Consider the following 72,089-nt stretch of genomic DNA (forward strand, 5'->3'; position numbering starts at 1 on the left):
AGCAAAACCACACTAATATAGACACACACAAAAAAATCAGAGCTCTATTGATAAGGAGTTTATACTTTAAACACCACTGATAAACTGATTAAAAAAGAACTTCTAGGTAAGTCTTTTATACCTTTGCAATTGCATTGCGCAATACTGCGCAATAGGGATGATGTCACCGAGTCACGGTCAGGTTTGAATGACAAGACAGATTGCGAGCGATCAACATATACCTTTGTAATTGCATTGCGTAATATTGCGCAATAGAGATATCATCGAGTCACGGTCGGGGTTTCCCCCTATTTTTTAAATCCTATCGTTGAATGACAAGTCATACCGCGAGCGATCATCATATACTATTAAATCAGTGTTGTCTGTTAAGGAAAAACTAGCACAATGTTTTTAAAATCCGGATGAATGACGTAATGAGAATTATCCACATATGGCGGAAGTTATTATGTAACATAATAAAACACGGAAGTTTGCGTTCCTTTGCAATCTTTATATATTGTCTCCTTGTAAAAGTAAATAATCTCTGCTATGCTCAAATAGAGGTTAGAACAAGTTCTCTTTAAAAGAATCTTTGCTATAGGGGGTTGGAACGAGTACACCCCTGCTATATGTTAAAATAGAGAACGAATACAGCTCTACTATGTTTAATAGTTGAGTAATTTCTGCTATGTTTAAATAGGAGTTGAAACGAGTACGCCCCGTAGTCTTATGTCTGCTATGTGTTATGTGCTATGTTCGAACGAGTTCACCCTAAAATGGACTATGTTCAAATAGGGGTGGAAAAAATAGGTCAACTATGTTTAAATAGGGGTTGAAAAAACGAGTACAGCTCTACTATGTTAAATTGTTGTGTGTGGTCGTAGTCTTTGCTATGGTAAAATAAGGGTTGGAAAATATGCTCATAAAAGAGAACGAGTCCACCCCTAAACAGTGCTCATAAAAGGGAACGAAGTGTTATATAATTTCTGCTATGTTAAAATATTGGTTGGAAAATAAGCCATACTCTTGTATTAGCTCTATTATGTTACATAGTCTTATGCTATGCTGTGTATTCATAATTTCTGCTATGTTAAAATAAGAGTTGGAATGAATACACCCCTGCTATGTTAAAATAAGGATTGAAAAATAAGCCATGCTCTTTTACTAGTTCTGCTATGTTACATAGTCTTATGTTCTGCTATGTGTTACGTAGCCTTATGTATTATCTGCTATGTTCAAATAGGGGTTGAAAAATATGCTCATAAAAGGGAACGATTTCACCCCTTAAAATGTGCTCATAAAAGGGAACGAGTACACCCCCTAAAAAGTGCTCATAAAAGGGAACAAATACACCCCTAAAATGGAGGTCGTAAAACACCGTGGGTCAACGGTTCATGATGCTCGATTTGCCAGGGGCTCCTGAGTTGGCCTAGTATGGCATAGTATGAGCCAGATCGATCTATTTTCTACTACTGTAGACCTATATGTTTGCGTATAACACTTCAAACAGATAACACAGGCACTGGCAACATTTTTAACTTACTGGCATTTCACCTGCAAAATCTGTTCAAGTGAACTGTAGATTATTTTCATGAGACACAACCAGAACTGTTTACAGTGAATATCTTATATGCATATTTCCCGGCTATATTGGATACACGATGTAGAAATTCTGATCCATTTGTATTATTTTCCTCACCTACTAGTGGTAATGAACCTTTACACCAATTCTTTTTTGTAGTACGAGCTGTTTGGTTTAGGATTGTTTTCGGCCATATTGGTTTCCAGATTTCGATATTTTGAACCGTTTATTGCTTTACGTACACGTCTAGTGATACTGTACTTACGTAGTACAAATCGTTTTCCAGACACGAGTCGTTGACAGATTGACATTTTGATCGGCCATACTGCGTTCAATACGTCAACGTCCGCGAAATTTCAAACAAATAGATGTGTAATGTTCATACATATATCAATCTGCAAAACATTAAGACAATCTGCCCATGGGAAGAGGATGAGAGGTCGCTTGCAAAAGTCGATTGACATGACTTTCGGGTGGCCATATTGAATTTATCTTTTGTTGCCCTCCTCTATCCTTCCTAGCCCTCCTCTATCTAAATATATGCACAGTTTCCGGATCCCCGATTCTTGGGAGAAAACCTTTACTTGTAAGAACCTTTTTCCCTATCTGAAAGCACTAACCTTAGTTTCGAAATTGAGGTTCCTTTGAAGCAAACATTGAGTTTGCTTGGAAGAGCCGTCTCGTAAGACCCTCACGCGAAAGCAGCACGTTTCTCGATAAACCTAAACCACATGAACAGAGTTGGGAACATTTTCCCCAGCAAAATCCTTTCTTGCTTAACTGTGCAACTTCAGACAAGTGTTGCCCATCTACTTGTTTTCCCACCAAAGCTAGTGGTTTTGAACGCTTTTCGATGGGAAAATTCTTAGTCTGGTGGTCAATTGTGTCTTCAGGGGGTGTCCAGGCTGATTCCCTCGAAGCTACGAAAGATTCCCAGGCAAAGACCAAATATCCTCTTGTGTTCAATGTAATTCCCAGTATTTTCGATATACTAGTTTTCATTCCTCGTGTGATAAAAAACAATCTCCCGGAGAAAAACTTCTGAATTAATCACTGTTGGTGGCTAACGAAAACCTAGTGGATCATTACTTATTTCTGGCAAACTTTAATGCACTTCTAAGAGCGAACTGCCCGTCTGATTTTTTAGATTTTCTCAAAAGTATTTAGCTTTGGAGGTCAAAACTGAGAGTATATTAGTGTTATATGAAAATAACATTACGAAACCACATATGCACCATTTTGTTAGACCATATGTCATTTTTCCAGGAACACCATACACACGTCGCTATTGAACTTGTGTGATTTCTATTCAAAAAATTGTTACATGTTATTTTCATGGGCCTCATTTGAAACTACTTCAACACCATTTATGGAGTTCTGTCGAATTCAAAACATATGATAGTCGAGGTCCGACTAAAAAAACGGATGAATTAAAACCTCTCAGCCAAGTTCTCTTCACTTAAAATCTATGAGGTTTGCCTTGTCAGCATGACATAACACGCTTTTTGTTCACGGGATCCAACAGTTTCTTTTGAATTACTACGTGTACTGGCATCAATTGCCGACAATACGAGGTTCGAGTCTATCGTAGTGCCCGGCGGCAGCTTGTAATGTTGGATGTTCTGCTAACAGTACACCAACTTCATATCCGGGAGATGGGATCTTAAATTCGTTTCCTTACCTTCCAACCCAAGTGTAACGGTATGGGTGTTGACATTGTAACTTGGAGAGGCCGGATAGGAACTTTTGTGGCCAAAGTGAAAATCAAGTGTAACAAACTGTATGGAAATTATTTTAGGCTCTTGGTCCTGAGAATGTTTTCTCGGGCTAATTATTGGAATGCTGTTAGTTATAGGTAGGATTGAGATGAGTCCTGGACCTAAATCAATAGATGATCTGTACAAAAAACTTGAGGAAATGGATCAAAAAATAGTTGGTATTTTCAAAACGTCTAGTGACCTAAATTCGCAAGTTGAAGTGATATTGACAGAATTAAGTGCAGTGAAAAAGGAAAACGAGAAACTGAAATCACAATTGGCTTTTAATTGTGAACTTTTGGACAAACTTGAGAACCAATCGCGTCGAAACAATTTTATATTTCGAAATATTGTTACATGTAATCGAACTGTCATGGGAAGAATCGGAAGAACGTGTAAAGGAATTTGTGACCAAACAATTAAGTTGATTTGGATACCTTAGCAGTGAAAAGGGCTCATCGTCTTGGACGCGGACCCAACAGTACTATCATTGTGAAATTCTCGTCGTACAAGAAGAAAAGTGAGGCGCTTAAAAATGCCTATCAAGCAAAAGGAACTCTTGTAAATATTACAGAAGATTTCTCAGCATTGGTCAGGCAAACGAGAAGACATCTTCTACGTTATTTGAAGGATGCTCGCTCGCAAGGTAACCATGCAAGACTTCAGTACAATAAACTGTGTGTAAATGGGAAGTCATACACACTAGAAGAGCTTCAAGCACGCAATGAAAAAATAGCAGAACGTCATGAGTTGAACCAAAATACAACAGAGGTTACAACATTGAGTGTGGACAATCAAAGTGCTTCCCCTAAAGGCTTGTCATGTGGAAGGAACCGCCACCCGCTGAGAAAAGACAACAGAAGAAACCAACCCGCGCGACCTTGAGCCAACCAGCCAGATATAGGGATTGACAGAGGAAGAAAATGAAGGGGCTGTGGGTAGGTCTTCTTTCTCTCAAAACAGTGAAATTTACAATCAAGTGGTATGTGAAAACAATGGTGACACTAGAACAAGGACTGCTTTAGGAGTCTATTATCAAAATGCAAATAATTTGAGTGGCAAAGCCAACATTTTTTTCTGCAATGTTCTGTCGCATGATTATGACATTATCATAACAACAGAGACATGGATAAATGAAAAGCATTATGATGCGGAACTATTTGATAATAGATATACTGTGGCGGGTCAGGATCACAATGTTGATAAACTAGTCAAATCTAGGAGTGTGGGGTTCTTGTGGCAGCTTTGCAGAAATACAATCTCAGTATAATAGAGAGCTGTGATGATGAATTTGATTGTGTTATTGTCAAAATCACGACGGGGTAAAGCAATTTTTATATGTGTAGTTTATTTCCAACCAAATTCAAGTATAGATGAGTACTTTTTTTTAACGTATTGAAAGTAAGTGTCCCCAAGGCGGTTCTGTTCTCCTGATTGGTGATTTTAACATTAGAGAAATAGAAAATAATGAATTTAATCTGGAAAATAGTACCGTAAAATGTCAAAATTTACTTAATTTCATGTTGTTTTTTTATGATACGAAATCTTTTAATCAAATACAAAACAATAATAATCGTATTCTAGATCTAGTTTTATCAACACTAGAATCTGTTGAAATTATCAGGAAATTACTCCCATTAGTGCCAGAAGATCAACATCATCCCGCTATAGTAATAAATGTACATCATGAAAGTCGTTCAAAAGTAGGTCATAATTCTAACATTTTTGGCTACAATTTTGGAAAGGCGAATTTTAAGAAATTATATACTAGTTTAATGTGTGTCGATTGGGAATGCCTAAGGGAATACAATAATGTTAATGACCTAGTGAGTAGGCTATACGATATTATCTGTGAAGTATTCGATACTTGCGCCCCTTGCAGGAAAAAATCTGCCTCGAAATTTCCGTGCTGGATCACTAAGAATATAATTAATACATTGAAGGCTAAGGCAAGTTATCGTAGGAAATTTCAACTAAAAACTAGCAATAGTACTTCCTATTACATGGAATTTGCTCGTTTGAGAAGTTAAAAATGTCATCAAATTAGCCTATGAAACATTCTTACATAATACTGAAAATATTATTAAGAATTCAAGTTAATTTTGAAATTTTATTAAAATTAGGAAAAGACATCTACCGTCGAAATCATTAAAGTTTCAGGGTCATAATCTCTGTAGTAACGAGGAACAGCCAATACTTTCTCGAAGTATTTTAGATTAGTGTATCTTCCCTCTTCAGAAACGATAATTGATCCAAACATAGATCTGGGACAAAACAGATATGGTAGCATAGGATCACTAAATATTTGTCAGATAGACTTGAAGGAAATAGAAATGGCTACTAAGAACCTTAAGTCCAAAACAGCAGTTAGTGAAGGGCTGCGCTGATATATTTAAATATCCATTATTAATTGCATTCATTTTATCACTAAGAACAAACACTTCCCAGACAAATGGAAAACAGCTTTAATCTGTCCAATTCCGAAGTCCAACAATAGTCAAGATATTACCAACTTTCCACCCATAGCAATATTACCTGCTTTTGCCAAAGTATTTGAGCATATCCTGTATCAACGAATCCTTAATCATGTCAAACCGGTTATCTCAATTAAACAACATGGCTTTATTTCACAAAGATCCACTATAACGAATCCTGCAATTATTACAGATTTTATAGCGAATTCTTTAGGTGTAGGCAGCCAAGTAGATGTGATTTATATTGACTCTGAAAAAGTTTTTGATAAAGTTAATCATAACATATTACTAGAAAAATTAAAGCTTTTCGACTTTTCTCCGTCCCTGATTAAATTCTTCTCATCATACCTATCTAATCGTAAACAATCCGTTCTTTTTAATGCATACAAATCTAACGAATATATTGCATCCTCAGGAGTTCCTCAGGGTTCAAATTTAGTACCATCGTTATTTGTCTTGTTTATTAATGACCTCCCTAAAAATGAAAAGTTACTATATGTAGATGATCTAAAAATATATGATAAAATCAATTCCGTGGACAACATAAAGCTGCAGCAAGGTCTAGATCATATTGGTAACTGGTGCGGTTTGAATCAACTTGCGGTCAATGCAAGCAAGTACACAGTATTATCATTCACCAGGAGCAAATCACCTCGTCACTTTGATTATGAAATTAATAAATATATAGTAAAGAGGCATGATACAGTTAAAGACCTTGGTGTTATGTTTGATGCTAAGTTAAAGTTCGACAATCGCATTTTAAATATAACAAGTGGAGCATCCACGCTATTAGGATTCATATAAATTAGGACGGGAAAATAATTTAAGAACTGTTCAACATTACAGAAGTTGTACAATGCATATGTTCGCTCAACGTTAGAGTATGCTTCTACTATTTGGAATACGACTCACATAAAACATCGTAAGCAATTAGAAAGAATACAAACATTTTTTTTTTATTTCTAACATATAAAGAAATTCACATTTATCCTACTTATGACAGCTGTAAAACCATACTTGCTAACTCATCTTCCTACTACACTAGAACAAAGGTGACATATGATTGATTTATTATTCATTCAAAAAGTAACGCAAAATATTTTGGATTGTCCTGATTTAGTTTCTTTATTGAATTTTCATGTCCACACATTAAAAGTACGTAGAAACACTGGTCTTTATTACTGCAAAAAATCAAAAACTAATATAATGATGAAATAAGCAATCTGGAAGACAACAGCTCTGTATAATAGAATGTGTTCAAATAACAATGAATCTGATATATGTGATATGTCGCCTAAGAAATTTAGAAATGCCGTTATCATGAGTTATGAACATGTAATTGCGTAATTTACACCACTGTAATTGGGCTATAGCCTGTTGTGTTGACAATAAATAATCTTATGTTGTGCAGATACCTGCATAGCGTGTTAGTACATTGATTAAGGCTCTCATGCTCATTATCTCCATTTTCGCCCAAGTCACTGCTCGCCTGAAAATCTCATTCCACCGCCTTAAGGTGTGAATGCGCCCAACACCTAACAGACTATCCAATTGTGCTTTGGCCTGTAGGTGATCTACAACTGTGAGATTTCTTGCATTTTTTATAGTCCTATCCCCTCTATTGTTATAAAACTGTGCATAACATTTAAAACGTCTCCCATATTGCATTCGACAACAATAACGACTTACCGACAACAAAGTTTTTGTTATATACATAGGACAATTTTATACTTCTACGTTGGTCTTGCAATCAAATTAATCTGTAAATACTGTTTTACTTCTTCCTAGTATCTGAAGTGCATGTGATTTAATGGATAAAGAGTAATATTCACTTTGCAGACATGTCTTGTTTGAATGTATTAACTATATTTACAGTGAAAACGAACATTCACTCTCTATTTTCACAAACTACTTTATGGGTATAAGGAACGTATGATGCATTTTATTCGAAACACGAAGTGTTGTAAACAACACAACGCACTTTTGACCCAAACTTATAAAATCAAGAATTTTGTGTTGTGTTTTCATTGGCGGAGTTATGGGGAACGCATTGCTCCCAAACTTTTTGACAAAAAGTAAAAATGCCACCTATAAGATGGCCACCTACCAAGACCTCTGAGACCAAGCAAAAGGTCTGCGCCCACCCGTTGCCCCCCAGGAGACAATTCCTAGCTCCGCCTATGTGTGTTCTAAAATACTAAAGATATTAACATTACTGTATGCAAGCTAAATATGACCACAAGCACCAAAAATATTTTTCTAACCATTAATTGAAATATGTAAACAGGAAACCTAATTTTCGCTCCTCTAAGCGCGAGTTGGAAAAGTGGCATACAGCGCTTTGCGTTTTCACTGGCGATATATGTATCTAGTAAAAACAGAGTAATATAGTTTTTTTTTTTGTTTTTTAAGAATACGCTATCAAAGATTTTTCGAGTATTTTATTTTATTTTCCAGGCAAAGTCGTGCAAAGAGCTTTTTGGAAATGTATTATCTAAATACTTGTATTCACTCTACTATCCAAAATTTTTGTATTTAGTAAACAAATTTAATTAAGCGACTTTCCAAAATCATACACGAAATCATTTGTTGTATTGCCTAAATCACTCTTCAATAACTTTTTATTCACTGTATACCTCAAAATGCAGTATGATACGCTAGGTATGATACCGGTATATCTCCGAATATAATTTGCTAATTAGACAGGAGAATGAATGGAAACTAAAAGGGCTGTAGTGTTCATTGAAGGAAAAGTCTGTTTACGCGAAAACACAATCAGGCAAAGGAATGCGGCATGCAATGTGCAAAACCATGGTGAAATATGGATGCAATTTATTAAAAATAATTACTTTTCTAGAGTTACATCAATAGAAATTCATAGTCTATTATTCATGTAGTCCTTTCAAATAGACTGACTTCTGAATAAGCTCAACATCTGCATTATCCACCCTTGAATAAAGACTTCTATGACCACAGTTTCCAGCAAGATAAAATATTCACGTTTCCAGTAATTAAAGAAATTTTTCGATTGCGTTGTAAACGTTCAAGTGGAACTTACTTGCGATACTCTGCGTTTAACCTCCACACGGAAGTCTATACAGTTTTTTCTCTCTGTAGCATTATGGATTTTGTATGTCGCTTTTATTAACAACTCTAAAGGGACTTTGTAGTCAAGAAGAAACACCTAAAACAGGATCGCCATGTTGCTCATTAACTAAATATAAATATAACTTAAAGAACGCAAATATAAATTAGTTTCAATTACACTTTCGTATTAGATTACATTAATCACTTTGCTTCTCAATCCTTATATACATGAAAAATATTTGCAGTCCAATCACGAACTTTAAGTAGTTTGTATTTTCTAGGGAAAAAAAAAGAAATGTGTCAAAATTTCAAAGTGCTCTAAAAGCATCAACAATGGTTTCATGACGACGGAGCTGTAAATTTGAACCCACAGGTTCCTATCGACAATTCAGGAATTATAGTACAATGACAACCAAGTTGCTTATAGACGAATTAACATTCACTAAATCAACTGATTTCCTCTCGTACAATTAGCATCTCTTTGCAACTATAATTGTTTCTATCTCATAAAAAGAAGTTCACAAGACATAAAAAGGTGCAATTCCGCGCTAATTACTTTTTCTATACATTTGCATATTACATTTTAAATGCACTCGAGTGATATGATAACTGATACTACTTTTTGTGCTCTTGATGCACCACAATATTCGCAAATAAAATGATTACGATTTTGATTGTGTACTTCCATATGTGTCTTGAGACACACGACATTTTTCTGGCATATCAGACAAGTATTACTATAGCCTAAGTGTCGTTTTATATGATGGTCAAGATTTGCTTTACTCGTCCATTTTTTGCCACATATATCACATCTATATAAATAAGGTGAAAAATGAATTTTAAAATGCAATAAAAGATACGATTTTAAAGCAAACTTTTTGCTACACTCAGAACATTTATACGGTTTTTCGTTCATATGAAGTTTTTTATGCCTGCACAAAGCAGCATTGTCTGCAAAGGATTGTGGGCAATTAGAACATTTGTATGACTTCAACTTGCTATGGATTATTTTGTGTCTTGAAAAGGCACTATAGTCAGAAAAATATTGGTTACATTCACTGCAACCATATGGTTTTATACCTGAGTGAATCCGCATGTCTTTCTAAACTTAATTTCACGGCAAAACATTTTTCGCATTCTTTACATTTAAATTTTTTAATACCTGTGTGAGTAAGCAAATGCCTCCTTAGCGAGCATTTCTGAGTAAATCCTAGTCCACATTCATCACAGGAAAATGATTTATTATCTATGTGTAATCTGCTGTGTACTCCGAGACCAACTTTTGTCTTAAAAATTTTTCCGTAACTAAGACATGTAAAAGGACTCGACTGTGAATGAAGGAAAATGTGATTCTTTAATTCATTGGCAGTGCGAAAACATTTTCTACATTCACTACATGAATGAATATCATGTAATTTCATATGCTTATGAAGACAAGTCAAATTCGAGAAGCCTTTGCCACAGAGTGTACACCTAGTAATATCAATGCGAATATCTACAATATTGCTAGTATCAACAACCTTTTCAGAACTCTTCCCGCACTTCTTCTTGACACGAGATTTCTCCGAAGGAAGTAAGGACAGCTTCCAACGGTTCTGAACACTATTTCCAACGAAATGTTGAAGTGTACAATTTTCAATTTCTAGTGGCTTCTGATGACTCGACCTGGAAATATAAAACATTCAATTTAATTATACGACTTTCGAACGTTAAAAGTCCTTATTAGTAAATATGTAACAAATATCTTTTAGCAGCACCAAGTACCATACCAATAATGAGTTAAATTCAAGAGAATATCAATGTTGAATTATAAGTTTACACAGAAAACACGATATGCAGTGTAATTAAGTGTGTTACATCTATTATTATCAATAATATATATATTAAACGACAGAATTATCAAAACAATGGAAGCATCCATACATTGCTGTACCTGATCTCAGTGAGTTAGATTATTAAAAAGCATATGCACTGAACTATCGTGTTAGTGCAAATTAGTTCAGTGCCGTATAGAGTAACAGTGTAATATAATATACGAGCGCGTGTTGCATCGTTTCTTAATGCATCCAGTATTAGTTACGCAGAATGGGTGATTTAAATTTCCAAACCGGGCAAATTGTGACCAGATATTAGTTGGAAAAAGTGCCATACATCAAGTGTTAAACGTCACAGTACCATATAAAATTCAAATGCATACGGCCATCAAGAGAAAAACTAATGGAATGAAATTAAGCCTATGTATAAGAAGTCGTCAAACCTTCAACAATATTATCAAAAGGAACTAGAATGAGGCAAAACTGAATGCAAAGCTCAATTTGTAGCTGAAACAAACACCTCATATCAGCACATTCTAATGAGAACTACATCGCTTCAATATCGATTTTGGAAACCTCCGACCGTGCTTTAGGTTATGTAGAAATAACATTTGATAATCTGATAACGAAATAATATTAACCGGTGCAACTTCTCATCAAATCTGAGTGTCCAACATGCTACGAACCATTATTTGTTTGTGCAAATGAAGATTATAAGGAACCATCAAATGACAAGTATTTATCTGCAGAATATAGTCTAAAGTAAAGATATACTCTATATTAAATATCTAACTGTATCACAACTAAAAAAGGAAACAGTACAGTAAAACAAACGGATGTATTTTACTCAAAAAATATAAAATGACGAACATATTGCATACAAACTTGGAGTTGTCTTTTTTCAAAAAGCATGAACATAAATTGAAACCAGAATTATGTAAGTCCTGCGTGCAAAGAATACATTTTTCTTATTAAAAATCTGAGATCTCATATTACAATCCACCAGGAATCCTTCATAGTTAGAACCTGTAAAAATTTCAATCAGTTGGTTTCATCATTTTAGGATCTTGATTTCTGTTATCTATATATTTGTGTATTCTAAAAAATAATATTTTAAGAGACAGTATGTATGGAATAATATAATTCAATAAGTAAGAAATGTTATCTCTATCAGTTTGAACCTATACTAGAGACTTATTTTTCATTTTTTTAAACATTTGTTCAGCTAATAGTTTGCTTTTATTATTATTTAACCTATTATTTTTTGCTATCTTTACATGTAAAATCTTTATTCTTTATATATATATATATATATATATATATATATATATATATATATATATATATATATGGGGGGGTAGGTGTGTGTTTCGTATATAACTATATGACTATCCTATATTCCTCTGTAAATGGAGTTTAACTATATAGAGGACTATTATAAATAAAGAAATACATACGAGTGCTACAAATTAAGAACAAAAGAAAATCATTAACATAATGCACATTTTAAAGTATACGAAGAGTTGGAATATCTTGTGCGAATCAGAAAGAACTAATCAAGAATCATTGTGTTCTTCCTGATCTTGAGAAAAAACAAGAAAAACAATTAATTACGGACGTTCAAGACTTCTACTTACTTTATGAGAACAGAACAATTTTGCTGGAAGGCTGTTATTTCACTGGAAGTCAATGGAGTGAAGAAAAGTAGGAAAGATACTTACTTGACGTAACTTGAAAGAAATGAAGATTCATATTAAAAGCATGTTCCCACCGGTACAACTAAGTTTCTCCACATTCTGTGCTTGGGGAAACAAATGCTGTGACCATGTTGGGTCCATATGTATCCACATACACAGAAATCTACTCCAAGACTTGGTAAAACCGATATGTGATATCAATACCGTCTATGATGAATACATATGTTCTAGCCGTAGTAATTATTAATATGCCTACTGCCGAAACGTATGAAAATATCATTGTTTACAGTGGACAAGTACAGAAAGATCCACCATAACAACCATGGATTTGAGTTTCATTGAATTTAATGAAAGTCTTATACAGGAATTGTTATCCCTTAAACCGCAACACTGTATAACGCGAAGTGTTCTTCGCTCAGATAACGCGAAGTGTTCTTCTATCGTTTCTACTTCACATATTGATATACATTTAAAGGTTGAGGAAACGTGTTCAACAAAAGACTGAAAAAATAACGGTATATCTATATAAGTACAGCTAACTTTTTAACTTTCGACACAGCAATGCATTGCTCCTAATCAAATCCTCGAAGGCGTCGCTCCAATACAACATACACTTCGGCAGCTCTGGCCCAGGTGGTACCACCAAACTAGCGAGACCTTGAACATTATCGGCGAAGTCAATTGATGCATTACAGTTGTCACATTTGCGATTAAAAGTCTCATTTCTCGAACTGTCAGTACCCAAAGAGAGAAACTATCACATTACACAAAATTGTGTCACGAAATTTCTGTTACTAAAGCACTTATAATGAGCACCATACGTGCTTGTCGAAACATATTTTCGAAGCATTGTATTTTACTATTTCAGTCATATCTAGTTCTACCTTTAATTATGTTATATACTGGACGAAGTATGTCCTTGTACTGTACCCTGACATTTTATACATAAATTTCCCAAGTTACAGCTTGAATACCTTCAAACTCAGAAACTTCAATTTTATAACATTACAGAATGAATCAAAGGTCATTTGCAGTACGTATAAGAATTTTCGTAAACCCCATCAAACATATTTACGTTCAAATATAAGTAAAATAATGTATAAGGCCTTGTTAGGGTCGTCAAGTCTAGGAGGCTTAGGTGGGCAGGTCATGTAGCTAGAATGGAAGAAAGTAGAAACGCTTTCAGTCTTGACTGGAAGACCAATCGGAAAACGACCATTAGGAAGACCTAGGCGCAGATGGGAGGACAATATTAAGATGGATCTCGCAGAGATAGGAATACAAAGTAGAAACTGGATCCAATTGGCTAAGGATAGAAGGCAGTGGAGAGCTTCTGTGAACGCGGCATTGAACCTCCGGGTTCCATAGGCCATAGAGTTAGTTAGTTACTTAATGTATAAGGCCATATCTTCAACATTCACTTTTACGATCCCATATTTCGTAAATGTACATTACGTGGTGACAAAGTTCATATTGGAAATTCAGGCTTCACTCCTTCCACATTTCTTACGATTAAAAAATGCTAATTTGACTTAAATTCAATGCTGAATTTGCGGCATTTCAAACTGACATGGTGAAAAGATCTCAGCATTGTAGTACCAGCTTTACAGCTTTGTAGTGAGGCCTTTTCAACTGTCTCATATCTGTACCAACTTTCAATTCTGAAATTGATTCACATAATTTTAATTTACCGACGAATTTGTACATCCTATGTAGGAAACATGTTCACCGTTGGTATACGCAATGGAATCTCAAATTTCTAATCATAGTGTCAAAAGAAATATGTAACAATATATATGTACTAGGGTTATACACAAAGTAATGCCTCCAAGGTGAAACCTTTATTTGTGTTAGACAGATAACACCGATATAGGTATCAGTGCAAAGTTTGCAATGCCAGCTACAAACGGTGGCATTATTTTTCAAAATAGTCCCCATTACGGGCAACACACTTGCGCCAACGCGTAACAAAGTTTTTACATGCCGTCAGCAAAGAATCTTGGTGGCTGCCGGCGATATCTTTGCCAAACTGCTGCTTCCAATTTCACGTCACAGCTGTGGCGTTGGCCCTTAAGGTGATCCTTAAGTTGGGGGCCAGACAATATAGTAAGGGGGAAAGTTGTAAGGAAAATCGCTTTCGTGTGCAATTTGATAATACAAACATGCGTTTGCGACATTCGATTATTCTTACGTTCCTGATTAATAATTACCATTGTAGGACTCTCTCCAGACCTTAGAACGTGTGTGGTGACGTCATCAATATGGCCGCCACTTCAAACTACTTAACAAGTATTATGTTGAGAACGATTTTTATTCTGTTTACGTCAAATGTAAAGTTTAATTTCAAGCTAAAACTTATGTTCAGTGACATTTTTCATATAAGCGATAATTAAAAATGTACGAGGGACTTTGTATATTTTCCGAAATTAAAATTCTTTTCTGCCAAATTTCAAATGAACTAGCAGGTTTACGGACCTTTAATTTACTGTAAAGAAAATCAAATTCGTCTTATTAGTTCTCGAGGTATGGAATAAGTCAATTAGTAGAGGCGCAGTTTTAAGTTTGCATGCAAGTTGATGATAAAAACATGCCGTTTGAGAAATTCGATTATTCTCGTGTTCCTAATCAATATTTAACATGACATAACTCTTCCCCTCCCCTTAGAACCTGTGGTGACATCATCAATATGGTCGCCACTTCAAGCTAGTTAACACGTATTATCTTAAGAAACACTAAACCAATTTTTATTTTGTTTGCGTCAAATGAAAGTTTCAGTTTAAAACTAAAAATTATGTCCAGTAACATTTTTTCATGCAAGCGATAGTTAAAAATGTACGAGGGACTTTCTATATATTTTCCGAAATCAAAATTTGTGATTTTGGCAAATTACAAAGAAACTGTCAGGTTTACGGAATCAAGTTACCGAACATATATTTTAGTGTAATTTAAGACCTTTAATTTAATATAAAGAAAATTAAAATCGGTATAGACATAAAAATAAGTAAAAAAAAAAACTTCGTAAATGTTCGTCACTACCCAGTTGCACAGGTCATGAAGAAGACTCTATGTTGAAGATGTTCACATCATTAGGATAACCAAAATGAAGATATACGTAGGTGCTAATACCATAATATCGCAACTAATTTGGTTACCTACAGTAGGTACTCCTATAAAGCCGTTGATGAGGCCGACCGCTTGCGCAAATTCGCTCTTGCACAACGCAATCCAGATCTTAAGTTCCGGCTACTGTCCCATGACAATTGTCTCACAAACCGACCCCCGAAGGGCAACCACCTCAAATTGATCACCGACCGTAACCGAAATGTGCAATTGAAATGTTAAATGCCGCAGCCGACGGTGGTAAGGCCGAACCTTTCCAATACACCACCAAATGTGATATACATACTCTGTCCATTCAAGATACTGTGAAAGTTACGAATTGCTGAATTTTGATAAAATTTACTTAAAATATATGTTTCATAACAGCACATGAATCAAAAGCAAATGAACTGTAAATATATTTATTTTCGTTTCAACCCTCTATACAAACAATCATTTGAGTGACAAGAACAGTTACTGGCGCTTTCAGTTACACTTTTTTCATGTATCTTGCACATAAAGAAAATATAATACAGAAATTACTTCCATTCTTCACCCCTGCTAACGGGGTACCTTTCTATTTTCGAAGAAATACTACCACTCACAAGTTAAACCACTACATACATTGCACATGGCCAACTTAAGGTACCACTATTTATTGATCAAACTTATCCCCGCTAACACCGTCATCTAGATATGAGGAATCACTCTTAATTTAATATAACACAATAACTCATTTGCATTGCACTCACATATTTCAGTACAGGGAAGTTTATTTGCTGAACATTTGTACGGAAGATTGCACTTATTTCTAGTTTATGAGCAACGTGCTAACTTTAAAATTGAATCTGGCGCACAAATTTCCCTCGTATATTTTTAATTATCACTTGCATGAAAAAATGTTACTGGACATAATTTTTAGCTTTAAACTAAAACTTCCATTTGACGCAAACAAAATAAAAATTGGTTAAGTTGTTCTCAAGATAATATGTGTTAAGTAGTTTGAAGTGGGGGCCATATTGATGACGTCACAACAGGCGTTCAAAGGGAGGAAAACAGTGATATCGTGTTAATTATTCGTTAGGAACATGAGAGTAATCGAATTTCGCAAACAGCATGTTTTTATCATCAACTTGCATGCAAACTTAAAACCGCCCCTACTAATTGAGTTATTCTTATGTTCATACCTCGAGAACTAATAAGCCGATTTTGATTTCCTTTACAGCAAATTAAAGATCTTAAATTACACTAAAATTTATTTCCGGTAGCATGTTTCCGTAAACCTGGTAGTTTATTTGTAATTTGCCAAAACACAAATTTTGATTTCGGAAAGTATATAATGTCCCTCGTACATTTTTAATTATCGCTTATATGAAAAAAAATCACTGAACATAACTTTTCATTTAAGTAGTTTGAAGTGGCGGCCATATTGATGACGTCACCACATGTTAAGGGCTGGAAAGCGTGACACCACGGTAATTGTTCATCAGGAACCTAAGAATAATCGAAGGTCGCAAACGGCATGTTTGTGTCATCAACTTGCATACGAACTTACAAATGTGCCCCTACTAAAAGTTGCAGGGCGTAAGATTCGGACTATAAGCAGAATAAGACAAAATGTCCGTTAACCTCAGGTGCTGAAGGGCTTCCTGAAAATGAAATGAAATCATTAAGTTTTACGTCCCTCGGTTATGCCGGTTAGGCTAAAGGAGACGGTGAAGATGAGAAATGAATGAAATGGTGGAGTGAAAGAAGTGGGAGGAAACGGGAGAAGGGCTTTTCTGAGTTGCGCAGCTTGTGATCCTCATCAGAGGCCGTTGCGAGCCATCCACTTCGCCGCTAATGATAGAGATTTCATGCAGCTGAAGTTTGGTCTTTCATAGTCCTTGCCCACCTCCAAACAGTGCTGACGTCAATACACGCATCCCCGTAAATCGCAGTCAGAAATTCAACGACAGCCTGCTCTTTCATTGCGTTACCACTGGATGCCATGGATTACTCCATTACTCTGGAATGAGAAGATAGGAAGGTGCAACAAATGACATTCTATAGCTTAATCATCTGTGCATGATAAACAGTTCAGAATGTTTGCAGTACTATTGGTCAAGTATTGGTAGCATCACTTTCTGAATCACCCACGTAAATTATTAGAATTTTCGAAAATAGTAGTGCAACCAGTTTGTGGTAAATCGGGGACTTTTCGCAAAAATTACCCGTATACAGGTAACAAAGTACGCTTTTATGTTTCTCATATAAAACACTTTAGCACATCCCAATTTTGCAAAATTTATACATTTCTTTCGAGAAGTACTAAAGAAAATATTACAAGTACTACAATGAGATTTACGTGTAGATTACCTCTGTAAACTAAACAATGAATTTTGTTAACCTTTACCTTTATATTTTTCTCGCACATAAATAAACCGACTCATAGGACTATTGTGCACTTTAATTCAGAACAAAACTTGTGATTTTTTTCCAAGATTCTTAAAAGTTGCACACCAGCAATACCGCATCTATAGTAAGAAGTAACGAAACATTTCAACCACAAGGTAGAAATTCGCTTTTTGAACTACTCAGCTCCTATTTTGTTACGTAATGCGAAGTTGTTCGCAAAATAACTCACTTCAGTAAGAAATTATCATCAATGATACATCACATTTTGCTACCCTATTTTTCGTTAGCATCACATTTATATGAATTCGTGTAGTAAACTGCGATGTAATATTATTTCATGAAACCATATATATATATATATATACTATCGGGCCTTGTTTCTATTTTGTACTAAAACACAAAAATACACTGAGCAAGGCTATGTGATAAAATGTGACAAAACACACAATCACGTAACAGTTTCGACACAATATTTTTCTTCTTCAGACTTCCACTCCTTTTCCCTCAAGACTGAGTGGAAGTCTGATAAAGACAGTTATTGTGTCGAAACTGTTACGTGATTGTGTGTTTTGTTACATTTTATCATATAGCCTTGCTCAGTGTATTATAAATATATATATATATATATATATATATATATATATATATATATATATATATATATATATATGATTTTTTTCTTACTGCAGTTTCCTTAAAAGAAGCCACTGTTTAAGAAGTTGCTAACTGGTCACCCCTACTTTCATCTCGGAAGGAAAGAATCTTAACATTTAAAACAACGATGCAGAATTTACACAAAATACCGTGAAACAATGCGAAATGTCTTCAAAACATTGGTCAACGGCTAAATCCTTCGCCATTGAATCCACTAAGACATCACAGGTCAACTGTACAAATTCTTAAATGACAATGCCTTTTTTTCCCTAAGATTTATCTTTACTTTATGCATAGTTATGAAAGCAGCACAGCAGAATACTTTTATTTGTAATTGTTGCTTAAGTCAGTAGTTCGCAAACATCAAGCTGTGGTTTCCTGGTGCTCTGTACCCTTCAAGTCTGTACCCCACTGCATTCTGTCTTTCAAGAAATCACTTTAGCAGAAAATCCTGACCGGCGTTCTCTAGAACATTTGGTGAGAACCGAATAAAACTAGGCAAATTCTCAAATGGCTATTCTCTCATCTTCTGCAATATACAAAGTACATTAAAATCGTAGTTTAACTTGCAAGAAACATATGTCACTACTTTACTCCATTAAGTGTAAAATTCAAACTACTATCGTATTTCTCTTTCTCTTCTGTATTCCTAAGGGAAAATGTAAATTGTTGAGCAGCATATTTCATAATTATTTATAAACAACATTTACACATTACACTATGCTGATTGAGAAAATCGATTTTCTAAAATGAGACTTCTCTTGAAGAAATAAAAGTCTTTATTATAATTTGAACAAGGCTTAAAAGCACTGGGGAAACAAAGGAGAGAACTGCTTAATACGCAAGACTTTGGAAGCAATTAAAGTTAACTTTTAATCGTACATATGAATAACGAACTTCCTAGCAACCCATTACATTTTTAGCTTTATTTTCAACAGTGCTTTTCAAAACACGAGAAAGTTTCCTGCAGTAGCTAAAATAGGAGCTAAATATATCAATAATCAACTCGCCCAGCTCTACTGTCATCAACCTCTATTCTAACATTGCTTTCAATATAGCGTCTTCCCTCTTGGCCTCTAACACAGAAGATATCCACACATAATGTGCAATTTCCAGGTTCATTAAAATACAGCGCAATGTTATTTTAATGTTTTTTGGAAGAGTACAATTTTGGATTTTGAAGATGGAAATTTATTTCCTTAAAAGGACAAGTGATAAATGCATCCCAATCACGAATAAATACCCAAAGTAAACCTGAACAGCTAAATATAGCTGAAAGAAAAATAAATTATTGAAATGAAATTCAACCTACCTTCTACGTAAATCACAAGCTACTTCCTCAGAATAGTTAACAGTTTCACCTGTGTTCGAAAAGCCTTCCGCTTTCCGTTTTGCCACCACTGTAGTATAAGAATTACTTCTTGAATTACCTAATACTGACTCATTTCTCTCAACACATAAGTTAAATTTATTCGGACTCAAATTCCTTTCCGATTTAAAGTGCACAATTTTCGTATGGTTTATCTTACTATCATTAAGTGCATCTTCTTTCATCCTGGGATACACCATAGAATTTTTATCATTTTCCTTAGAATCCATCGCGATTTCATCATCTGGTCTTGAGCAATTTTCAAAACCACTATTGACTTCACAAACGACTTCCCGCTCGTTTCTAATACATTCGTTATAACATTTACTTGGCACTTTCTTATTACCTGATATGTTCTACTTGTGGTTGACATCAAATGGATCATACTCATAAATTGACAGTAACTTTTCACAAGGCACAAAAGCCTCCTTAATTTCTATTTGACTATTCAAACTCCATACATAGGTTTGTTGCTTTATTTTCGGTTGAAATGTATAAGAACTGGAAGGATTGTTGATTTTACACCGAAACGCAAAATCTTCGTTGGTTTCTGACCCTGTATCACAAGTAAGAATACCAGCTAGTCTCTCAAGAACTACCAAAGGCTGGACTTCCAATTTCTTATCATGGCCAGTTCCATCCATTTTTGTTAATGCTGAAATTTGATCTGCCTGAAAGTAAAAAAGAATAAACAAAGAGTGATATTTACTGACTTCAATCTTAAACAAAAATTTAAAAATGAAATTAAATAAATTTCATGGGCAAATTCTTCTCAGGCGTTTAAAATTAGATCCAATTCATGTTTGTATGCATATCAGTAATATCTCATTCTGAAAACAAAAGCAGGAACAACTACTTATTGCCACTATATTAGCATGGTGACTCAAATATTAAATATTGCTACTATAATGGAATATTGAGTAAAATATTAGATCGTAATATTACAATGCAAATACTATGATGATCCCTTTCAAATTCATGGTCCGTTCATGATCTTTAATTGACGTCTCTGATAGGTTATTGCATGAGATTTAACAAGGAATGTATTGTGTCACATGACGTGAAAAAAACACGAGAAAGGGTGAAATGTTACGGTGAATACAAGTCATCTACGTGACATATTTGTAATCCTTAAGTGGCGAAGATTGTTGATATGTGTATAAGCTTTTAACAGGTTAACATGATGTCCACAATTCATATATGCTGTATATCCTGTGTATTTAGTCTTACAGAAGAAAACGTTCAAATATGAGGACTGGCTGCGGACATCGAACCAATAATCTCCTGAACGCAGTTAACCAACAAAGCCACCTTAGCTCGTTGCCCCTAGGCCTATTTTGCATGTTACCCAGTTTAGTATATTATGCTGTCAGTAATGCCAAAACTAATCTGCCAAAACAAATCTCATACATAAGTATTTAATATAAATTATTGATGCTATCCCACTATAAGATGGCATAAATTTGTAAAAATCTACGGAAGAAATACGTTGATACAATAGCCTTGTATACCAATTTAAAATATATCAAGATATTATCGCTCACATGAAAAATGTGGTAAATACGAAATCCAAAGTGTGTTCTTTATCATATAATATTCCGTAAGACATGACGAACTAAAGTTTACTTGAAGGCAGTGTACAAAGTTATCATATGACTGTCGCAAAGCTGTGTCACATAAAAAGAGTATACTTTTAGACAAAACAAAGTATTTTTCCAACACTTTCGTTTATGCGCATATCCACCATCGCTGACGCGTCTATACGCTACGAAGGCACTCGCGCGTGGCCCCAGCTGCGCTCCTGTTCTGATTTTGTTAGATAGCATTCGTCCTTTTCAACGACTTCTTAGCACAAGTTCGTTTGCTTTTCAATTGGTTCGCGTTCTATGAACTACTGTTTTTATGACGTATATCCACATGCTGTATTTATATTCAGCTTTCTTATTAGTCTGAAACCATTAATGCAATTTCTCGCTTGAGAAACACGTCGCTTCTAAGGCAGAAAAATGTATTTCCTCTACGAGAATTTCGTCTTTCAAGAATATAAATATGCCCAGATAGAAGGAAACAGCACGAAATTCGGTACTGATTAGGAATAGTGTTATAAAAATGGTAATTATACGGTTAAAATGGGTAAGTGTTAGGCATTAGGTTCCACCTTTGCAGGAATTATTGACAATGTAGGACACCAGTGTGTGAAACTATTACAGGGGCTATATTACGGTTAATGATTGAATATCAAATATGACTGTGTAATATATTAATTTCCACCGATTGAGTATTTTGGGGTTTTAGAAAGAGTGCATTTTATGTTTACAACTAGAGTTGCAAAAACATGACAAATGCTCCAACCTATATAATATTATTCCATCAAGTTTTTCATTACCCTTGTTTTCCAAATAGCCTCCGTTGTTCACGCACCCCCGCATTACTACGTGGACCTTGCTGCGCTCATGTCCTGACTTCGTTAGAGCTTTCTTGCTTTCAGTTGCTACCTAGCATAAGTTGCTTTGAGTGTTGCACGATCGTCTCTATGGCAGATGTCCAATCGTGTACTTATACTTGTAAGAGGCCTTCGTAAGGTCAAACTCTACCCATGAATGCAACTTATTTATTAATTTATTTATTTACCAATGTTTCAGATACAGATCAATGTTCATTTTACACTGAAACAATGTAACAACGTATATAAGAAATAAAAAAAGATTTTAAAAATAAAGAATCCTCATATATATATATATAGAATATGTACCATATTTACAGAGACTTTAACTTGTTTTTAAAACGATTTTCAGAGTCAAAAATACCAATATCTGACAATAAAATATTATATAATGATGCCAGCCTGAAATATAAGGAACGTTGTATAATCGATAATCTGGGAGTTACATATGTAATATATTACTGCGAGCAAGGCGAGAAGGTACGCGAAAATTGAGAACGAAGACCAACAATTCGTAGTTAATTTCCCCATTGATTATTTTATGAAGAAACATAAGTCCGCCACCATACGTCGAGTAAGTGGAGTCTGAATATTGAGTTTGTTTAAGAAAAAAGCTAAGGAAAAACGCGTTAAGTTTGAGGCACATGCCATATTCCATATCGGTGAGCAATATTCGATTTTAGGAGATACAAAAGCTTAGAAGAAAATGCTGAGTGATTTGAGATCTCGAATTTCAGTAAAACTGTAAAGGTACCCAGTTTTTCCATACCACTCTTAACAGTAAAGGTGATGTGATCAGCAAATGTAAGTTTCTCATCGAAGAACACTCTGAGATACTTATGAGTAGCGACTCTTTCATAGGACTGTTATTAATACAATATTTGTGATAAATTTTATTTTTCTCCAAAGAAATACTGAATACAACATTTTTGAGGGTTTAGCTTTAAATTCCAAGTCGTACACCAGTCCGTAAGTTTTGTAAGAATTTGTTGAAGTAGTAGGGGAGAGGGGGGTACCTTAGAACATTTAAGATAACAGGCCAGAAATAATAGCATATCTGGTGATTTCAAAATATTTAGCTTAGCAACACTGCGTTACGTGACTGTCAACTGTTGTCTGCCATTTTAGTATAACTGTTGATGAACAGCAGTACTTTGTTATATTTGTGGGGTGTAAAGTTGGAATTTCACTGAAGTTTTGTAAGATTTTTGCCAGAAGCCTGTGTTTTGATATTATCTGCCATTTATTGCAGAAGTAAGTACATTAATTTACTTATCTAATGTTGCCCATTGTCTTTCACAGTAGTTTGTGCTGTCTGCGTATTACCAAATTTTGCTTTTCCATGGCGGTTGGGGTAGTTTTGAACAAAAATTAGGGGCACATTTGAACAGTGTTCAAATGTGCCCCACATGTATTTTGTGCACGTAGTATTCAAAACAAGATATATCGAGAAGGCTGTAGATAACTCGTGCACCATTACTCACTTCATGTTAGAATCATTGAAGTTAATGCGATTTAGAAATATTGAAATAAATTTACTTCTGATGTGAAGAATAATATTTGGTAGCACTTTAACCTTTCTACTTAAAAAACTGCTTGTCTATTCTTAATGTTACAAATATGGTGGACAAGTTATCTACATCCTTGCCATAACCCCTGTTCGTCCGTGTTATAAAAAGAAAATATTCACCAAAAAATAGGATGATTATTTTATTTCAGGATAAAATGGTTCGCACCTATAAAAGGAAGCGTAAGGATGACGTAGACGAAGAATCGATGAGAATGGCTATTGATGCTGTTATAAATAACAAAATGCCCATTCGTGTTGCAGCTACAACTTTTGGTGTAAAACACACTACCTTGTTTTATCGTGTTAAAAATATAAAGAAGCCTGGACGTGAAGACAGAGAGAAGTATAGTTCAAAATATACAGTTAATCAAGTGTTCACAAAGGATGAAGAGGATATGTTAGAAAGTTATATTCTTCGATGTTCAAAAATGTGTTACGGACTGACTTATATGCAAGTTCGTAAACTCGCGTACGAATACGCAGTGCGACTGGGGAGCTGCCCTGACAAGTGGCATGAATGCAAATTGGGTGGAATTGAATGGTTGAAGGGCTATATAAAAAGACACAAGAACCTTTCGTTAAGGAAACCTGAAAACACCAGCTTGTTCCGTGCAAACAGTTTTACCAGTAAGACACAGGTACGATATAACAAAAGGGAGCAGAAAACATAGTATTTGAAAAAGGTAATACGCTGAATGAAGGAGATCTATCTACAACGTTATATTCTGTACCAGTGAACAATAAGTTTGATGTTCTATACAGTGAAGTAGTAGAAAATTCAAGTGCAGGGAAGAACTGTACCCTTGCACACTCAAGAAAAACAACGGTCAATGTGCAAGGGAAATTTTCATCTCAAAAGCATAATCGTTTACACATAGGGAAGAAAAGTGAAAAGAAACAAAAGAACGTCGCCCAAGAAGTGAAACAAAACTCCGAGGTAAAAAAAGAAGTAACTCCGAGTAAATTGCAATTAAATGACAAACGACGCGTTTTGATTCTTGGAGATAGTCATGCTAGAAATATAGCTAACCTACTACAAGAAAAACTACAGTCAAGTTATGATGTGAGCTGCATTACGAAGCCTGGGGCCGGAACCAGCGAAGTGTTGAAAGATTGTGTATTGCTTTCCAAAAACATGACCATGAAAGATACATTAATTGTGATTGCGGGAGGAAATAATGTGGCAAGGAATGAGGGTCAGGAGGCAGTGCGAAACTTGTACGAGGTGCTGTGTACGTTAACAAAGACTAATGTGTTTGTAGTGGGAATTCCATACAGACATGATCTGGTAGAGAGTTCATGTGTAAATATACTACTGAATTGTACCAATCGTAAAATAGCAAAGGTATGTAAGTTTTTCCCAAATGTAAAGTACGTTGATTTGCAGTCGCTAGATAGGTCACATTTCACAAGACATGGGCTACATTTAAACAGCAATGGGAAGCACCTTATGTGTAATAAATTTGTCCAGCTCATAATCTCACAGTCTACTACCTCAGGTAATGCAATACCTCTAGCTCATGCTACTTTTTTAGATCAAAAGAGTTTAATGATGCAGACTTAGCCAAAAATGTGCAAGCGGTTATAGCACAACAGGATAATGTAAAACAAAGTCACGCTATTGATTTTAAAGTGGGATATTTAAATGTTCAAGGGATCAATAATAAACATGTAGTTTTAAATGACTTTGGGAATGAGAGTAATTTAGATGTCTTAGGTTTAAGTGAACATTGGTGCAAAGAGGATGAAATTGTGTTTAATAAATTAGATGACTATGTACTTGTTAATAGTTTCTGTAGGAATCACCGTGGTCACGGTGGGGTAGCTATTTTTGTAAGAGACAAGCTCTCACTTAAGTGTAAGAAATTAGTCCTTGACTTTCTATGTACTGAAATCGATTTCGAAGCCACAGGTATCATTATTAATTGTCTTAAGTTGGTTTTCGTATCACTATACAGATCCCCAAACGGTAATTCAATAGTCTTTCTAGATAGGCTCGAGGAACTGCTAAACTTATTGAGTAGGCCTAGTTTTAGAAATTTTAAGATAGTCATAGGTGGTGATCTAAACTCTGATTTTGACGTAACAACAACAAAGAACAGTGTAGCTGAATTAAAAAATTTGTTAAGGCAATTTAATTATGGTATTACAAATATGAAGCCAACAAGAGGTCTAGCTTGTCTTGATAACATATTTATAAATTTCAATTTATGTCAAATTCATTGTGATGTATCAATATTTCCTTTTTCTGATCATGATTGTGTATGGGTAAAATTGGATAACGCACTTTTAAGTAAGGAGGTTGATATCTTGTCCACAGAATGTAAAATAGTTGTCTCTAGGCCAATCACTGAGGGTAAAATATCTGAGTTTAAGAGTTCACTCTGCAACATGAATTGGTTTCAATTGCTGTCGAACTACAATGACCCTAATGCACTGTTTGAACGCTTCTTGAATTTGTTTCTCTATAACTTTGACATCTTCATCCCACAAAGAATTTGTAAAGTTAATCGGAGCCTACTTAAAAAGCCACATAAAGAAAATAATTCCACGTGGTATACCCCTCAACTTTACTCAATGAAGTGTGAGGTGATGTTACATTTAAACAAATATAGGAGAGAGAAAAATGATGTAACTAGGTCAGTCTATCTGAAAGCTAGGAATACATATAAGCAAGCTGTTAATGAAGCGAGAAAGCAGTATACTTCGGCAAAAATCGAATCGTCTGTTAATAAGTGTAAACAAGCTTGGAATGTAATTAATTCTATAGTTAAGAGTAATCAGGACTGTCTTTACCCCAATCCAGAAGATTTTAGTAATTATTTCGTAAATTCTGTAGATGAAGTACACAATAATATTGACAAACCTGATGTAACAGCAGTCAATCTAATGGAACAATCTGTAAATCCTATACACGATAGTTTTGTATTCAGAAATATATCTCCCCAAGTAGTTCTCAACATTGTAAATAACTTTAAGTGTTCAAACAGTGTTGATGTTCATGGATTGTCGAGTAATCTAATTAAAAAAGTTATTGATTGTATTGTTCTGCCGCTTACACATTGCATTAACCAATGTCTAACACAGGGAATCTTCCCCGAAGTTTTAAAATTATCACGAGTTGTGCCTGTATATAAAAAGGGACCCGAGAATTGTCCATCTAGTTATCGACCAATTTCTCTGGTACCAGTCTTCTCAAAAATTCTTGAAACTGTGATACATATGCAGTTATGTGATTATCTTGATAAGTATAACCTAATTAGTGATTCACAATTTGGTTTTGTAAAGGGTAGATCTACTGTTGGAGCGATTGATTCGTTGGTAAAGAGGGTTATTAGAGGGTTTGAAAACAAGGATTTTGTTCAGGCAACATTTTGTGATTTAAGCAAAGCCTTTGATTGTGTTGAACACACAATTCTCCTTAAAAAATTAGAGTACTACGGTATCAAGGGTTTAAGTTTTAGATTATTCAAGTCTTACTTAGAAAACCGTAAACAAGTTGTTTTTGTAAATAACAATAAATCTGGTATTGCATCAGTTAAATACGGAGTGCCCCAAGGTTCAGTACTTGGGCCACTTCTATTTTTACTAATGATAAATGATCTACCTTACTTTTTATCTGCTTACTCTATACTATATGCTGACGATACGGCCTTCCTAAATACTAGTCCTGATCTTAGTAGACTTAATTCTATAACTGAAAATACTTGGGATCAGGTTGTGATTTGGTTTAAGGCTAATGGTTTTTTACTTAACGAGAATAAAACTCAACATATGACTTTTAGTCTAAAAGAAGTGCCTGCTGAGAATAACTCAACATGTGTGAAGTTCCTAGGTATATATATTGACAACAAGTTATCGTGGGAACAGCATATTAATTATATTTCTGGAAGACTCTCAAGAGTAATATATCTGCTAAAACAACTAAAAAATCATGTTCCTGATAACTATGTCAGATCGGCTTACTTTGCTTTTTTTCAAAGTATAATTTTGTATGGTATATTATTTTGGGGTAACAATTATCATGTAAATAGCATTCTTTTAATACAGAAAAAGGCCATCAGAATTATTTCAAACGTAGACAAATTAGCTCATTGCAGACCTTTGTTTATCAATCTTAAAATTATGACAATAATCAATCTATACATTTACACAGTACTCATCTATATAAAAAGTAATCACCAAAATTTACAACTCAGGCAAGACATCCACTCGTATACTAGAAGCAGTAAATTCATAAATGTCCCATATCAACGATTGTCCAAATCATTGAACAGTTATGAGACAGTTGGAATAAAACTGTATAACAAGTTGCCTGCATCACTAAAAGATGAACATATAGATAGATTTAAAAGTAAGTTATACAATTGGTTAGTTGCCCTTTTATTCATTACAGGAGTATTTTAATTGTTCAATAGAAGTGTAACGTATTTTGTAATCTCGTGTTGAGCTTGTATTTAAAATGTATATTGTTATTGTAATTTATTTTGTAATGTCATTTCATCATTAATTTAGTTATATATCATTATTTATTTATACTTACGTATCAATATTGTATCGCATTTTGACGTTGTCTATTGCTATGTATAGCTTAACGACAATAAAATTCTTTATTATTATTATTATATTATTACCAAAGAAAACGTGAATATTTTCTACGAAAACTATGCGAAAGTGTTAACAAAGTACAAATTTACAGCGGAACGCATTTATAACCTGGACGAAACCGCTGTGTCAACAGTAGTTCAGTCTCCACATGTTGTTGCAGGAGTTGGTATTAAACAAGTTAGACAGATTGTGTCAGCAGAAAGAGGACAGTGCATGACTATGTGTGCAGTTGTAAGTGCAACAGAAAATGCTTTGCCTCCTGTCTTCATATTTCCCCGAGCCAGATTACATGACAGTTTAATGATTAATGCACCAGCTGGAAGCTTGAGATTAACCAACAGTCCCCACAGTGGATGGATGACAGGTCCTCTCTTCGTTAAGGTATTGGAGCATATAAAATTCCATACACGATGCACTGTAGATGCTCCAATCCTCCTCCTAATGGATAATCACGAAACACATTGCATACTAGAAGCCATTCTTTTCGCAAAAGGGAACGGAATTGTGTTAGTAATATTCCCGCCCCATACATCTCATCGTCTACAACCCTTGGATGTTGCTGTGTATGGACCATTCAAATCTAAATTAGCACTGTGTCAAAATGACTGGCTCATAAATCATCCTGGACAAAAAATTGGGTTAATTCATTTGGCCGGGATTGTGAACGACGCAATCAACGTATCATTTACTAGGAGGAATATTATATCAGGGTTCGAAAAACCAGGCATTTGGCCTTTTTCGAGGACAGCATTTGACGATACCGATTATGAAGACATTACCCCTATTTCTGAAGAGAATTTGCAGGAAGATAACAGTTCCGACAGAAATGTAGCCCTGCCCATAGATTGTACGACATCATCTCACGTGAGTTACACGTCCACACAGGTAATAAGTCCTGCCGACATAAATGTACCCCTGCCCACAGATCGTACGACATCATCGCAAGTGACTCCCACATGTACAAAGATAATAAGTCCTGAAGCTATTCGTCCGCTGCCTACACTCAGTGAAGGAAACAGCCAGGAGAGGAAACGCAAAGTGCAATCGAGGATATTAACAGACATTCCAGAGAAAGCCAAGATTGAAGCAAAGGCAACAGGAAGAAATGCGTCAAAACTCAAGTTGTATTTTCCGAAGAAAATTGCTCAACCTTTTGATGTATCTTCTGATTCCAGTTTGGATGACGTCTCGCTACTGGGCGAAAGTGATACTACTCCTTCGGATGAGCTGACTGAGATGGAAGATACTCCCGTTGAAAGCTTAGGCCTAAGTAGCGGAAACTTTGATCTATCATCTGTCACAAAAGATGACTTTATTTTGGTCAAGTTTGCATCTAAAAAGAATATTTTATATTACATTGGGCGCGTTGATGAGAAGGTAGATTCATCTGAATGCTTTGTTACTTTTCTGAAACCTAAAGGTACCAGCAACATGTTTGTGTTCCCAGACAAGGAAGACAAATGTTCAGTGCCAGCTGCTGACATCGTGTGTAGACTTCCCAATCCCACAACTTCTGGAGGGACGAAGCGTACTGCAAAAATTCTGACATTTCATGTTCATTTTCAGAATTTTAGGGTAGGATAAATTTCATGCCCAGTATCCGGTTCGTAGTGAAAATAAATATAATTTTAACAGATTGCTAGTAACAATATGTTTTTCATTAAGTCTATCCAGGTATGATGAGCAATCACAGATAGGTTACGATGATCATTTTTTTTTTTAATTTTCTTCAGAGCACACCTACGCTTATAGATATGTTGGCCACATATCCCATTGATTTTTTTTTGTCTAGCGTATAAAGTACAGCATATATGTTTAGCTCTTATTGCTATTATTATTATTATTTCTTTGAGATGTTAATACTTCTTTGTTTCATTAACTTTGTTGTTTGTAAACGAATTCATCCTAAAAATATAGATTATTGTATTAAAATAATGGTTTGTGCAAACCTGCCCCACGTAAGTTCAAATCTACCCCATCCTTGTTTCAATCTACCCCCCAAGGGGGTACATTTGAACGACACCCCCTACGCCTTTGCATAGAATGCCATGTTCGAATAAAGCGCTCCATTTTATGGCAAATATAGTGTATATTATATGTAGTATGTGCTGCAGTTCTATAAGGAAATTTACTCTGTGTTTGGAAGCAAAAACGAATATTCGGAAATAGATGTTCAAATGTACCCTCCTCTCCCCTATGTATCATCTATGGTAGAAATTTTACGGAAAGTTTTACAATCATCAGCACAGAGAAGAATGTTCGTAGATGGTAAAAACAGAAAGGAAGGGACATCATCCATGTAAAGAAGAAATAGCAGTGGTCCTAGAACACTATCCTGGGAAACTCCAGAAAGAACTGGGACAAATTTGGAAGAAACATCTTGCATAACAACACGTTGCATACGATCAGTAAAATAGTCCTTTAGTAAAGACAGGGATTGTCATGAAGATTAAAGCTCTTGGATAGCTTGTAAGGAAGCATATGGGTGTCAATTTTGTCAAAAGTTGGGACGTCTCTGAAATACAGTTTATAACATGAATAAGAAATTCTGATAGCTTGGTGTGGCATCATTTGTTGCAGCAAACCATACTTTGCAATGTTCAAATAAAGGGCTGTGTATTTGTAAAGTATGATTTTCTCGCCAAGAATAGACAACGGAGAGAGAAGAGAAATGGGTCTATGGAAACATACATTAGTTTTAGTGCCAGATTTATAGACTAGAATGGTGTTAGCCTGTTTTCGGAGTTGGGGAGAAAAGCCTTCTGTAAAAAATCTATTAAATAAAAAAAAAGCCACGGAATAAGCAATTGACGCGGCTGTCTTGCGAAGGAAGATTGTATAAATATTGTCGTGTCCAAGAGCACGATGGTAAGGTAAAGCCTACAAGAGTGACTTGACTTTAGCGGGCGTAGTAGAAATCGAAGATAGGGAATGCGAACATACAGCTTCAAAAGCAGGAAGAGGACTTGGTACCGTCTGGGTGGAGAAATTTCTGTAAAAACAGTCATTGAATGATTCAGCCCTGTGTTCTCCAGTAACAGTGTCCCAGCATAGTTGACGTGCATGGGTGTACTAGTTTCATTTCTCCTTGAATTATTAACAGACCAGAAGCTGTTAGATCTCGAACAGAACGAAGTTGCAATGTTGGAGATGTAACTATCGTATTTTTTTCTAAGTACGAACTTGGCATATCGACGATTTTGTGAGAAACTATTGAAAGTAAACTGGTTTGGATGTTGCTTCCAGAGACCACACGAGCTTCTTGCTTTTCAGAGTAGACCGAATCTCAGCATCAAACCAAAAAGGGAGCTTCGATGACTTTTGTCGTTTCTGAAGAACAAAGTCTTCAAAAACAACTACAAAGGTATCAGTAAGAACCGTTGTAACATCATCGATGGTACCATTTTCCAACACACACCATGGAAAAAGATCTAAGTCATGACAGATACAATCCCATGATGCCCTCTTCCATAGTCTATTAACATGTTTCGCAGGACCAGAATTTCTGTTAGAAGTTTGTATATTAGAACAAAAAGTAATCTCCAATGAATCATGGTCAGCAAGAAAAAAAATTCAAACGGGAGTTATGTCAATCTCATTTAAAGAGGAGACAACATAATCTAGGTTACTATTCCCGCCAGGCCCGTATCCAAGGGAGTCTAAGGACAGGGCCCCGCCCAAATTTTTCCTGGCCCCCTGAAATTTTCACGGTAGGCTTGTAAATGAACTGTGGTTAAATCGGGTCCTCCCTAACTTCAGCTGCCCCCCTACACCTTTGGACTGGCTACCGGCCTGACCCATATTGAACATTTTATATTGACCTAAGGACAGACCATGAATAAATGTCTCCAAAAACCAGTCATCATTTCCACACTTACCAAACCCCTTATCAGGTGATATCCAATCAATGGACAAATTAAAAAATATCAAATCATTAAGTTTTACGTCCCACGATTATGCCGGTTAGGCTAAAGGAGACGGAATGGACAAATTGAAGTCACCCATCAAAACCACATCACCTAAAGAGAGGGCTGCTAATACAGAATCTGTGCAAGCTTCTAAGATGGTTAAGGCTAAGTTTTCGCGTAGTCTATAGTAACAATTAAGGAATACTTTCTTATCTTACTTTTAGCAACACTAACTTCAACCCACATAATTTCTAGTTAGGTCCCGGTATACTTTACTGGTCCATTTATTATTCACACAAACCATATCACCACCACCCCGAGAGAATTCACGATCCTTTCTATATATGTTAAAATGAGATGAAAATGGAAGTTCTATTTTTATATGAGATTGTTCTAATTCTAGGTTCTAATTTGGGGGTGTATAGCGAGAGGTGTAATAATTAAATTTCATATATCAAACTTAAAAAGAGCTTTAATAGAGTTAATTTTTAATGTGAATTTATGTGTCTGTGAATGAATTATGCACTTGGTAAGCCTAGCACAAACAGATTTCTCTGACATATACCTGGTATGTACTGATAAGGATAAAGCTTCCATTTCCATGCTATTGATTACTGCTCAGCTCCGACCCTGATGTGGTTTTAGTTGCTGGCGAATTATTACCTCGGAGACAGAGTACTGATGACTAGTAGTCCTTTATTAGTCATATAGTAGGAGTCGTTATGTCCATGATGACGACAGGTAGAAATACTGTTCTAACTCCATGATCTACCTAAACTGCATCAACTCCCGGATCTGTCGGAACTCTCCTTTCTTGAAATTACCTAATCTTTTATATCAGGATCTTTGCTGAGGTTGATAATCTAATAACTCGTGGTCGTGACTAAAGTCACGTGCAGTAATAAAGTATTCCGAATCCAGGTTCCAGAACAAATTTCGGAATTTAGGTATAAAGAAGTATGTCTGTGTTCAATTATGTACGTAAAGCTGTCATAAGCACATAAGACAAATTAAATTCACAGACATGATTGTATAACAGTTACATCGTGATCTAATTCTTCAGATACAATGGTTTAAAAATGAACTTATTTTCGTATTTTCTTATTTCATGAACTAAAAATGAGAATCAGATTTAACTTGAAAATAAAATATAAGATTGGTACTGCCACAGTTCTTCATCTTGCACAACCTACATCTTGAACTTCTACCCTAAGAAACAACTTCTAAAAGAATATGAATAAATTTCGTGATGAAATAAATTCATATACTAGATAGCAGGTACTAAGATAACACGCGGTCATTTTGTGCGCATATCAGTTCGGAAACATCATTCTGTACAATTATTTGGGCATGCTCCAGAGAAATAACACTCCGAAACACCTCAGGATATTTCAAGCAAGAAAAGGAAAATACTTTAATTTGACGCACTATTTTTAATCTGCACCAGAAATTATTCATTGAGCGATCTAGAAACCAGAACACTAAACTTTTTTTTTTCTAAAACAATGAACCAGCAATTATGACATATTATAACATGAACCTATTCTACCAATCGAGTATTGAAAATTACTCAAATATATTTAGGATTTTTCCTTATCTCTCCGTGATTTTTGCCCGCAACTGAAACAGTTTACATGTTAAGTTCCGAAGTTGGACGTCCTTTTTAGCAAAACTTTGAAAAATTTACCGGGAAGAAATGGATAATTTGCTCGTTTGTGTCCTTGGTAATATGTAAGTAAAGCAGAAGTGGTATTTTTTTTTATAACCGGTTCTACACATGGAACTATTTGGCAAGAGGAGGATACTACTTGGAGCAAGGTTACCGAACGGGGTACAGTTTTAATATACGGATCCACAGATTGTACAAAACCAAAAAAATAATAATAATAATAATTTGCCCATTTTATGTCGAGAACAGAACCCAGCGAACCCCTGCGGGGCTTCTAACCCGTTTCTACTCCTACCTCAACTACTACTTTTACTATGGATCCGTGTAGTAAAACTGCACGCCGCACGGTTGGATTATAGGAAAGTAATGAGCATTTGTATTGTGAATATGGCTGCAGCCATTGGCGAGGCTTGAGGGGAGACAGCGTCTACCCATTAGTATTTCATGTCCATTAAGTCTAGGTCTTTTTCTAACCTAAAATATCCTATAACTTTTTTTTTCAAGTTGAAACTAGATCCTTATACACAGAGACAGATCTTTACCGTCCAGCGGAACCGTGAACATTATCCCTGTTTTAGATCCATATTCATTGCATCAATCTATAGAAGCGCAGGAGTACGAGCTGTGCGCGATTAAAAGGCCAAATAAATAATCGCCTTTACAACCTTCCAGAAGACGATGGCCTCTCTATCTTTTCAGGAATGTCCGTCTAGTTTATTTTAGGAAAGATTTGTATGTGCCAGAAACACGCTACTTTCTTGTTGTTAAATTTAAAGCACTTTTCAAGCTCTCTCTATAAAACGTTAAGTTACAATATGCTGTTTAAGAACGATTTCTTTTTGCTCATTTATCGATTTGTGTGTTTGTCTATCCCCCCCCCCAAAAAAAAAGTAACTAGCGTAAAATTCATATGTTCCATCGGCTACTATTGTGTATTTCGCCTTCGCGAGAGTTGCAAGTAGGAGTAGAAGTGAGGTGATTACGGGGTTCTCTCTCTCTCTCTCTCTAGATGTGTGTTTACTTACACTGTATTATGGAATCCCTAACGTATAATGCTTCGAAAATTTCTATAAAGTTCAGTGTCCCATTTTAGCAAGGTATAAAACGTGGAGTTACAGATTAAGGTGGAATTGGAACCACAGTAATGCGTTGGAATTTTCAACGCTCTCCGAATAGGAATTGAACCCAGAACTATGTACATTAATGGCTCACGCATTAGCCACTATACCAATGAGAAGAGCTGTTTCGAAAATGTTGGTTAACAGCTGATTTAAAGAAATTATTCTCACTTGTGTGCAAGTCACTGAATGTATTTTAATAGTTTATAATAAAATTATTTTAAGCGAATTTTGACGCTTCTGAACCGCATTCTTTTCCCATTAATTGCCTCCACACAAAAGTTGAACTTATATTGAAAAAATGTTTTAGTTTTAAGTCACTATGGAGCTACAGAAAGCTAACGCTTGCGTAAGGCTGCTCAGAAAACATAATTTGAATTTTGCAGCTCTATTAATTTACCTACAAGGATATTGCAGAATAAACTGAAGGACAACGGGACTCACTAATACACCGAATATATATGTAGATGGAGGGCAATGGAGGATTTAGATATTTTGCGGCCTTGACAACTTATGGTCGAATGCCCCCTTCGCCCGTCACTGCACCACCTGATACACTATCCACTAATGGAATTGTTCCAAAGGTTGATCTTTTCCTTTTGCAATCCTTGTGAGCTCAGCTGCCCTAGAGTTTCCCTAATCGCAAATCTCATGCTGATGGAGGAAATAATGGGAATACTTTCACCCATGCTGCATTTTCTGGTGTCCTGCAGATGTGCTACTTAATAAAACTGTGATCGAATCGATTAAGACTTCATGAACTTCGTAAATTTATTTCATGACGCATTTGACCATACATGTGTCCGCTATGATCAAGTGCTTTGAAGTGCGGGTCGCCCTACGTAAAGGCCGTCGCTGATGATCCCTAATCAAATATACCTTTATGTTTTGAGTTTTCATTATTATTTGCTATATATCTATCTACTACTATAAAATATAAAATTTCATTAGTTGATTTTATACATGTAGTATGTTAGTCCTCCGAAGTATATATACGAATTTGAGTGTGTGTGTGTCTGGTGTTGTCTACCCAATTCTTCATGGCACACTTCGCCACTGACTGCAGCTATACAGACATGTTGCCCTCGATGTTAGTTAACACTAATACAGTTTGTGACACAATCAGGAAAATCTTTTGAAAGTATGTGAAAGTCATGGCTTAATGAATTTAACAATTAAGTCGCAGAAAGTGTGGTACGCGACTAACTGCAAAGAAACGTGGAGAAGGTTTAACCAACCTGAGTTAACCCGCCTTGACTCGCTATCGCTTGCTCGGCATTACTGTGAATTAATTGTTGAGCTTTGATACAGTAAATGAAAAGTAAAATTTGATAATTTTTAAATTTTCGCAGCTTTTATTAGCTTTTGGCCGAAAACCAGGCGGACAACCAATTTCGGAAAAAATGCCCAGATTACAGTATAACGTGAACCTATTCTATTAATCGGGTATTATACCGAAATACACTTTCTCCACTTTCTCTCTTTTTCTCTACAACCACTCAGACTATAAAAATAGATACCTCAGGCATATAGTCCTCCATTTTATAATATAAAAATATTTTACGTATACCTCACACGGAAGGTTTTTGAAAGTAAAACTAAATAGTCCACGTATTAAAAGTCAATATCTTGATGTCATGATGGGTTCTAATTTATTTAACCTTGCCAATGCCAATCCGTCGATTCAAACACCCCAATTAACAAAATAGAATCGCACTTTCCACCACTATTGCCAGATCAGATCGACAAAATGTCACTAAAACTTAGCAGAAACAGGATTTCTCGAATTTAAACCCAAAATCGAAGTTATTCTTTTCCTTTCCTTTCTTCTATAATATTGTTCTAATTGGAGATTACCTATGTTTATTTTATTCTTAACAAAAGTGCTCTCCTTTTCAAGTTTAAGGGCAAATCATGTAACAATTTGGCATCCGATATTTTTTGAATATAGACCCATCATTGATCATTAAAAAAAAAGCCGGATGCAAGAAAAAACACCTCACTGGAGTGGAGGAGGAGGTTGAGAAAGCCGATTTTTTTTTAGCCGTTTCTATTATTCACTATAATTCCGTAACCATTGGAACTACAATATTCAAACTTTTTCATTTTGTTTGCCTAATTGTCTTCTAGAATTTAATTCAGTCCATTTTTGAGTTAATTATAAAGGTTTTCTTGTTATTTTCATTTTTTTTTTTAGTTTTGGTCGCGCGTGACTTCACTTTTTTCTTAGCAGATGGATTCTATATAAGATGGAATTCACAAAAATGTTTCCTCTAAAAGTTTTTAGTCATTTTATGCTCTTTCAAAAAATGTAAACTTATATTAGTGTAGGAGTAACAGTGTCTGAGTTATAAGTGACTTTATTCTGACGTGTGCGAAACTAATCACGTAATCACGTAGCGGTCCAAAAGTTACCTTCCCATAAACGGTAGATATTAGCAGCTGATGATGATTTATATATATATATATATATATATATATATATAGATAGATAGATAGATAGATAGATAGATAGATAGATAGATAGATAGATAGATATAAATCATCATAGGTCGAATATATATATATAAATGCAGGGCCGGCCTTTGGTGGTGCGGGACCCGATTGGGAACATTTTGCGAGGCCCCAGGCTTACAACTATCTTGCACCAAGTTCTGTAGAATCACTATATATATATATATATATATATATGTATATATATATATATATATATATATATATATATATATATACTAGGAATGCAATGGATATACCCGATTGCAATGAAATGAGCTGAGCGAGCTTAAACTACGTAATCAGGAAGCGTTTTTCGGTGATTATTCCTCGATGGTACATCGGATTTTTGATTTCGACCTATGTTGTCACTCAGCACGACATACTCTATCAGCGTGCTAAGTTTGGTTGAGATCGGCCAAACGGTCTAGGAGGAAGCGTTTTTCGGTGATTATTCCTCGATGGTACATCGGATTTTTGATTTCGACCTATGTTGTCACTCAGCACGTCATACTCTATCAGCGTGCTAAGTTTGGTTGAGATCGGCCAAACGGTCTAGGAGGAGTTCGCGGACAATCAAACGGCTAAGCCGAGTATAAGAGCTTCGCTTCGCTCAGCTCAATAATCTTGCGCTCTCCCTGCTGGTCTAGTGGTTATACCGGTACCTATTTCCCATTATAATGTTTTTCCATCTACAATATATTCTGGTGAAAACGCTCACCCTGCTCATTGCTTATGGCAGCTAATTTTTCAGAGAAATAACACAGATGGAAAAGCAAACAGGGAATGAATGTTATAATAAATATTTTGCCCTTGTGCCTGGTAATTTTTCAAGAAGCTCTGTACCAGTATTTCATAGTTTTCTTCTCTTACAAGTAAACCTATCGATGTGGGGTAAACTAGTTTTTTGACCAAACTTGGCAGAGAAGTGTGGAATATCGAGAAACGAGCGTAAGCAAAATTTAAAGTGCTTCTGTCCATAAAGATGGCCGCAGTGGGCAAAAAGCTGATTGATCAGAATAAGCCATAACAATGAAAAAAAAATCATTAACACAAAGGAATGAAAAAGAGCATAAAAAACATTAACCGACACCGGAAGCAAGAAGACATCTATTTGAGGGTATGCTTATCATGGCCGCCAACTTGAAATCAGCCATCCTTGTATCTTGCTCAACTTTTTTAAATACGAAGGGGGTCATGTAATATATCAAATTGGACTAGAATTAGGAGAAATACAATGTTTCAATTAGTTTTTATTTGAAACACATAATAAAATGCACATTGATATGAATTCGCTGGTTCAAATATTTCTTAACAACTGTACCTTTTTGAAAATAATTCGTCAAGAAAACTTAATGTACGCTAGTCAGCAGTGCAGTGCGGTGAGGGGCAACGGCATTTTCACACAAACTCAATGAGAACAATATTTTTACGTCCAGGGTGTACGTAAGGAAATTTTGGGAAGTGTTATTGGTGTGCAGAATACTTTCTAGGCATAATATCTAGTTTTACAACAAAAGTTGCAAACACACACACACACACAAGAAAAAAAAAATGAAACTACTGCAACATTAAATTCAGAAAATATTTGCTTATGCCCGGAAACTTAATACAACCTATTCATTAACTTGTTAGGGAGAAGCCATACCTTTCCTTGTGGAGTCCATGGATGTACATTCATGTCCAAAATGATTGTCGCATATATATAACTGTCTTCTTGTAAGAATATAATTTGATAATGATTTTGCAGGGTACTATGTGTATAATGGGGAAATGTATATTTGTGGTAAATTTCATAGGAAACTAATTATAAATACGAAAATTAGAATGAGTAAAGCAAAATGTTGCTAAATGGACAAAAAAAAGTTTTATTTTCGTTTTATTATTCTTGTTTACTGCTCTTTTGACATGAAATTTGCCACATACATGTTTTTGCCGATTATACACCTACTAACATTGTAAGAAATAACGGGCGAATTCGTTATCAAATTATATTCCTACAACAACATATTTATAGACATGCGACAATAATTTTGGACATGAGTGTACTTGTATTGTAATATGTTGTTGTGTGTATTTGACAACCGAGAGTATCAGAGCCATCTTAATGGTACCATAGTCACTTGGCTGGGGGCCCCGTGAACAGAATGGCCTGTATTAATTACATGTATTAGGAACAAAATTTAGTCATAGTGACCACAACACACTTGCTTGCTCTGGGCCTAATAATTAAAACAGCCCTGGAGAAAAATTAGACTGGGCAGTAGAGTAGACGACATTGGCGCGGGGCCCGATTGGAAGCAATCGGTCCAATCGGCTTAAGGCCGGCCCTGTATATATGTCTGCCAGCAAGTGTATAATCCTAATGATTAAGTTTCTCTATAATCTAATCAAAAATATCCATTTTTAATCAGTTGAGAGCTCTTCGGAAAATAACCCTTCTCAAAACACAAAATTTCTCTCAAGAATGAAGCGAGAGCTTTCTCTAGAACACAGTATGGGAAACTCTACAAATATGTTTCTTTCCACGTGCTTCTCTGGCGGGGGGTCGAGGGGGACGCGTCCCCCCAATATTTTGAAGTATAAAATATTCAAAATTTTATTCTCATTTAATTTATTTACTAACGACAGAATAACATATAAATAATAATTATTATATTTATTTGGAATATAATATTCAGGTTGTGAAACGACAATAACAGAGTTCTTGATATAGCTCAAGGGGTCCGTGAAGGTAAGCAGAAAGGTACGAAATGGAATCGAAGATAATAAACAGGTTGGCCTAGGTAGTGCTATTTAAATCACTTACTTTGATGCCCCCTACAAATTTTACATGCCAGAGACACCAGTGTCTGATACCTTCTAAAACATGCAATTTTCTATTCATTTTCCTGAAACAATTTTGTTTCGACAAGGGTTGTTTTTGCTACAAGTCCTTCGATTTATGTACTACTATGGTACTGAGCGAAATAGAGCAGGAACCAGATTTCAAAATTGCCTTCAAGAGAGAATCATGAACAATTTACCATCGATGTTTTAAACGTTTAAACTGTTAAATCTTATTTACAGAAGAAGAACTTGCCTATTATTAAGATTGTGTACAGTAGCTATAATACAATAAATTTATAATGAGAAACGTAATAGAAGGAAACCATATGCTTAAGAAATTTTTACCCAAGAGAACGAATTATTTGATTTCTAGTATTAGCTCCCAGTAATAATATGCCACTCTGATATCCTAAAAAAGATAAAGAAATTTGTGATGTCTTTAATGCATCATTCAGTCTTTATCGTCACTCTGTTTGTTAACTGATATTGAATTTTTACACTCGCTCGGACAACTACATACAGGAGTGCACAAGAAACCGCGATTCTTACATTTGCATTTCAAACTTACACTCAAGTTTCTGACAGCTACACGTGGTAATCTCTAAACAAGCCTTGGGAATATCTTCGAGTGTTTTCAAAACTGGCTTCAGAATTTGATCCTCAAAGTACCATCCGGAGTCTTCTGGCCTTGGTAGATAGATCTCACAGTTATCAGCGTTTCCCAAAATGCTGTTTGGTAATGTTTTTTTTAGAGCATCACGAGTTGGAGGTAATCTTTACAGGCTGCATTTTCCTAAAAGTAGGAGCTAGCTCCATCACAGATCTTCACAGTAACCTTTAAAAGTTTTGTGAAAAGAGTTCTGCAGATTCAATAGCGTTTGTTGATGAAGGAATCTGTCCTAGGGAAAATAAAAAGTCAAAGTTCTCTGAGTAAGTAGGCCATAAATAGATAATGCATTGGTGGTATTGTCACCTTCAAAACTCTTTGTTGCTGTTTCCGGTAGTTTTAAAGATCAAATACTGTTAAGTCAAACTTCGAGATCGATATTCAAAATCTTGAAGGAAAGCATGAAGAAGCAGATTCTAGAATGATACTTCATGCTGTGAATCACATTTGATGAAGAATTGTTGTGATGAATAGATACACCGATGTATTTCTGCTGTTGATACACCATCATGAAAGAATTCCTTGTAAAGAATTGTACATGATGGCGGGATTTCAAAGACAAGAAGATTTATTCAAGTTCACCACCTTTGCCACCAGTTATCTGAGAATGAGAAGAGAGATAATAGCTTATCATGCTCCACTTGGATGCGATATAACGTTATATCCAGTTGTACCATCAAAGATCAAGAACTGTCTACTTACTCATGTCAGAAAATTGTGACCTTTTGTTTTCCTTACGACAGATTTTCTTTTATCAGTAAACGCTATTGAATCTGTTTTTCACAAAGATCCTCAAGGTTAATGCGAAGATCTGTGATGAAGCTAGGTTCCTAACTAACTAACTCTATGGCCTGTGGAACCCGGAGGTTCAGTGCCGCGTTCACAAAAGCTCTCCACTGACTTCTATCCTTAGCTAATTGCATCCAGTTTCTACTTTGTATTCCTATCTCTGCGAGATCCATCTTAATATTATCCTCCCATCTGCGCCTAGGTCTTCCTAATGGTCGTTTTCCTATGGGTCTTCCAGTCAAGACTTTGAAAGCGTTTCTACTTTTTTCCATTCTAGCTACATGACCTGCCCACCTAAGCATCCTAGACTTGACGACCCTAACAATGTTGGGTAAACCGTATAAACTATGTAGTTCCTCGTTATGAAGTTGAAGCTAGGTTCCTACTTTTAGCAAAATGAAGCCTGTAGAAATTACCTCCAACTAGTGATACTTTGAAACACCATATAAAGAGATCCCATTACCGAATATCAATTTGGGAAATGCTGATAAGTGTGAGATTTATTTTCCAAGGTCAGAAGACTCCGGATGGTACTTTGAGGACCAAATTCTCAGACCAGTTTTGGAAACACTCGAAGATATTTCCAAGGCTTGTTTAGAGATTACCATGTCTAGCTGTCATTAACTTGAGTGTGTAAGTTTTAAATGCAAATGTAAGGATCGCAGTTTCTTGTGCACTCCAATGGGCAGTTGTCCGAGCGAGTATAAAAATTCAATCAGTTAATGAACAGAGTGGTAAAGAAGACTGAATGATGCATTAAAGTCATCACAAATGTGTTTATCTTTTTCTAAATATAAAGGTAACTAAGAAAGTTCTGTTGTTTTTGTGGAGGTCTGTGTTTAATTGGCCCTCACACCGTGAGTTGAATGCAAATGCAGATAAGGCGAAGGTGAGTTATTTGTGTGGGTATATCTAATATACTACCTGGTTCTGGCAGTTCAGTTACACCATGAACTTGGGTAAGGACAGAGTGAACATGGAACCTCCACAGAACGTCATAAGGGCGTGTATGCTGTACGAGTTCAACTGGGATCAAACGCCGCTGCAGCGGAACAGAAGATATGTCAGGCCTTTGGTGAGCATATCGTGACAATTCGGACAGTCCAGTGGTGGTTTAACAAGTTTAGGGACGATGACGAAACACTCGAAGACGCACTACTCGCCGGAAGACATGTATAAAATGAATATCTTCAGGCAGCAATTGGGGCGAACAGTGGCCAGACATGTGAGGAACTGAGACTACATATCAGTGAGTGTGTAAAAACCATTCGGTAGCACCTCCTTCAAAAACTTTTTGAAAGAGCATAAAATGACTAAAAACTTTTAGAGGAAACATTTTTCCGAATTCCATCTGCTAAAAAAAAAAAAAAAAAAGTGACGTCACGTGCGACCAAAACAGAAAAATGAAAATAACAAGAAAAGCATTATAATTAGCTCAAAAATGCACTAGAATTAAATTGTAGAAGACAATTAGACAAACAAAATGAAAAAGTGTGGATGCTCTAGCTGTAATGAGTTATAGTGAATAATAGAAACGGCTAAAAATTTCGACTTTCTTCCCCTCCCCCTTCCCTCCGTGAGGTGTTTCTTCTGGTATCTGGCATTTTTGTGATTAGTGATGGGCAGAGGTGACCACTTTGACCTAATCTCACTCAACCTCACGCTCACAAACTCATTTCGACCTCAAGCTCACAAACTCATTTCGACATCATGCTAACTCGACCTCACGCTCACATAACCAGTCTGATCTCACGCTCATTCAACCTCATGCTCACTCAAACTCACGCTCACATCACCAGTCTGACCTCACGCTCACATCACCAGCCTGACCTTACGCTCACTCAACTTCACGGATACATTACCAATCTGACCTCACGCTCACATCATTCTAACCTCGCGCTCACTCAACTTCACGCTAATTTCGTGAGGTTAATGTAGAGTGAGCGTAAGCTTCGAACTCGTGATCGCCAATTTCGTGAGTTTGGGCACAGCTATTCCCGCTAGCCTATTGGCAAGCACGTGCACCTTTGGTGCACAGGGTCGTTGGTAGGACTTGCGATATTTCGATGTATCGATCGATAGTTTGAAATGTCGGGATTTTTCGATAGTTTTCAGTATTTGGATAGTTTTCGATGTTTTCTTGTTTTTAATATCAAGGTATACCGATACCACTTTCTCAACATAACGAAAACTATTCATATAACACGACCTCGACTTTCAATACTGCAACGTTCCCTGTTCCACAAGATTACTACCTAATACAACCAAATATGACAAACACATGTCGATTTCTCAGGATCGCCCAAGTGGGATTTACAATATTGTAATATTAGTTCGTACGCCCGTACGAATTTCGCTTCACACGCGAACTACTAAATGCAAGTGAATTATTGAATTCCGTCTCCTGGGATCGATAACTAAAATATTTATTTCGAAAAGTTCGTTAATGAGGATGATTTACTCATGGGTAGCGGTAAAAATTAGCCATTTTCGGTTTAACATTGATTACTATAGAGCAAGACAGTAACATATGGCGAGACATTGTCTCTTGCAATTGATCCAGTGTCCCAAGAAGACCTTTCATCTCCATCTTTAACAATGTACTAAAATCGAAATTGATATAAATTTACTACAACTTTCAGGCTCAGTATTGATCTACATAACTAACTAACTAACTCCATGGCCTATGGAACCCGGAGGTTCAATGCCGCGTTCACAAAAGCTCTCCACTGACTTCTATCCTTAGCTAACTGCATCCAGTTTCTACTTTGTGTTCCAATCTCTGCTAGATCCATCTTAATATTGTCCTCCCATCTGCGCCTAGGTCTTCCTAATGGTCGTTTTCCGATTGGTCTTCCAGTCAAGACTTTGAAAGCGTTTCTGCTTTCTTCCATTCTAGCTACATGCAGGGGTGTAGCCACAGGGGGGCCCGGCCCCCCCAAAAGACTTCCTGGCCCCCCCAAATGACAAGCTTTTAAAACATCATTGTAAGATTACCTCGTTTCAGTCATTTGAAAATAACAAAGTTTACATATAATTAATAGTTTACGGTAAAACTGTATGGAAAAATACTATTTTACTATACCAATTGAAAAATAGTATGGTATTTTCTCCTTATACTAATCGGAAAACAGTATGGTTTAATTTTTTTTTTTTTTTTTACAGCAGAGTACACAGTTTACTGCGATTTATATTTGACACTTTGAAAACAAACGTTTCAACTTTTTTTTTTTTTTTTTTTTGCTGCTGTTTGGAAACGCAGCTATGCGTGCGCACGGAATTCCCCAAAGGAACGGAGGGATTCCCGGACATTCTGTAAAGGAAAGAAGTGTTAACCCCGTGCGCACACGTAGCTGCGTTTTCAAATATGTATTTTTCAATAGAGTAGGTATGACTTTCTAAGTGACGTTTTTAACCGCACTCTCCACGATGTACTGTTTTAAGCTGTCGGCCTCTTAAGTTCATGTTCCCATGCTTTCAACACTCTGTCATTGCTAAATGGGACGGAATTTCCCCCATGTTCACTAGGATTTTTTGCTCTTTTAAGATGTACTATCACCCGCCCAAGTTCGTCCACGTAGTTACCGTTCACCCTGTATATATGGATGTATAGATAGATAAATAAATAATTACATTATTTCGGAAAGTTTCGAACTATAGCCTATATAAATTGAATCATACAGAAGTTATTCGAAGACGCACTAGACACCAGCATGACTGGTGAAGAACCCTGTGCATATCACAACAATAAAACTCGGTTTTGCGGCTATTGCAGCATTGCATTTACGTCACACGCGTTACTGGAGTTAGTTGTTAGTGATCGTAACCACCGCACAGTGGGCCAGAATCAGAATCTGACTGGAAAAAAGTCGTTTTGGCAACTACGTCTAATCTACATTCGAACAGCACAGTTGTGTTAAGTAATAAATAAGGTTTCTTGCTGCGTATCAGTAAACACGGATAACAGCATATAGTGGCGGCAGCAGCACTTCAAAATTGATAGTTCATTATCTGTTTTATAGCGCGCTGAATTGAGGTAGTATGAACGTAAGGTTTGCGGTTTAATTGCGCATGTGAAAAGGCAACGAACGATCGCAAAATAAGCTATGAGTAAACGTATGTATATGTACTTGCTGTTTGACTAAAGTTTTGATTGATTGGTTTACGTTGCTGTTCTGTAAAAGCATTTCTAGAGAGTCGAAGTATTCACGTATTGAAGAACTGCTATTGGAAATTGAAGTTGAGATTTAAAAATGTACGTTCATGTCTGTATTGAGATCTTTCGTCATGGTGTAGTTTGATATATGTATTTCGAAATACAGTTGTGATCTACTGCCCGTTCTTGCCCGATTTTTATATATATCGTCTTTTCAAAGTTAGGTGTAGCGAGCCGGATACGCTCTTCGTGACGTGAAGAACCTGTACGAGGTATTGCGTTGTAAACCATCAAACGAAGCACTTTATAATTATGATACGAACAGTTATGGAATGTAAATTCTTTCTGTGGATGTTCTTTGAAGTGTGAGAGTGACTTGAAGTGCCTTCAAAGTGATTTCGAGAAGCGTTGGAAGCTGTGTAATAGAATGACTGATAAATTTTTATCCGAATTTTTATATAATGATTGGTTGGAAGGACACATTAAGTTCTCTGATAAAGTATTTGCTGGTTTCAAAACGATCTCTTGAGGCCAAGAGCATAGGCCTTTGACAAGCAAATCAGGCAGACCTAGTAAACTCTTCGAAGATCCGGAAACAAAGTCGAAGAAAAAACTTGTACAACTACTCGTTACAAAGCATTCTGAGTAAGAGCTGGTGTTGGCTACTCAATGTTCATTGAGAGCTGCTGGAAAAAGAGATGCCGCGGTTGTATTAGGAGAAATCACTCAAACGACACCTAAAGGAGCAACGAAAATCAAAATGGCTTATCATTCGCGAAAATTCTCTCAAACACTTATTCTCCGGATGAAGTCGTGGCACTTATTATAGATAACAACTTAACAAAAAGACAGTATGCACATTTGAGACTGGGGACAAAGGCAAAACATTGTGACATATATCCGTCGTATAAAGTGGTGTGGGAAGCAAATTTAAAGCGTTATCCCAGAGAAAAGAATATTATAGTAACTGACACGTCACCCGAAGATAATTTACAAGCAATAGTAAATCAGACAATTGAGCGCATCGTGATTTTACATGAAGATTATATTAAACAGTGCATCAAAGATGGAGACAATGAAATTAGTGTGTGAGTGGGGTTGCGATGGAAGCAGTTGTCATAATGTATATAAGCAGAAATTTCAAACAGAAGATAAATTGAACTAGTGGCTCAGATATTTTTGCTATCTCCTTCGTTCCCTTACTGTTGTATTCAACATCAGATGGGGAGGTTGACAAAGCAATTTTGTAGCAAAATCCCAAACATCGTCGCCTAGATTTTGTCGATCCATTAAATTATTGTACCAGAAAAGGGAACTGAACTGTCGAGAAAAGAGGTATGTTCAATGGAAACGCAAATACATAATTTAAAGCCTACTAATGTACCAATTCAGGAGAAGGAAGTAAATGATATCTCTAAACTTGTGTTCATATTGGTGAATGGGAAGATGTGAAACTCTGTTACAGAAACTTCCTCTCAAACGTACTCCTTGAAGGCACTTAAAGTCACTCTCACACTGCGAAGAACATCCACAGAAAGAATTTACATTCCATAACTGTTCGTATCATAATTATAAAGTGCTTCGTTTGATGGTTTACAACGCAATACCTCGTACAGGTTCTTCACGTCACGAAGAGCGTATCCGGCTCGCTACACCTAACTTTGAAAAGGCGATATATATAAAAATCGGGCAAGAACGGGCAGTAGATCACAACTGTATTTCGAAATACATATATCAAACTACACCATGACGAAAGATCTCAATACAGACATGAACGTACATTTTAAAATCTCAACTTCAATTTCCAATAGCAGTTCTTCAATACGTGAATACTTCGACTCTCTAGAAATGCTTCTACAGAACAGCAACGTAAACCAATCAATCAAAACTTTAGTCAAACAGCAAGTACATATACATACGTTTACTCATAGCTTATCTTGCGATCGTTCGTTGCCTTTTCACATGCGCAATTAAACCGCAAACCTTACGTTCATACTACCCGAATTCAGCGCGCTATAAAACAGATAATGAACTATCAATTTTGAAGTGCTGCTGCCGCCACTATATGCTGTTATCCGTGTTTACTGATACGCAGCAAGAAACCTTATTTATTACTTAACACAACTGTGCTGTTCGAATGTAGATTAGACGTAGTTGCCAAAACGACTTTTTTCCAGTCAGATTCTGATTCTGGCCCACTGTGCACCGCTTTAATATTCCTTTGCATTCCCACTTATATCGCTATTTCTGAGAATATTATTTAAAACTTCTGATTCGAATCATTACCCACTCTTTTCTTTGAAGAAGTTTCGCATGTGAAACAGAAGAAACTTTTCCTTTTTCTTGAAATAATATTTTCCACGACGGAACGATGCACGATTTGCAGACCTAAAGATATTAAAAACCTAATTCGACGGATGTTAATGTCGTACTACTTTTTTATTATTATTTTTGGATTTGAATATTTCTGAAGAAATCGAGTTTATTCCCATTCTCGCACTGATTTAGGAAAAAAAAATTGTAAAGTGGTAAACTGAAGTCCGAAGTCCAAAGAAGATGCTCGAAAGCTTGTTTACAAACGAGATGTCCCTGCTCCTTCACGTGTGCAGCCACTTCGAATCTGTAGTCGAGAGTCTGCATCATTAACACTGGCGAACTTCAAATTCACGAAGCACCCTATATGTCGGAAGAAGAGGTCGATGTCATTTCTTTAAATCCTGTTTTAACTGCATCTTCTGCAATACTTTCTCCTTGCCAATTACCAGTGACCTAAAATGATGGGTGTGATCTCTTGGGAAGATTTGAAGAATTAGGATTGGTTAATTAAACAACCTTATGGGGATAAAAGATTATTAGGAGTCTACCATTTTCTAATACTTTGATTTGTTGGCGAAAAACGCTATAAATATATTCACAATAATATAAGCATTTTGTAATAAAAAGTTCTACCAATAAAATTGTTTTTTTTATTGTAATAACCCCTAAAATAATCAAAATAATGAAAAAACAAAGATCAAAAAGTGTAACAAAGGGGAGGGGTTCGGCCTTGCGTTACGAAGTGTGACAAGCAGGAGGGAGGGGGGTAAAAATTAGTCAAAAATAGCGTTACGTAACATGTGGACGGCCCCTAGAACAGGAAATGAGACAGATGTTAATAAAATAATTAGGTTTTTTTTAGTCACGAATAATAAATAATTATTTTTGTCAGGAAATCTTAAAGAAAATAAGTGAAATTTCAAAGAAAATCAGCCTTATGTAGATAGGTTCTGTGTAGTAGTAATGGCGTCACTCTGCCGAACTTTTGATTATTTTTAATGAGGGGCCCCAAGGCCCGGGATCAATGACCTAGGAGTACATAGGACCACCCCTCTAAATTTTGGCAGGGGTACCATGGCCCACCCCCTAAATTTTGGCAGGGGTACATAGGACCACCCCCCTTAAATTTTGGAAATTGCCAAATCTAAAAATTGGGTGTGGTAGCCTAGGACCACAGTATGTACCTCTATTAGTATTGGGTGTCTATGTCGTTCCCTTTTATGGGTAAAAAATTGCCAAAAATTCAAATTTCGGGGTTTTTTGACCTAATTTATCCCCTTGGATGAGGTGTTAATACCTTATATAGTTATATGGGCGTATACAGGGGTCCATTACCTTTCATAAGACATGGGTATATTAATGCACCCTTTGAAAAATTTGGGAGGGGTACCTTGGCCCACCCCTTAAATTTTGGAAATTGCCCAATTTAAACATTGGGTATTATAGTACAGGACCTTAATATGTATTATGATAAATTTGGGTGGTCCACCTCGTTCCCTTCTAGGGGTAAAAAAATTGCCAAAAATATAAACGTAAGCAATACGTTATACCACGTGTTTGGTTTTCGACCTAATTTATCTCCTTGGATGAGGTCCTATTACCTTATATGATTATATGGTCATGTATAGGGGTCCATTACCTATCATAAGACATAGGTACATTTGTGCACCCCGGGAGGGGTACTTTGGCCCACCCCTTTAATTTTGGAAATTGCCCAATTTAAACATTTGGTATTATAGTATAGGACACTAATATAGATCACTATAAATTTGGGTGGTCCACCTCGTTCCCTTTTAGGGGTACAAATTTGCCAAAATTTTAGTACAACCACGTGTTTAATATTTCGTACATTTTATCCCCCTTTGATGAGGTCCTATTACCTTATATGATTACAGGGATCTATTTCATATCATAAGACATAGGTACATTGGTGCACCCCGGGAGGGGTACCTTGGCCCACCCCTTAAATTTTGGAAAATGCTCAATTTAAACATTTGGTATTATAGTACAGGACCTCAATATGTTTCGGTGATCCTATTGTCAAATTTTTAAGTACAACCACGTGTTCGGTTATTGACTCAATGTATCCTCTTTGATAAGGTATGGACGGGTATCCCCTTTCAATTTGGTATAACCCTTCGGTTGTAGTACAGTCACGTGATCGATGATTTGGTTTTGATGCGCGACGAGGTCCCTGGTCAATGTTCTCTAGGAATTAGGTGGAAACTTTGCCCAGGGTTCTCGTCTTATATCGCACAGTTCTTTAGGAGAATCTGATAACGTTGTATATGGAATGGACAATAAAATACATAAATAAGCATAAATTGTATTTTATTCATATTTCTAGTTTCTTCTTTTTCTTTCTTATTGACAATGTTTGTATATTGAGCTGGGTTTCTTCATTAGACTGCCTCCTCTTCTTGATTGTAATGATTTGTTTCCATGTTTTGCAGCATAGCACCCGTTTGCAAAGCTTCGTATTGTGAATTCTGTAAAAAAGAACGAGGAAAAAGATGATTAGTATAGAAATAGATGATGATAAACAAATACACTTACAATGATAAATATGATAAAATTACCTGGAAGGTATATTGCAGCAGTCTACGATCATTAACCGTGGGTACTGTTGTGAACAAGTATTGAATTTCACGCAGAGATTTTCCTTGGGCTTTACAGCACAAATAAAAATAAGCATAATAGCCACATACGGATGAACCAAGACTTTGCATTTGGCTATTATTATATTTATAGTATATACAATGAAGTTTTAAGAATGCAACATGTTGTGGTACATAAGGAGGAAGGCCATAGCTGTCATAATATTCTCCAACACCGCGATGATCAATATAAATTGCTATCTAATGGCTTCCTAGTTTTGTAGATGGATCTGTATTTACAATGATTGCCAGAGGTAGAGAAATCCGTGAGGGCAACTCATCGCTTACAAATACCCCGGTAAAATGATTTCTGAACAATGGACTACCGTTTAAAGCACTAGCTAATTGTAATGTGTTCAACATCGTGAATGGAAATGATACATAACGTATACGTACCTTGTAATTTAAAAGTCCAGGATAATGTTGCGCTGGTGGTCGATCTCTAGGAGTGAGGAAAACTCTCCATACACAATACAGTTTGCAGGTGCTGCTAATTTCTCTTGGAAATGAACTTCCAATCGGATGGCTCCATGTCGTTGTAAATTCCAATAGTGACAATCTCCAGCAGAAGAATCGGGAGTTAGGTCAAATACAAACAGTGTATATCCATTCTTGTAGTCGGCTCTTGAAATTGTATTTCCAGTATTGGTAAAATGTATGCCAGAGCCTGAGAACAATGTGTGGTACGATGAAATGTAGAGATTTTCTTCAAAGTTGGGTTGCAATGGTTTTGAAGGTACAGCTTTTCCATCCACGTACAGTGTAAAGAAATTAATGTTTAGATGTTGAAATTCAAATGGATTGCTGGTAATAGTTCCACTGGATGCTTCATTCGATGTAAATCCTACAATAATACGATTTGGCAATGTTCCCATAAACAGGTTATCAATAGTTTTGGATTGTATATCCTTCGGGATGGTAAATGATTTCATTTGAACCCTTGTCAGAGGATACTTTGCCGGTGTAGATTGTAAAATTTTATTGTGTGCCAATTTCACACTAGGGCTAATGTTGACTTTTTTCACCTGCAACGATGCATCTAGAATATTGATTTTTGCATTGACACCACTTTCACCGGTCATGAGACAAAAGTTTGGTTTTGCAGGAATAAGTTTCACACGTAATTCCACTCCATGAATTAAAAATTTATCTTGATTAAAAATGTCACAATGAAGATGTCCAATCATATCGAATTTCATACTTTGTTTTGTCAGTTCATAGCGTTGTTGAAATCCTTTGTTCTCACTTGTGGTTGCGTTCATATGACCAGCCGTATCTTGAAACCACATTGCTGTTTGTAAATGTGTATTTTTAGCTCCATCACTATAATTGAGCAGTTTTTCCGTGTACGAACGATATGGATGATTATGTGACGGAAATGAAATCAGTTTATTGTTCAAGTAGATTTGTACTTCACTAAACATAGCATTTAGAAAATCATTGACAGGTGCAATTGCTTTATCCGTATTGGTGAAGGAGGAACCATCTGGTTTCACAATTTGTGCTTGGATGTATAATAAGGTTTGTGGTAAATCAATATATTCATCACTGCTACCACTCACTACAAATTCTATTGGTGAATTTTCAGCTATTGAACTAATTGGTTTGTAGCCAATAATACGATTGTCCAGAACACTGGTTTGCGTGGGCAACGTTGAAAAAATGTCCAATTCACTTTTTACACATTCACAGGATTGATGATGTAAGAAAGCCATCGTTGAATTAATCAAAAATATCTGGTGACGATGCCAATGATCTCTTCTTCTTCTTATGTGATAATTTACGTCTCTTCGTAGGATTGATGGTGTTGTTGATCGTTGGAAGGTCAACCTCAAACTGAGAGCAGTCATCCCATTTTCGTTTATGATATCCACTTCCCAGCATAGTTTTCAACTTATTTTTAGCTTTTTCTTGTAAATTTGATTTTGCCTCTTGCATCACTGGTTTGCGTGGGCAACGTTGAAAAAATGTCCAATTCACTTTTTACACATTCACAGGATTGATGATGTAAGAAAGCCATCGTTGAATTAATCAAAAATATCTGGTGACGATGCCAATGATCTCTTCTTCTTCTTATGTGATAATTTACGTCTCTTCGTAGGATTGATGGTGTTGTTGATCGTTGGAAGGTCAACCTCAAACTGAGAGCAGTCATCCCATTTTCGTTTATGATATCCACTTCCCAGCATAGTTTTCAACTTATTTTTAGCTTTTTCTTGTAAATTTGATTTTGCCTCTTGCATACGTTGATGAAGCGATTCTTCCAGCGGTTGATTCGAGATCACAACATCATTAATCATATTGGCACCTGATTTTAATAATTCTTTTCCCACAGTTTTAGCTCCTTGTTTCACAAGTGGTAACACTGAACGAAATAAGCCACCAAGGAAACTTCCAATGCCATGTCCTGCTTGATAGGGACTTCCCACATAGACGTTGCCGATACCGGACAACGCTTGTTTTTGGTAGTATTGCAAATACGGATCAGTCATGACGACGACGACGGAAATGTAGTTTTGTACACACCGTTCCAAAGGTGAATAGCATACGATGACCTGTGCTATCCCTTATATCGATTTGTATTTGCTCAAAATTCATTTTTTCCACCGGAACATAATGTGCAGGATTAAAGATTTGTACTGCATGACTTCCAAAAGTATGATTCACAGGATCCATGTTGACAATTCGTAGCAAGGGTACCATTGTATCTCCAACAATGACAGATTCAATAATGTCACAATAGACGTACATTTGTGATGGTAAGCCTAATCGTACATCCGGTGTATATTGTCCCTTTTCCATATCTTTTAAACCACTTTTCGGTTCAAATCCAAGCATTAAACTAACACTTGGTGAGATTTGTACAGAAGTATGGATTTCCTTTTTGGGATGTCTTATGAGGCATATATTATTAGTTGCGTCATGAGATATAAATAAATTGGTTTCTTTATGATGTATATTAATTGCATGAATAAGATCCCGTATATTGTTATAATAGCGTACAGGGATCGTTACAACCTTCCACGGTTCTTGATCATTACTACTTGATGATTTGTAATATATTTTATTGTTTTCACTGTTAATGTTCAGCAAAGAATGTGGATAATGAATCTCTACAATTGCCACATCCCATTTCTGGCGAAACTCTACACGTCGTTGTAATTTCGTAATATATGAAGTCAATGTATTTTCTGGAAAATAATCCATGGAACTATTACTGGGAAGTGTAACGTAAAAATCTTGATCAGGTTCCATTCTTCTTCTTCTTCAATGAAGTTGCAGGGATCCACGAATTGAATGAGGAAGGATATCCTTTCCACTGGACGAGATACTCCTTTCTGCGACCTTTTGTTCTTGTACGTAATATTTTATCGATGAGGAACGTCGAAGGGAGCGGCACTGGTTGTAATTCTTCTCTGTAGAAAACACCATCGATGAGTTGATGATTTAAATCCTCTAGTCGATACACTGGTGGGTTTCTTGGTACAATGGCTTTTACTCTGAATATTTCCCAAGTCCAGTTCTCGAGGTAACCCTTGTCAAAGATACGTTTTGTTTTACTTATACGAACAGTATCACCAACAGATAAATCCGTATCTTGTTTTGAACGTTGTAGCTTTTTGTCGTATAAGTTATGCCACACCTCCAGTAAATTGTCCTGAGAAACGTTTGCAGGTGCCATTTTAATACTGGAATGCCGACTTTCATTGTATGCTTTTACAAGTAAAGGCAATACTTTGATGTAATTGTATGTTTGATATTTGGTAAAGTATTTCCACATACGATGTTTCAATGTCTGATTAAATCTTTCTGCGATGCTGGCTTTAATATCTGGATCATTTGTTGTAACATGTTGCACGTTGTGTTTCCTGAGAAACTTTTGTACTGTCTTGTTGGTAAATTCAGTTCCTTGATCACTACGTAGTACAATTGGTTTCCTGTCCTGGAAAATCATTTCAAATGCATTCACTATATCCTCGGCACTTTTTGATTTTAGTGGTACAGCCCACCCGTACCGACTAAACACATCAATCACTGTAAGAATATAGCGGTAATTGTCATTATAGTTTTGAAGTGATTGTAAATCATTTAAATCACATTCCCATTGATCATCAATATTGTTGACAAGATAAAAATCTCTACGGAAACGACGACGTACAGGACGATGTAACGTGTAGGTAGGTTGTTTGTTTAACCAAAGTTTTATTTTGGCTAGAGGTATAGATTTTCCTGTGGCTTGCCATAATTTCTTTGCAGTAGAAAACGATGCAGGATGTGCTGGATTGTAATAAATTGATTTCAACTTTTTGTTCATGGTTTGTACGTTGACCACTGTGGAATGATGCGTTTTTTTTTGGTCGGACTTCTAAAACATCATCATCATCATCATCTTCTTCTTCTTCTCCGGAAGAAAATAATTCAGGTGCCGGTTTTGGTGGTGCAGATCCTTCAGATGCTGATGTACTATTATGCTTGACAATATAGTTTAATCTCCGTGGATTACCAATCAATTCTTGAGGTGTGTTTGACGATGCAAGGTAGTTGCAAAACAATTCCCAGCCTTGAGGATTAGAATGTTTCCTCGGTCGAGTCACATCACACATTAAATCTACAATATTGGATCCATGTAGTTTATTATCGTTGATGTACACTGTTCCTTTATGATCCCACGTAATTGCGTCATCTTGTTTTAAACGACGGAATAGTAGTTCGGCTTTCTTACGATACATTTGTGGTATTGCGGCTAAAATTTCTTGTTTCGTGCTATCGTCAACATTCGGGACGTCACCATCAGGTTTCATTGATGTAATTGTAAGTGGTATTGGTTCTTCTTGTTTACGTATCACATAAAGATATTTCTGTAATATTCTATTGTACTGATTCCATTTTTCTTCATCACTTGGATACGATGTATTCAATATAGATTGCATTTCACGATCGAGATTAGATTCTCGATTTTCACTTGCATGGGATGATGATGCATGCATTCGTTGAAGCATTTCTGGTGGCACTAAAACCATCTTCTTGCTATGTTCCATGATGTTTATTGTTTAAACAAAATACTGGATAACACACTTCCTACAATAGGTGCAAGTAATGCAGGTAAGAATCCTCCTTGTTGTACGGCTAAATGTTTCTTCTTTTTATCCAATGATTTTGTATTGTCTACGAGATAGCGGAGCGTGTTCTTGTAACGCTTTAATCTTGACTTCTGCGCACTTGTCAGTGGAACATTGCCTTTTAAGACATTATAACAACATTCACAAATACTATGAATTAATGAAGCGTCTGCATTGGCAATAATAGCTTTACGCAATCTTGGTTTAGCTTTGTGCAGAGCACGTAGCAGATCAGCGTGTTTCACTGTAGGAGACATCGTGACAGACTAAGTCATTCTTTTCACATGCACAATAATTTAAACATGTTTTGTTGGTACGTAAACATAATGATGCAAATCGTCGGGAAAAATATTTGTACGAAATCGCATTTCATCAGGTGTATCTTGTTTAAGATCCATCAGTAAATAACCATGTGGATTTCTTGTTGCGTCTGCATAACTTTCTTGTAGAAACAGTGGATGCTCAGGCATGATTTGATAACTCATATGCTTGATTTGTGACTTGTCACGTGGATTTTTAAACAACACCAAATACGAACAATTTAAACTCATATTTCTATTTGCTTTACTTTGATGAAATACATTTTGTGTTATAAAAATCACACTAATATTTCGATGATGTGATCCTTTTGTGAACATATCAACAGTATCACTATTCACTTCTCGCATATGGTCATCAATAATAATCAAATGTGGTCCATCTTGAGGCTGAAAATCTTTCATTCGTAGAAGTCCTTCGTGAAATTCTACTGGAACCGGCATTGTTGCATACACGTCTTGCCATTCTGCATAATACCAGTATATCTTATGAAATTTTGCATTGATCATGGTTGGGAGATGTGACAGTAATCGCTTCAAAAAATACGTTTTTCCACACCCACTAGGCCCTGCGAGAATACAGGTAAATGGATGTTTCCACTGTGTATCCATGATGAACACTAACACCTTGTTTCAAAAATGATGCGTATTTAAAGCGAGTACAATTTTTTTTGTTTTAGTTTGTAAATTCCTGCACTCACTGGTGTGAAAAGGAAAAATCCGTTCATCTGTTTATCGAGTAGTTGAAAACCGTTTATTTGTTAATCGAATAGTTAAAAACCGGATAAAGTTTAACGGTTAACCGTGAAAGCTGACCACTGTTTGATTTAAATTCTATTTGAAAAATTTTTCGTTTCAAATTTGTTTTGAAATTTTTGTTTCAAAAATTTTGATTGAAAATTTTTTGTTTTCAATTTTTTTTCAAATCTTTTGTTTGAAATTTTTGTTTGTAAATTTATTGTTTCAAAAATTTTTTGTTTCAAAATGTTTCGTTTCAATTTTTTTTTGTTGAAAATTTTTCGTTTCAAAATTTTTGTTTCAAATTTTTTCGTTTCAAATTTTTGTTTTGAAAAATTTTTTAGTTTCAAGATTTTTGTTTAAAAGTTTTCGTTTCAATTTTTGTTTTTGATTTTTTAGTTTGAAAAGTTGAAAAAAAAAGTTTTAAATGCCAAGAATCTTGTTCAAAGTTTCCACCTAATTCCTAGAGAACATTGACCAGGGACCTCGTCGCGCATCAAAACCAAATCATCGATCACGTGACTGTACTACAACCGAAGGGTTATACCAAATTGAAAGGGGATACCCGTCCATACCTTATCAAAGAGGATACATTGAGTCAATAACCGAACACGTGGTTGTACTTAAAAATTTGACAATAGGATCACCGAAACATATTGAGGTCCTGTACTATAATACCAAATGTTTAAATTGAGCATTTTCCAAAATTTAAGGGGTGGGCCAAGGTACCCCTCCCGGGGTGCACCAATGTACCTATGTCTTATGATATGAAATAGATCCCTGTAATCATATAAGGTAATAGGACCTCATCAAAGGGGGATAAAATGTACCAAATATTAAACACGTGGTTGTACTAAAATTTTGGCAAATTTGTACCCCTAAAAGGGAACGAGGTGGACCACCCAAATTTATAGTGATCTATATTAGTGTCCTATACTATAATACCAAATGTTTAAATTGGGCAATTTCCAAAATTAAAGGGGTGGGCCAAAGTACCCCTCCCGGGGTGCACAAATGTACCTATGTCTTATGATAGGTAATGGACCCCTATACATGACCATATAATCATATAAGGTAATAGGACCTCATCCAAGGAGATAAATTAGGTCGAAAACCAAACACGTGGTATAACGTATTGCTTACGTTTATATTTTTGGCAATTTTTTTACCCCTAGAAGGGAACGAGGTGGACCACCCAAATTTATCATAATACATATTAAGGTCCTGTACTATAATACCCAATGTTTAAATTGGGCAATTTCCAAAATTTAAGGGGTGGGCCAAGGTACCCCTCCCAAATTTTTCAAAGGGTGCATTAATATACCCATGTCTTATGAAAGGTAATGGACCCTTGTATACGCCCATATAACTATATAAGGTATTAACACCTCATCCAAGGGGATAAATTAGGTCAAAAAACCCCGAAATTTGAATTTTTGGCAATTTTTTACCCATAAAAGGGAACGACATAGACACCCAATACTAATAGAGGTACATACTGTGGTCCTAGGCTACCACACCCAATTTTTAGATTTGGCAATTTCCAAAATTTAAGGGGGGTGGTCCTATGTACCCCTGCCAAAATTTAGGGGGTGGGCCATGGTACCCCTGCCAAAATTTAGAGGGGGTGGTCCTATGTACCCCTAGGTCATTGACCCCGGGCCTTGGGGCCCCTCATTAAAAATAATCAAAAGTTCGGCAGAGTGACGCCATTACTACTTGTGTACAAGGGCTTAAAGTAAACTAGTTATGCACAAAGGTAGGCCTATATTCCGGGTCCGGTAAGGTATTTAGTCCGGGACAGTAATTATTGGTTAAACGTAATAAAAACTACCTGGAATATAATTTATACACAAAAAGCAAATAATAATAATAATAATAATAATAATAATAAAGCTAGAAACCAAAATTTGCCGGTTTTTCATGCCTCAAAAACACTAGCTGCAACATAATTTCTTTTGGCTTTGTAGCTGGCCCCCCCTCAAAAACGACGGGCCCCTCCTACATAAACCTGCTGGCTACACCCCTGGCTACATGACCTGCCCACCTAAGCCTCCTAGACTTGACGACCCTAACAATGTTGGGTAGACCATATAAATTATGTAGTTCCTCGTTATGAAGTTTCCGCCATTCTCCATTCCCGTTCCTCTTGGGTCCGAATATTCGTCTCAGGATCTTGTTCTCAAATACTTTCAGTCTATGTTCTTCGCTCAGAGTAAGTGACCATGATTCGCAGCCATACAGAATAACAGACATAATTATCGTTTTGTATATTTTAAGCTTCAAATTCCTCGACAGAATTCGCGACGACAAGAGATTTTGAACCGAATAGTAACACGAATTCCTTGCTTTTAGTCGACATTTAATTTCTTCGTGAATATGATTTTCCTCTGTTAATATTGATCCTAGATATTTTAAACTATCCGCTTTATCAAAAGTATTATTTAATATTTTAACGCATCCATAATTTGCTGTATTCCGGTCCCGACGCACTACCATGTATTTAGTTTTCTCTGCATTTACTTCTATACCCATGTCCCTTCAAGCGTTTAATAAGATCTCTGCATTTCTTTCTATTGTTCTCCTATCATTCCCTATTAAATTTACATCATCAGCATATGCCATAACCTGGTGAATACCGTTCAACTCTAGGCCCTGGTTGCTATCTTTGATTTTCCTTATAGCGTATTCCAGAACGAAGTTAAATAATAATGGCGACAACGCATCTCCTTGTTTCAGGCCATTTTCGACGTGAAAGCTAGTGGACAAAAATTTTCCTACCCGGACTTTACTTTGGGATTCATTTAAACATATCTTAATTAATCTAATTAGCTTTCTCGGTATTCCAAGTTCTGTAAGGACGTTGTATAACGTTTCTCTCCTAACCGAGTCGTACGCCTTTCTAAAATCAATAAATAGTTAATGTACCGGGGTATTGTATTCCCACTTTTTTTCGAGTATTTGGCGAATGATTGATCTACATAGATAAAAAAAGATAGTGAGTTTTTTTTTTTTTTTTTTTAAGAATCGATTTAGTTTTCTAAGAAAAATTCACACATTCACTCAACATTCTATTCAAACTGAAAATGGCAGAAATCAACCACGTCCGGTTCTAACGTTGATCACTATAAAGTAAAAACTGTAATAAAGATTTTTTTTTTTTTGCAATTAATTAAACATCCCAAGAATACCTTATGTTACCATCCTTATCTTTCCACCGAAATCGGAAATGATAGAAATACATTATAACGTGCGGATTCAATACATATTGCAAAAAAAGGTAAGAACTAGTGAGAAGTAGGTTTTGGCATCTGGTTAAGCATCTAAAAATAGTTGTCATCTCTCGTAACCCTACATTCTAAATGAAATCTTTGAGTTTAACGTCCCACGATTACGCCGGTTAGGCCAAAGGAGACGGTGATGATGAAGTAATGGATGAAATATTGGAATGAAGAAAGTGGGAGGAAACGGGAGAACCCTGAGAAAACCCACATACACGGTGTTTGTCCACCACAAAGTCCACTTGGCAGGGACTGGGATCGAACCCGGAACCCTACGCACTAGAGGTGAACGCTCTACCACTGAGCAACCGCGACTACCCCAAAAAAGTCAAAGTTTAATAATAATAATAATAATAATAATAATAATAATAATAATAATAATAATAATAATAATAATAATAATAATAATAAAAGTAAACATGAAGCTCTCCAAGAAAAAAAATGATTTTCCAAATCTATGGCTTGAATCATTGGTCGAGGTTTAGTGAAATTTTAACCTTATACTTGCAGTAGACATTTGCATAAAGACCGGTCCGTATGATGAGTATCGCCCCCTTCCCTAAGTTCTCTTTCGTATGTGACCCTCGACATCTGTCACCTTACCAATCTCTATCTAAATAAATTTCAATAGTGCAAACAGTTATTCTGGTTATTTTAGAGACATTCTCGGTAGTTTCAATATTAAAACTATTACGTACAGTCGAAAATTCGAAACGAATTTCTTGTATTATTCAACTAGCTCGTATTGTAAAACTCAAATTAATCATTCTCTGTAAATTTACTTTTAAAAAATGAATTTGTAACTATTCAAATCCTTCTTTACAGAATACAAAGTGAAAATGCATTAAAATTTGTACAAAGACGAAGATATTTATAAAATAAGCTTTTTCTATATGATTATGTTGTATAGTTAAAATTTTGTACATCGACGGGGAGAGCACCAAAGGCTTTTTGGTCTAGGGACGGCAAAACATTAAATCCGGCCCTGGATCGAACGCTAAAAATAAATCAATCATCGGTGTTTGTCCGACTAATATTACATAAATGATATAAGTTATCTCCGTTTCGGATAAGATATAGATGAAATATAGCTTTAGGAACACATGTTGCATCCTCCTAAGTTGTTCCGCTCTCTGAACAATGATTAAGGATTATACGAAAATGAGTTATGTGATCGAGGACTGGCACATTTACCCTAGTAATACAAAACATTTATTTATGGCTGTTCTGCATAGTTGTATTTAGGGCTATACAAAAACAATTACTTGCTAACTATATGAATTTTATTTCCAAATAAATAGTCGGTGTATATGAAATTCTATATACTTATCAAGATGCAACAATGTCTATCAAATACTCGCCCAGAAAATATGTAAATACTATTTTCTATTTGGAGCAGTCAGGGGTGCCCACAGGTTGGTTTTAAGGCGTTAGTTGCACCCGTTAGACATTTTTGGGGGGAGGGTATATTTTCTTTCAAAATGACAGAATTGCACTTTTAATTATACTATAATTTTCCTTTTAAGAACGGCAACTGTAAAGGCGTATGAATATATTCTCTGTGGCTTGAAAGGATAAAATAATGACGGAAGGTGGAAGAAAATACTGTATAAGCTGATCCCGTTTAGAAGGAATGAACAAGGGTTACTAAGTGATGTAGCCTGCAATGTATTCGACGTGCAAACCAGTGTGAAAACTCATTGGCAGGGGCGGACTGGCACACCCTGCTACCCTGCAAATGCAGGGTGGGCCCCCCAAACAGGTGGGCCCCCTCCACCAATTTTAAAAAGATGTGCTCAATTAAACCTACCAGCATCAAAAATATTGCAGGGTAACTCCCGCAAACTTGTGTTTTGCATAAAAAAGACGTAACGTTAAACTTTCATGAACAGGCCTTATTATTCTTCACGTTTATCGACTTGAAAAGGTTCCGTCTATGAGACAATCAGGCCCTAAAACATTGCGGGGTTTGTGATACAGCAGCTGTTAAAAAACAGTGATGTGCCGTAAACTATAATTTTACGTCTACGCGATTGTCTACCGTAATCTATACGTAATCTACATTACACCTTTTCCCGTGTAGACTACGTAGACAACCACTATCAAATGTAAGGAAGAATTTCGTTGCTCGTTTGTTCATATTTCCTCATTCAGTTGTTTTGCTTCGGTGCAGCGAAAGATTAGGGAGACGACTAACATATAAAAAGTAGAGGGAATTATCTAATCTGTACGTTTACTCTGCTCTGCACATACCACTTCCTTAGATTTTCCACTTCAAGCACTGCTTTTATAATGAAATTTACAAAACTAATTCTCACCTGTGGGGTTTCAGTCTTGAATCTGCTGTATTTGCCAATTTTTTCTTGCATATTTTACAAAATGCATAATATTTTTCATTTTCCTTCATCAAGACGAAACTAAGTATTCGAAAGTTACTATTCGCTGCTCTAGGCATTTTATTTTGTACGCAATTTCGCAAGGTAACGACAAAAAAGGCTCCTTTATTGTCCACGACACCATATTAAATTACGTGTTGTTGACATATTCTACATAGTCTACGTTGTTTACATTGTCTACGCATAGTTGACACGTAAATGTAAACTATCGTTTTTTACGCGTAGACGCACATCTCTGATTAAAAACGAGCACATTAACTACTACTTTTTCTAATATAAGAAACACAGTAGATTTCAGGCTGTTATTGGATTTGGATACCATTGCCTACTCCGGTGATTTTACAAGCCGGCGATTGGCGATGTTTTAAAGAAACAATAGTTTCGTAGATATTGTTATTGGGAAAAGTAGAGGTGGAGCCGGAACGCTTTTGAACTGCATTATTCTCAGAGCAAGCTTCGAAGAAAGAAATCGGATCAGGCTTCGTTGGGTTTTTTTTTTCAGTGCGGTAAAGCGAAAAGAAATTAGTCCCCACTATCAACGATTGTTTTATACAAACTTCAAGCAATTCCTATGAAGTTGCTGCCCTCGGCTCGTGTTTTATTTGTATATTACATCGAAGAGCAAATCCGATGACAGCAATTCAATTATTGGAACACCAGTTACGTGTCGTTTGTCGTGGAAGAAAAATGTGGTTGTGTCAGTATGGATGGAAGGAGTGATTGTAAGATTACTGTAAAGAAAAAAATATAAAAGTGGTGCTAAAAAGCGAGAACACAAACGAGGACGTGATTTACAAAAAGCTGCATCTGACCCAAAACAACGTAGGCTATTTGAATCTATGAAGCCCCAAGAAACAAATGAGCGTGATGTGACTCATTTGAGTACTGCAGGATAGTTGTCAGGTATTTTCTTGTTTTTCTGTCTAGGGTGTTTATAAATTATAATTTATACACCACGGCTTTGGATGATTTCAGTCAATTGTAGCTTATCTTTTATGACTATTTTTACTTGAAATTACACAACTTTATCAGGCGAACACGAAATTAACTGAACTGTTTGCTGACGCGTAGTGCTTTCAAACGGGTCAGATCAGGCTTTCATGGGTCAGGGGTCGAGTCAAGCCTACTTGAGACACGGGTCGGGTCAGGTTACCTACGCTAAGGTTAGGGCTACTCTAGCCACGGGTCGGCTCGGGTAAAGTTTCTTATGCGCCGTTTCGGCTAAATCCTTCTCGGGTCGAGAGGGTCGGGTCGAGTTGAACGTCGACCCGACCCGACTCATGACCCGAATAGGTGTCGGCACCGGTGTAACTTCGGTGTGACCCAAGGAGGTTCGACTCGAGCCCTGACCCGTTTCAGAGCACTAGCTGCCGGCACTGGGCTCAGTAAGCGTTGGTGTAACTTTTAAAAGTGCTGAACACTTATGCTGTCAGTCAAATCAGTGTGTATATCCTGTAAATGTTAACTTCCCTTTAGTTATTTAATGTTAATTTAAAATAAAAGTGTAGTAAAATGTAAAAATTATTTGTGATGTGCAAAGTAGGTATTCATATGAAAAGAGAAGTTGGGGCCAGCCGAGGAATGAGTGGACTACACTAGACGATAAACGATATCTAATCTTTCTGCGACATGAAGATATGATATTATGACTTACTTATGTCAAACAAAATGTTGCGTTTCGAAATCTATCGCAAATTTACCTACAATCGCATTCTTTGTGTTGCATTGAGGCCACAAAGTTACAGCTTTTTCAAGTTTCTAACACTGATGCCATGTCTGTTGTCTCACCTGACACGCTTGGAGGAGGGGAGTTGTCTGCTAAGAGCAGGGCGTACTTCCTCGAGATTATACAGCAATATTTAGACGAGTTTGTGTATGTAGGTTACAACATTTTCTTCTCGCCAGAAAGAAGGTACAGAGAGAGATTGCGGCACATTCGCGAGCAGACTCCCGACTGAAGTAAGTGGTATTTTTTACATATCAAGGGGGAGGGGGAAAAACTTATATTATTTCTGTCAGTGCTTTAATTATTTAGTGTTTGAAAGCAGGGCGTCATTTAGGGAGGGCAGGAGTGGGTAATTGCCCCCCCCCCCCAAGAGTTTGAGGAATACATAAACATTAATAGATTGTTTACTAATATACTAGTACAAAACGTGAAACTCCTATATCTGTGGTGCTCTTGCCCCTTCCAAGCGAAGTCTGAAATGACGCTCCTGTTTCAAAGTTGACGAGATTAGATTTTACTTATTGCACATGTATATATTTTAGGTTTTCTGAAACATGACACTCATTTGTGTAAATAAATGGTTTAAATTCATTACATAAAAAAACAATAGCACTATACAGGGTGTTTCAGATAAAACGTCCAGTACTTATAAATCCGAAACGACTGAGAATAAAAAGATGAAACAAAAACTGAGATAGGAAAATGTCATAGGGCGCATCACATAGTGTTGTTGTGGTGACCCTCAGGGCCCTCCTTCAAGGGAGCCCAGGGGCCAACTTCAAATTTTCAAATAGGAACACGTATTGAATCAAAACTCATTCAATAGTACTTGAAAAACGAAACAACTTTTGTAGGAAACAATTTTCGATTTGGGCCACCGTTTTTAAATGGCCGCAAAAAGTGGGTCCTATATCAGATAAAACGTCCAGTGCTTATAAATCCGAAACGGCTGAGAATAAAAAGATGAAACAAGAACTGAGATAGGAAAATGTCATAGGGAACATCACATGGTGTTGTTGTGGACACCCCCAGGGTCCTCTTTCAAGAGGGCCCAGGGGCCAACTTCAAATTTTCAATTGGGAACACGTATTGAATCATACCTCATTCAATAGTACTTGAAAAACAAAACAACTTTTGTAGGAAACAATTTTCGATTTGGGCTACCGTTTTCAAAATAGCCGCAGAAAGTGGGTCTGTATCAGATAAAATGTCCAGTGCTTATAGGCCTAAATCAGAAACGGCTGAGAATAGAGAGGTGAAACAAAAAACTGAGATAGAAACGATGATAAAGCATATCAAGTGGTGTTGTTGTGGTGACCCTCAGGAAACTCCGTGAAGGGGTCCCCAGGTGCCAACTTCAAACTGATACAGAACTTTTTGCGGCCATTTTGAAAACGGTGCCCCAAATCGAAAATTGTTTCTTACAAAAGTTGTTTCGTATTTCAAGGACTATTGAATGAGGCATGATTCAATACATGTTCCTATTTGAAAATTTGAAGTTGGCCCCTGGGCCCCCTTGAAGGAGGGTCCTGGGGGTCACCACAACAACACTATGTGATGCGCCCTATGACATTTTCCTAGCTCAGTCTTTGTTTCATCTTTTTATTCTCAGCCGTTTCGGATTTATAAGGACTGGACGTTTTATCTGAAACACCCTGTATAAATAACTGAAAGCACCAATTCCGGTATTGTGTGTGTTTACAATAAAAAAAATGATAATGCCAATTACACACTGTATGAGTTACTATTAAAATGTTCCTACTTCAGATTTATTGTAATTTATGTTTTGCTTTTGTATGAATATATGGGATACTATTTATGGGTTCGAAGATAGACTTTTATATGTAATACATATGAAGAATGCCAAGTACACCTTTTACATTTTTATACAGTGGGCCCTTCAGTTTAGCAGGGTTGGCCCTATGGTTGCCAGTCCGCCCCTGCTCATTGGGGAGGGGGAATCTCGCTAAGAATTTAAGCACTCAGTTTTGGGGGGCGAATAGTATATTCGGTGGGTAATTGCGCCCAAGTAGTTGGAGAGATGGGCTTCCCTCGGCCGAGGGAGGGGGAGTGTTGCAATTCTTATGTGGTTAACTGCTATCCAAGATTCAAGATTCCCCTCCCCTGTAGAAAATTCGTAAATAAAACACTGACAGCCTACAAAATCTCTATTAAACAATACCAAGCGAAATCACAAGAGAAAACTATAGTCAAAGGGACAAAGGCAAATATTCAAACCAGTTTTGTCGGTAATGTATCTCTAAAAATGTAGGTAAATACAAAACAATTTAATTTAATTGGTTATTTTTAGGAATGGGCAAAAGCGGTTTTTATAAAAACCGGAAACCAATTTCTAAAAAAATGAAACCCGAGAAACCGACATTTCGGTTTTCTACAAAAACGGTTCGGTTTTTCACCGAAATCGGTTTCGATTTTCTCCAAACACAGGTTCGGTTTTCTCCAAAACGGGCACCAAAACTGGTTTCGGTGAAAACTTTTGGAAAACACATAAAACTATTTCTGTGGAAACGGATTCGGATTCCGGAGAGCAACGAAACACTATTCTGGTCAGAAATAGAACAAATTTTGGAGAGAAAAAAACGGAACTGATTTTGAAGAAAACCGAAACCGGTTTCTGTTTTTTTTTTAAAAAAACGAAAAGCTAAAAACCGTTTTTTGTGCCCACCACTAGTTATTTTATGATACTTCTTCACCGGATTTCGAGGCCAAATACTCCACTGTGCGGCACCAGTGCCTGACAAAACATCAAGACATTCCATGATTATTTTCTACTTGCTTAAGGGGCCGCGGTGGCTCAGTGGTAGAGCGTTCACCTCTGGTGCTTGGGGTCCCGGGTTCAATTCCCCCCGCCAAGTGAACTTTGTGGTGGACAAACACCGTGTGCGTGGGTTTTCTCGGGGTTCTCCCGTTTCCTCCCACTTTCTTCATTCCACCATTTCATTCCTTATTCATCATCACTTTCTCCTTTAGCCTAACCGGCATAACCGTGGGACGTAAAACTCAAAGATTTCATTTCATTTCTACTTGCTTCTAAGAAATACCTGAACTTCTATTCCAAGTTGGCCAATGAAAACAAAGGTGGCGGACCAAAGATACTCCCTGCTTACCTATAGTCGTTTCACAGCAGGTGTTATCTTCAGATAGAGGAAAAGAAGCTTTTGTGTTGAGAACAAAAACTCTACAGTCTTTTCGAATTACAATATACTTCTTCCTGCTATTGGAAGAACCAAGTGTCTGCTTTGATCCAACCTCACTCAACCTCACGCTCACAAAATCATTTCGACCTCACACTCACTCGATCTCACGCTCACATCACCAGTCTGACCTCACGCCCACTTAACCTCATGCTCACTTCGTGAGGTTGAGGTCGAGTGAGAGTTAGTTCCGAACTCATGAGCGCTAACCTCATGAGTTTGTCTCCTTTGGTTACGGGTATATATTCAAAAAATATCGAATGCCAAATTGTTACATGATTTGCCCTTAGAACTCAATTTTTAAGCTCCGATGCTTAAATTAATTAGAAAACACGACACTTTTAAGAAGAACTAAAAATACATAGGTCACACTAGTCACTTTCTCATCTCTCACTTACACACCACTATGCACTATACAGTAAATATTGCAACTAGATAAGGTGAAGCCTTGCTCTTTTCCTTCAATTTGTTCCAATAATTTATACCATAGCTCATGTATGAACAGTCCATTTGTCCAGTTCATTAATTTGTCATTTTTTTCCTTCTTTATCCTTCCTGCTTCCTTCCATTTCCTTATTATTCGTCTATTCTCCCTTTCTAGCCCCTGCACACCTTCCCAATCGGTATCATGACCCCCTTTCTTTAATATGTTTGTACATGGCATTATTTTCTCTATCAAGTATCGCATCATTCCTATGTTGTTTCATTCTCTCCTTAAGTATCTTACCTGTTTCGCCAATATATATCATTTCACAATCCTTACACTCCACTTGATACACTACGCCTTCATCTTACTCACACATTCCCTTCTCTCTACTTTTCACCTTCTTAACCACTTCTAGGATTCTCCGTCCTCCTTTTCTGTACGTTTTTACACCACCTATTCTTAATCAGTTCTTTAGTACTTCTGTCTTCTCACCAATCCTCTCTATTCCGTGCCATTTCTTCTCCTCTTCCTTTCTCTCCTTTCTTCTTACTTTCCTATTCTATTCTCTTCTTCTTTAACTTATTTTTAAGTTATCTTAACCATTCTGCTCCAGTAGGCTGTGAAACTTCACTATACCCTCCTCCTTTTTCTTTCTTCACTATTTCTTCTACAGAGGTTGTTCATCCTACGTTTGGCCGATTTCGTTCCTTTCCCCTCCCTGGCAGAATGGACTCACCCGACCTGGCTCGTGGCATCCTGCAGTGTTGTGCAGTGGCTTCCTGGGAATGCAGTTCTTTCTCCGCGCGGAAGACAATGACGCACAAAACAAGACCAATGTTGTGAGTGTTGTGTTAAATTTTGTTTCCAAGTGTGTGGGTTTTCGCTCTGCGACCAAAATGCCACCCAAATTAAGCCGGTTTTGGAAAGGCGATGTTGCGACTCTTTATGACGCCCACTTTAGTGTTTCTGCCATTAGAAAACAGTGCAAGAAGAATGGTTGCAACATCAGTTTAACTGGAATAAAAAATGTTATTAAAGTACAAGGGCAACGAAGCTCTACCATCTGGATCACCAACGAAGTTGCCTAGAAAGCGGGAATGCACCAAGGCCATCACCATGCAGAGGAAACTTCGCAAAATGGCATTGCAAGAAAATCCGCCAACACAAAGGTGTATGGCTAATCGTCTTGAGTGTCTTTGGGGACTGTGAGTACTCCTAAAAAAAATGTAATAAAGAAATAACGTCCATTTAAAATATATATATAGACTGTTCCATTATAACTCAACAATCTTCACAAAATTTGCAATCGATCAGTGAAAACGGCATCTTTCCAGAGCTTGTAGTTTCCGAGATAGCATTGTTCAAATAATTTGCCACAAACATATAAACTTTTCTTCACCACAAACATATAATGTATCATTTTAATATATAGATATTTCAAAATTTTCTTTTTGCTGCAAATGAATGTGTGCACGCTTTATGGTAGTTTTCGACGTAGCTAATACAGTGTTGCTACTTTTTGTACTTCATCTATATACCCTGGTAATTGTTACAGAATTTTCTTCAATGAAACTGTGATTCCTTTCAATTCCAGAAATTATTAATTGACAATCGACGTTCCCATTCCAGTATTTCATCATTTTTGCCGAGATATTTGGGAAAGAATTCCTGCTATACAATTTTCTGAGGGGGACAATCCCCTCCTAGAAAATTTCTGGGGGGACGCGTCACCCTCATCCCCCCGGCTGGCACGCCCATGTCATGTTTTGTTGTTCCGTGTGCAACGAAAAACATGTATTTTTCGTGTTTCCTTTGTAATTGTAGAAGATAAAGTATTAAACTTTTGTCCCAAAGTAAAATTACTATTAGTATGTTAGTGGTACTAATTTTTTTTATTATTATTATCCTCCTCATTTATTTTATGACATATAGAAATGTTGTCCCATGCGTAACGTTACGCACGGGACGTTTACAGATTTATGCAAGAAAATGAATAAAATCAAATTATTAAGATTTCATTACGTGTTTATTGTTATCGAGGCTAAACAATGAACAATAAACTCTTATATTAACTCAAAGAAATGTAAATTTGCTGAGAGAAACTAAATCGAACATAACTACCAAAATCGTCCACGTTAAGTTACGTAAAACATTTACCACGAGGCTTAGAAACAAATTATTATAATAAATCACACTTTTTTTCTTTTCATTAGAAAGGTAGGTATCTAAGTTGGTTTGGCAGTCTTGTAGGCCGGAAATGGACTCACTTCAAAACTCTTTAGTTATTTTCATAAACGTCTATTGATTCTGGAAATTTAAAGTACATTCTTTCGCCCTTTATCAGCAAATTAGGTGCTGGAAGTATATACAGTAAAACCTGTCTTCAACGGACCCTTTATTAAACGGAAAACTGTCTTAAACGGAAATATTTCACGGTCCCATGAATTTTGGAGAACAAAACGTGTTAAAGTCCCTTCATTAAGCGGAAAGTGTGTTACGCGGACAACGGAAAGAAAAATAAACATTTAACGGAAAATTCTGAGTTTCGGACTACAGCGTTTAGAAGATGTTTAGACATTTTGTGAGACATATACATTACACTGTCTGCGATAAAATGTTAGTTCGTTTGTTAAATATTTCTGGACAGTGTTTACCTTCCCCAACCACTATTCATATTCACCCCCACAAATTGTCCTTAATCCCCGCAACTTATTCAAAAATCATAAGGAATGTCGGAAAGAGGAAAACGAGATAGAGGAAGAAGGGGAATACAATACCGAGTTCGAAGAAGAGTGTAGAATAAATACATATCAAGATGCTCTCAGAAATTTAAAGGAACTGAAACATTTGTCTTACGGAAAAATGATTCTGATTCACTTAGTATAATTTCTCAGGCTAAAGTGTATGCGGAAAGTCAAGCAGCCAGGCAGCAATGTACACAGAAAACCCTGCTTGGCTATTAGAAAAATAAAGAAAACGTGTGCATAGTGTATTTTGTATTCATTTTATTTTTTTGTGTATTTATTCGCAGAAGAAAGAAGTACTGTTATCGAACAATGTACGTACAGCAATATATTTTCTCAGCATGCCCCTTTATAAGCATGTATTTAAAAAAAAAAGAAGAAGAAGGGAAGGTCTACCTCCACTAAGCGGAAACCTGAATTTAACGGAAATTTTTGCAAGTCCCGCTCGATTCCGCTAAAGACAGGTTTCACTGTATTAAACTTGATCAAATGAGTTATCTCTCCTTTTCAACAAAACAAAACTTCATACAACTGTTGTCCATGCATTTCAGAATTGTTACTCTAATGTCATCTTTTTCTACATCACTTTCAGGCACACATACATACCGATGTTTAATCCTATTTCTGGAAGAACCACAATCAAATTTCACTAGGAGAAATACACCTGCTCCAATATTGTCAATTCTGAGCTCAACAGTGGAGGGTTGGAATATCATTATGAAAATCGTCTTCAAAGTTGTATTCTGAATTAATGTCGCTCTCTTCACTTGGCGAATATATCATTCTGTGCACTGGCACTCGTTTCGTTGTCCTTGAACCAATCTGACTTGAATTACTTTGTTCTGTACATTTTAGAGTGTTTTCCTCTTCTAAATGGCCAACAACGAAACAATACAGAATGAGTTTTGCAAAAGAAACCTGAGAGGAAAAGAGTCTTTTAACTTGCCTATAACGTTGCATTCTCACTTTATTTTTCAGTCTCACCTTGTCCTT

At 36.3% G+C, this 72,089-nt stretch overlaps 1 protein-coding gene across 1 annotated transcript; it reads right to left on the minus strand.

The window, feature by feature from the left end:
* Positions 1-8,527: 8,527 nt before the first annotated feature.
* LOC145670611 (uncharacterized) lies at positions 8,528-36,900 on the minus strand. Its single transcript, XM_081739403.1, has 3 exons — positions 36,746-36,900; positions 19,853-20,580; positions 8,528-10,544 (listed from the first exon to the last, which is right to left on the minus strand). The coding sequence occupies exons 2-3, from the start codon at positions 20,137-20,139 to the stop codon at positions 9,935-9,937; spliced, it is 897 nt and encodes a 298-aa protein (XP_081595529.1). The 5' UTR covers positions 20,140-20,580; positions 36,746-36,900; the 3' UTR covers positions 8,528-9,934.
* Between the last annotated feature and the right edge of the window lie 35,189 nt (positions 36,901-72,089).

This window comes from Thermobia domestica, chromosome 14, assembly GCF_964235325.1.
Source record: "Thermobia domestica chromosome 14, izTheDome1.hap1.1, whole genome shotgun sequence".
Classification (NCBI taxonomy): domain Eukaryota; kingdom Metazoa; phylum Arthropoda; class Insecta; order Zygentoma; family Lepismatidae; genus Thermobia; species Thermobia domestica.

Excerpts from the sequence above, each read along its gene's own strand:
- LOC145670611 (XM_081739403.1), bottom strand. The coding sequence starts at position 20,139 with ATGGATTCTAAGGAAAATGATAAAAATTCTATGGTGTATCCCAGGATG. Across the intron at positions 10,545-19,852 it reads GCTTGTGATTTACGTAGAAG|GTCGAGTCATCAGAAGCCAC; the intron begins GTAGGTTGAATT and ends TTATATTTCCAG.